This window comes from Salmo trutta, chromosome 15 (genome assembly GCF_901001165.1).
Source record: "Salmo trutta chromosome 15, fSalTru1.1, whole genome shotgun sequence".
Lineage (NCBI taxonomy): Eukaryota > Metazoa > Chordata > Actinopteri > Salmoniformes > Salmonidae > Salmo > Salmo trutta.
The window spans coordinates 50,429,471-50,501,051 of record NC_042971.1 but is presented as its reverse complement, the minus strand read 5'-3'; the positions used below and the strand labels follow the sequence as shown (position 1 = coordinate 50,501,051).

The 71,581-nt window shown below is 43.0% G+C and overlaps 1 protein-coding gene and 1 long non-coding RNA gene across 12 annotated transcripts; both read right to left on the bottom strand.

The window, feature by feature from the left end:
• Positions 1-35,111: 35,111 nt before the first annotated feature.
• LOC115149258 (FYN-binding protein 1) lies at positions 35,112-49,661 on the bottom strand. 11 transcript variants are annotated; one of them, XM_029691939.1, is made up of 18 exons: positions 49,374-49,659; positions 43,956-44,949; positions 40,401-40,524; positions 39,707-39,803; positions 39,562-39,605; positions 39,268-39,388; positions 38,968-39,127; positions 38,698-38,830; positions 37,965-37,984; positions 37,778-37,850; positions 37,557-37,655; positions 36,688-36,728; positions 36,451-36,517; positions 36,233-36,332; positions 35,980-36,142; positions 35,851-35,884; positions 35,661-35,692; positions 35,112-35,471 (listed from the first exon to the last, which is right to left on the bottom strand). In XM_029691939.1, the coding sequence occupies exons 1-18, from the start codon at positions 49,374-49,376 to the stop codon at positions 35,449-35,451; spliced, it is 2,328 nt and encodes a 775-aa protein (XP_029547799.1). In that variant the 5' UTR covers positions 49,377-49,659; the 3' UTR covers positions 35,112-35,448. The 11 variants fall into 11 exon arrangements, 7 of the variants coding, with proteins under 7 accessions (XP_029547799.1, XP_029547800.1, XP_029547801.1 ...); XM_029691940.1 differs by having other exon boundaries at positions 43,956-44,946; positions 49,374-49,658; XM_029691941.1 differs by lacking the exon at positions 49,374-49,659 and adding an exon at positions 48,880-49,110 and having other exon boundaries at positions 43,956-44,946.
• A 6,914-nt stretch (positions 49,662-56,575) lies between these two features.
• On the bottom strand, positions 56,576-57,229 carry LOC115148252 (uncharacterized). Its single transcript, XR_003866615.1, has 2 exons — positions 56,703-57,229; positions 56,576-56,619 (listed from the first exon to the last, which is right to left on the bottom strand). It is a non-coding gene; the product is annotated as an uncharacterized LOC115148252 (long non-coding RNA).
• Positions 57,230-71,581: the final 14,352 nt, after the last annotated feature.

The window sequence follows — 71,581 nt, the reverse complement described above, 5'->3', positions numbered from 1 at the left end:
TGCTAAACTGGGCCTGGATTACAACCTAGTCCTTTGTCCTATCATTGAAGTGCAGGGCAACAGTCCCAGACATACAGTATACACCTGGGAACCAGACAGTTAGCTTTACTATTGAAGTGCAGGGCAACAGTCCCAGACATACAGTATACACCTGGGAACCAGACAGTTAGCTTTACTATTTATTCCTCTCCATTTAGAACGTAGAATACACAAGGGTATAGACAAATGTACTCCGATTTGAGATTCAAATTATACAAAATGCTTCAGAGTAAATTTGTGAAACATCTGGGTAAAAGAAGTTCGACATCTGGTTGAATTTGGATGTCAAAACACATTTTGGATGTGTTTTGAGAGTACTGGATGTTGTTAGTATTATACTAATAACTAAGCACATTACTATCTAAACAGATATACCAGAGAAGAATTCTGTAATACATTCAATTAAGTTTATCATTCATTTATTCTTCTTCTAACATGACAGAGTAGATCCATAAGTTCATTTCAGGATGGTGTCTTCAGAGGCTGTGGGGGAGAAAATAAAAAACATGCTTCACACTCCATGCTCAAATCAAACATTTCTTCAGTTACATCTTCACGGCATCCTCTAGCTGATGGTATCATAGAGTTCTTATCATGCTGAGATAACCGTTGATCTCAGCAGCTGTATAGGCATAGCAGGAGATTTTTCAAATAGCCTTTTCTTGGCGACCCTTTCTTCGTTCTCGATTAGGAGAGGCACCGTTGCCTTATAAACTTCTGTGTCCAGTTGCAGGTGGTACTCCAAAAAACAGAGAATATTTAGAAAAACATGAAATCTACTTTTTGCACTGCGTGAAGAGGTTCCTCATCATCGAAGCTACTGCACATCTCGCATTTTCTAACATCTTTGCAGGAACTACTGATTTCTATGTTACGTGGCCAAGTGTAAAGGTAGATGACAGTGCATCGTTCTGAATATTCTGTTTTTTGGAGTACCACCTGTAACTGTACACACAAGTTTATAACTCGCCTAATCAAGGACAAAGAAAGTAATCGCAAAGAAAAGGTTGGTCGAAAAATCTGCTATGCCTATACAGCTGCCTGAGATCAACAGTTATCCCAGCATGATAAGACCTGTATGATACCATCAGCTATTCATCTCCCCTAACATTCTGATGGGTTTACTATTTACCTTCCGCAAGTGCTTTGGCTATTCTTTCCTGTTCCTCTCGTATCTTCTTCTCTGCTTCCTCAACACGCCTCTCTTCCTCAGCTCTTGGCTTCAGATAGTCTAACGGAAACGCAGAGATGACATTCAGTAACATTGCAATTATGATCATTCAAAATACCCTCGGGTGACATTAACACAATCTTATATCTTGTAGGGAGGCAGGTAGCCTAGCGGTTAAGAGCGTTGGGCCAGTGACCAAAAGGTCACTGGATTGAATCCCCGAGCCGACTAGGTGAAAAATCTGTTGATGTGCCCTTGAGCAAGGCGCTTAACCCTAATTGCTTTTGTAAGTCACTCTGGATAAGAGCGTATGCTAAATAAAATAAAAATGTAATTTTACTTACCATATCTCTGTTTTCCATAGAACATGCCAATGAGCAAGAATGACCACCTTGCCGTCTGAAATAAAGGAAAATGAATTAGTTGATTTACCCAGCTTAAAAGTATTGACCTCTATCTAAACTGGTTGACTTTCAATCGTCTTTTGGCAGAATATTTCATTAAAGGGCGCGTTCGTAAATTTGCTCTGGTTATCTACTCCGATTTCAGAGCACTCTCATCTGAGCGTGACCGAGCGCAAAATAATATGAATTTACGAATGCTCAACACCCTTTGTCACCCACACCAGACGCGATCAGGACACAGGTTGAAATATCAAAACAAACTGAACCAATTATATTAATTTGGGGACAGGTCAAAAAGCATTAAACATTTATGCAATTTAGCTAGCTAGCATGCTGTTGCTAGCTAATTTGTCCTGGGATATAAACGTTGGGTTGTTATTTTACCTGAAATGTACAAGGTCCTCTACTCCGACAATTAATCCACAGATAAAATTGTAAATTCCTGCAGGCTTCTTTTTAACTTCTTTGGACTTTAAATGGCGGTTGGCAACCACCTTTACGGTGCATTACCACAGATGAACTGAGTGTGGACCTCAGTTCAGCTTTCAATCACTCACGTGGGTATATGCGCCTAAAAACCAATGAGGAGATGGGAGCGCTTGAACATCACAAAAAGAACCAAGTTCTATTTTAGCGGCTGGCCATGCAGAAAGTCCATTGTGCGCGAGCAGTGTGGGTGCAATGATTGAATGACATGTATGTGTAAATGTATTTTGCAATGCTCACGCACACGGTGTGGTCAGCATGTTACAGTCACCAACGCTCTGGATAACATGAAAACAGCCTAACCAGCTCTGCTAGGGCGAGTAAAATGGTCAGAGTGAGGTGTTCTCTCATGTGTCTGGAGGTAGCTAGTCAGCAAGCTAGCCAACGTTAGCTAGTTAGCTTGGGTGCTTGACTGACAAAGCGTCCAGTGTGCGCTCTGAATGCTCCGAGAGCGAAATTCTCTGAATTTACAAACGGACAATCTGACAACGCTCCACATTTACGAACACCCATAGTGAATTTACGAACGCACCCAAAGTTAGTCTGACACGCTAGCAAGACTACCGCTTAGATGAATTGGAACGCCCCCAGTTATCCATACAAGTCTATAAATTAGCCCGTTGTCATCAATAATTATTACAGGTCAAATGAACTAAACTACTATAGTCATTGATTTTGGTTTGGCCGGATTATTTAGTTACGTTTGGCTAGTTTTGTGGCAGGCATATCGTTAGTCAACGTTAGCTAGCTAGCTGGCTAACCCTCATTGGATTTAAACAGTCAATGTCATATGAAAGTTCACGTTAGTATGCTTTCTAACGGGCCAGACGTCTGACATAACATTTTGTATTCATCGTATGATTTCAATGAAGTTAGTTATACAACACAATTTCATAAAATAAATATAGATTTACCTTGATGACAGGCGACACTACAATTGGAGGTACCATATTGCTGTTGTAAAATTGAGGAAGTGCGCATGCCAGGGAGGAGTGTTGATTGCAGATCAAATCGATTATTCGGAACAGGTCCGTCCTTTTCTTTGTTTTGATTAAGGCCAGAGAAAGCAGTGAAATTAATTATTACTTTTATGTTTTTGTTATTATGTGATTCAACGTTATTTCTATGGCATGGGCTTTATATAAAATCAAGTAATTTGTTCCCTCGCGCTTTCAACCAGAAAGGTTAGGGCAATGTCATACAATGTAATGTGGTCATGGACAAGTGATGGGAAGTTCGGCTCATTTTACTGACTCGGATCTTTACGATTCATTCAGTCAAAGAAACGAATATTTCGACTCATTTCGTTCATTTGAGTCAGTAATGCCCAGAGCTACGGAACATACAAAGCATGCTGGACCCCCTACTGGCGAACGGAACTCGAAAGACTCATGATTCTACAAGCCTCTCGTTCACCATAAGGGGCTTATTGGAGCTGTCATTTTTTACTGTGACTTGTAAACGGGTGCTCTAAATAATGTACACTGGTTAATTGTTAGGCATACAAATAAGATTATTTCTTGATAGACCTATATTTGGAACGAGGACTAGTTGTGGCCTCAAACGGACTAGCTTGTGAATGACTTGGCGGAATGAATTGCTTACTGACGCGACCCATGGGACTACTAGAACTTCGAGAGCTGGTGTAAACCAGACTATAAGCACTGTGTCGTTCGCGAACTGCAGAGCCCCAAATTATTCATGTTCTAGTTTGTTGAGCAGAGGCTGTGTATGTTTTGTTTCTACAAAGCTGTGGCCATCATAACATGAAATAATCAATTAATTGCGTTCATTCTTGCACCATGTAAACAATTCTCAGTTTTAAACATGTTTTTTTCTTCTCTATGCTCATGATTGCACATATGCCAGACAGTTATTTTAGTTGGTGGTTGAGGTACATCTCTGGAGCAGGGGCGGTTCTGGGGGGGGGGGGGGGGGGGGGGGGGCAGTGCCCCTGTGACAACAATTTTGGACCCCCTTGTTATTAGACAGTGGCAACGCGGAACACTAATGATTATGAACATGGTCTTTTGCCTGCTAATGTCTGCAATGCAGTGAAGAAAACGAGATAACAATAACGTCTAATGTAACTGGCCCCTCTAACAGTACAACTGGCCCCAGCTTGCCCCCCCCCCCAGTTGAAATGGTCTAGAACCGCCACTGCTCTGGAGGCACTGAGCTGGAGGAGCATGTATTTATCCTGCTGTAGGCCTCATTCTTATAGAGTACCACAGTATGAGTCATAATACCCATAAAACCTAGCATTCAAACAAGGAAATTGCTCTGACCAGGTTGCTGCCTGCAGGTTGTCCGCATGAGGTTCCTTGATTGGTGAAGCGTGTAGAGTTCATCCATAGTTCGGGGATCAGTTCTGATTGTATGGAATGGGAGGATGAGGGCCAAGGACCAGAATGGTAGGTAGTGGAAAGACAGGAAGAAGAGAGATCATGATACAGAAAGCAGTGGAGCGTCTAGTAAAGAAAGCATAAAGAGAGCCAAGGTTTGAATCAAGAGTAGTGATGTGTTGGAGTGGAAAGTGGTGATAGTGTTTGATGAGACCACAGGGCCCCACTTACACCCTATCCGACTAACCAATGCTTTAGAGAAAGAGGTAGGTTAAATGAAATTAGCTCGGTTCATTGCAAATGGCAGATTGTTAATATTGTGTGGTAGCCAGGCTCACCAAGAGAAGATTTAGAAAATGGAAAAGCTTAATGCGAAGAAGATTAAAAGCCATGTCCCTGGGGTCCCAATATCTATGTCCACAGATTATATTAAAATGTGAATGGAGGCAGACTTATTGAGGCCAAAAGGTTGATCAGTAGGAAAGAGGGTCAAAGCAGTGAAAGCTTTTCAGTGATGCTGAGGTTTGAGAAAGTCTTCCTTAGTGTCAATGTTAGAGAATTTGTCCCGTATGCGCTGCAGTGTTTTAAATGCCAAAGAATGGGACATGTAGCTGCTCAGTGTAAAGGAAAGAAACGATGTGCCAAGTGTGGAGGGGCACATGATTATGGTGAATGTGGAAGCAATGTGATGGTTAAGTGCTGTAATTGTGCGGGAGAACACAGTGCAGCATTTGGTGGATGTCAGGTACAGAGAGAGGCTAGAGAGGCTCAGAGATATAAGATCAGTCATGATGTATCATATGCAGAGGCTGTAAAACAGGTTGGTGGAACTACAGTGCGGACTGATGGAGCTTACATGGATGTACCGGTAGTAAGGACCTACTGTCAGACTGATGGATCTTACATGGATGTACCTGTAGTAAGGACCTACTGTCAGACTGATGGATCTGACATGGATGTACCTGTAGTAAGGGCCTACTGTCAGACTGATGGATCTTACATGGATGTACCTGTAGTAAGGACCTACTGTCAGACTGATGGATCTTACATGGATGTACCTGTAGTAAGTGGACCTACTGTCAGACTGATGGATCTGACATGGATGTACCTGTAGTATTGGACCTACTGTCAGACTGATGGATCTGACATGGATGTACCTGTAGTAAGTGGACCTACTGTCAAACTGATGGATCTTACATGGATGTACCTGTAGTATTGGACCTACTGTCAGACTGATGGATCTTACATGGATGTACCTGTAGTATTGGACCTACTGTCAGACTGATGGATCTTACATGGATGTACCTGTAGTAAGTGGACCTACTGTCAGACTGATGGATCTTACATGGATGTACCTGTAGTAAGGACCTACTGTCAGACTGATGGATCTGACATGGATGTACCTGTAGTAAGTGGACCTACTGTCAGACTGATGGAGTTTACATGGATGTACGTGTAGTAAGGACCTACTGTCAGACTGATGGATCTGACATGGATGTACCTGTAGTAAGTGATCCTACTGTCAGACTGATGGAGCTGACATGGATGTACCTGTAGTAAGGACCTACTGTCAGACTGATGGATCTTACATGGATGTACCTGTAGTATTGGACCTACTGTCAGACTGAAGGATCTGACATGGATGTACCTGTAGTAAGTGATCCTACTGTCAGACTGATGGAGCTGACATGGATGTACCTGTAGTATTGGACCTACTGTCAGACTGAAGGATCTGACATGGATGTACCTGTAGTAAGGACCTACTGTCAGACTGATGGATCTGACATGGATGTATCTGTAGTAAGGACCTACTGTCAGACTGAAGGATCTGACATGGATGTACCTGTAGTAAGGACCTACTGTCAGACTGATGGATCTGACATGGATGTACCTGTAGTAAGGACCTACTGTCAGACTGATGGATCTGACATGGATGTACCTGTAGTTAGTGGACCTACTGTAAGACTGATGGATCTGACATGGATGTATCTGTAGTATTGGACCTACTGTCAGACTGCTGGATCTTACATGGATGTACCTGTAGTAAGTGGACCTACTGTCAGACTGATGGATCTGACATGGATGTACCTGTAGTAAGGACCTACTGTCAGACTGATGGATCTGACATGGATGTACCTGTAGTAAGTTAACCTACTGACAGACTGATGGATCTGACATGGATGTATCTGTAGTTAGTGGACCTACTGTCAGACTGATGGATCTTACATGGATGTACAGTAAGGACCTACTGTCAGACTGATGGATCTTACATGGATGTACCTGTAGTAAGTTAACCTACTGTCAGACTGATGGATCTTACATGGATGTACCTGTAGTAAGTGGACCTACTGTCAGACTGATGGATCTGACATGGATGTACCTGTAGTATTGGACCTACTGTCAGACTGATGGAGCTGACATGGATGTACCTGTAGTAAGTGGACCTACTGTCAGACTGATGGATCTGACGTGGATGTACTTGTAGTAAGGACCTACTGTCAGACTGATGGATCTGACATGGATGTACCTGTAGTAAGTTAACCTACTGACAGACTGATGGATCTGACATGGATGTATCTGTAGTTAGTGGACCTACTGTCAGACTGATGGATCTTACATGGATGTACCTGTAGTAAGTGGACCTACTGTGAGACTGATGGATCTTACATGGATGTACATGTAGTAAGTGGACCTACTGTCAGACTGATAGATCTTACATGGATGTACCTGTAGTATTGGACCTACTGTCAGAATGATGGATCTGACATGGATGTACCTGTAGTAAGTGGACCTACTGTCAGACTGATGGATCTTACATGGATGTAGCTGTAGTATTGGACTTACTGTCAGACTGATGGATCTTACATGGATGTACCTGTAGTAAATGGACCTACTGTCAGACTGATGGATCTTATATGGATGTACCTGTAGTATTGGACCTACTGTCAGACTGATGGATCTTACATGGATGTACCTGTAGTATTGGACCTACTGTCAGACTGATGGATCTTACATGGATGTACCTGTAGTAAGTGGACCTACTGTCAGACTGATGGATCTTACATGGATGTACCTGTAGTAAGTGGACCTACTGTCAGACTGATGGATCTTACATGGATGTACCTGTAGTATTGGACCTACTGTCAGACTGATGGATCTTACATGGATGTACCTGTAGTATTGGATCTACTGTCAGACTGATGGATCTGACATGGATGTACCTGTAGTAAGGACCTACTGTCAGACTGATGGATCTTACATGGATGTACCTGTAGTAAGTGGAACTACTGTCAGACTGATGGAGTTTACATGGATGTACGAGTAGTAAGGACCTACTGTCAGACTGATGGATCTTACATGGATGTACCTGTAGTAAGTGGACCTACTGTCAGACTGATGGATCTTACATGGATGTACCTGTAGTATTGGACCTACTGTCAGACTGAAGGATCTGACATGGATGTACCTGTAGTAAGTGATCCTACTGTCAGACTGATGGAGCTGACATGGATGTACCTGTAGTAAGGACCTACTGTCAGACTGATGGATCTTACATGGATGTACCTGTAGTATTGGACCTACTGTCAGACTGAAGGATCTGACATGGATGTACCTGTAGTAAGGACCTACTGTCAGACTGATGGATCTGACATGGATGTATCTGTAGTAAGGACCTACTGTCAGACTGAAGGATCTGACATGGATGTACCTGTAGTATTGGACCTACTGTCAGACTGAAGGATCTGACATGGATGTACCTGTAGTAAGGACCTACTGTCAGACTGATGGATCTGACATGGATGTACCTGTAGTAAGGACCTACTGTCAGACTGATGGATCTGACATGGATGTACCTGTAGTTAGTGGACCTACTGTCAGACTGATGGATCTGACATGGATGTATCTGTAGTATTGGACCTACTGTCAGACTGCTGGATCTTACATGGATGTACCTGTAGTAAGTGGACCTACTGTCAGACTGATGGATCTGACATGGATGTACCTGTAGTAAGGACCTACGGTCAGACTGATGGATCTGACATGGATGTACCTGTAGTAAGTTAACCTACTGACAGACTGATGGATCTGACATGGATGTATCTGTAGTTAGTGGACCTACTGTCAGACTGATGGATCTTACATGGATGTACCTGTAGTAAGTGAACCTACTGTCAGACTGATGGATCTTACATGGATGTACAGTAAGGACCTACTGTCAGACTGATGGATCTTACATGGATGTACCTGTAGTAAGTTAACCTACTGTCAGACTGATGGATCTTACATGGATGTACCTGTTGTAAGTGGACCTACTGTCAGACTGATGGATCTGACATGGATGTACCTGTAGTATTGGACCTACTGTCAGACTGATGGAGCTGACATGGATGTACCTGTAGTAAGTGGACCTACTGTCAAACTGATGGATCTTACATGGATGTACCTATAGTAAGTGGACCTACTGTCAGACTGATGGATCTGACGTGGATGTACTTGTAGTAAGGACCTACTGTCAGACTGATGGATCTGACATGGATGTACCTGTAGTAAGTGGACCTACTGTCAGACTGATAGATCTTACATGGATGTACCTGTAGTATTGGACCTACTGTCAGAATGATGGATCTGACATGGATGTACCTGTAGTAAGTGGACCTACTGTCAGACTGATGGATCTTACATGGATGTAGCTGTAGTATTGGACTTACTGTCAGACTGATGGATCTTACATGGATGTACCTGTAGTAAATGGACCTACTGTCAGACTGATGGATCTTATATGGATGTACCTGTAGTATTGGACCTACTGTCAGACTGATGGATCTTACATGGATGTACCTGTAGTATTGGACCTACTGTCAGACTGATGGATCTTACATGGATGTACCTGTAGTAAGTGGACCTACTGTCAGACTGATGGATCTTACATGGATGTACCTGTAGTAAGTGGACCTACTGTCAGACTGATGGATCTTACATGGATGTACCTGTAGTATTGGACCTACTGTCAGACTGATGGATCTTACATGGATGTACCTGTAGTATTGGATCTACTGTCAGACTGATGGATCTGACATGGATGTACCTGTAGTAAGGACCTACTGTCAGACTGATGGATCTTACATGGATGTACCTGTAGTAAGTGGAACTACTGTCAGACTGATGGAGTTTACATGGATGTACGAGTAGTAAGGACCTACTGTCAGACTGATGGATCTTACATGGATGTACCTGTAGTAAGTGGACCTACTGTCAGACTGATGGATCTTACATGGATGTACCTGTAGTATTGGACCTACTGTCAGACTGAAGGATCTGACATGGATGTACCTGTAGTAAGTGATCCTACTGTCAGACTGATGGAGCTGACATGGATGTACCTGTAGTAAGGACCTACTGTCAGACTGATGGATCTTACATGGATGTACCTGTAGTATTGGACCTACTGTCAGACTGAAGGATCTGACATGGATGTACCTGTAGTAAGGACCTACTGTCAGACTGATGGATCTGACATGGATGTATCTGTAGTAAGGACCTACTGTCAGACTGAAGGATCTGACATGGATGTACCTGTAGTATTGGACCTACTGTCAGACTGAAGGATCTGACATGGATGTACCTGTAGTAAGGACCTACTGTCAGACTGATGGATCTGACATGGATGTACCTGTAGTAAGGACCTACTGTCAGACTGATGGATCTGACATGGATGTACCTGTAGTTAGTGGACCTACTGTCAGACTGATGGATCTGACATGGATGTATCTGTAGTATTGGACCTACTGTCAGACTGCTGGATCTTACATGGATGTACCTGTAGTAAGTGGACCTACTGTCAGACTGATGCATCTGACATGGATGTACCTGTAGTAAGGACCTACGGTCAGACTGATGGATCTGACATGGATGTACCTGTAGTAAGTTAACCTACTGACAGACTGATGGATCTGACATGGATGTATCTGTAGTTAGTGGACCTACTGTCAGACTGATGGATCTTACATGGATGTACCTGTAGTAAGTGAACCTACTGTCAGACTGATGGATCTTACATGGATTTACAGTAAGGACCTACTGTCAGACTGATGGATCTTACATGGATGTACCTGTAGTAAGTTAACCTACTGTCAGACTGATGGATCTTACATGGATGTACCTGTTGTAAGTGGACCTACTGTCAGACTGATGGATCTGACATGGATGTACCTGTAGTATTGGACCTACTGTCAGACTGATGGAGCTGACATGGATGTACCTGTAGTAAGTGGACCTACTGTCAAACTGATGGATCTTACATGGATGTACCTGTAGTAAGTGGACCTACTGTCAGACTGATGGATCTTACATGGATGTACTTGTAGTAAGGACCTACTGTCAGACTGATGGGTCTGACATGGATGTACCTGTAGTAAGTTAACCTACTGACAGACTGATGGATCTGACATGGATGTATCTGTAGTTAGTGGACCTACTGTCAGACTGATGGATCTGACGTGGATGTACTTGTAGTAAGGATCTACTGTCAGACTGATGGATCTTACATGGATGTACCTGTAGTAAGTGGACCTACTCTGAGACTGATGGATCTTACATGGATGTACATGTAGTAAGTGGACCTACTGTCAGACTGATGGATCTTACATGGATGTACCTTTAGTATTGGACCTACTGTCAGACTGATGGATCTGACATGGATGTACCTGTAGTAAGTGGACCTACTGTCAGACTGATGGATCTTACATGGATGTACCTGTAGTCAGTGGACCTACTGTCAGACTGATGGATCTGACATAGATGTACCTGTAGTAAGTGGACCTACTGTCAGACTGATGGATCTTACATGGATGTAGCTGTAGTATTGGACCTACTGTCAGACTGATGGATCTGACATGGATGTACCTGTAGTAAGGACCTACGGTCAGACTGATGGATCTGACATGGATGTACCTGTAGTAAGTTAACCTACTGACAGACTGATGGATCTGACATGGATGTATCTGTAGTTAGTGGACCTACTGTCAGACTGATGGATCTTACATGGATGTACCTGTAGTATTGGACCTACTGTCAGACTGATGGATCTGACATGGATGTACCTGTAGTAAGTGGACCTACTGTCAGACTGATGGATCTTACATGGATGTACCTGTAGTCAGTGGACCTACTGTCAGACTGATGGATCTGACATGGATGTACCTGTAGTAAGTGGACCTACTGTCAGACTGATGGATCTTACATGGATGTAGCTGTAGTATTGGACCTACTGTCAGACTGATGGATCTGACATGGATGTACCTGTAGTAAGGACCTACGGTCAGACTGATGGATCTGACATGGATGTACCTGTAGTAAGTTAACCTACTGACAGACTGATGGATCTGACATGGATGTACCTGTAGTTAGTGGACCTACTGTCAGACTGATGGATCTTACATGGATGTACCTGTAGTAAGTGAACCCACTGTCAGACTGATGGATCTTACATGGATGTACAGTAAGGACCTACTGTCAGATTGATGGATCTTACATGGATGTACCTGTAGTAAGTTAACCTACTGTCAGACTGATGGATCTTACATGGATGTACCTGTAGTAAGTGGACCTACTGTCAGACTGATGGATCTGACATGGATGTACCTGTAGTATTGGACCTACTGTCAGACTGATGGAGCTGACATGGATGTACCTGTAGTAAGTGGACCTACTGTCAAACTGATGGATCTTACATCGATGTACCTGTAGTAAGTGGACCTACTGTCAGACTGATGGATCTGACGTGGATGTACTTGTAGTAAGGACCTACTGTCAGACTGATGGATCTGACATGGATGTACCTGTAGTAAGTTAACCTACTGACAGACTGATGGATCTGACATGGATGTATCTGTAGTTAGTGGACCTACTGTCAGACTGATGGATCTTACATGGATGTACCTGTAGTAAGTGGACCTACTGTGAGACTGATGGATCTTACATGGATGTACATGTAGTAAGTGGACCTACTGTCAGACTGATGGATCTTACATGGATGTACCTGTAGTATTGGACCTACTGTCAGACTGATGGATCTGACATGGATGCACCTGTAGTAAGTGGACCTACTGTCAGACTGATGGATCTTACATGGATGTACCTGTAGTCAGTGGACCTACTGTCAGACTGATGGATCTTACATGGATGTACCTGTAGTATTGGACCTACTGTCAGACTGATGGATCTTACATGGATGTACCTGTAGTATTGGACCTACTGTCAGACTGATGGATCTTACATGGATGTACCTGTAGTAAGTGGACCTACTGTCAGACTGATGGATCTTACATGGATGTACCTGTAGTAAGTGGACCTACTGTCAGACTGATGGATCTGACATGGATGTACCTGTAGTAAGGACCTACTGTCAGACTGATGGATCTTACATGGATGTACCTGTAGTAAGTGGACCTACTGTCAGACTGATGGATCTTACATGGATGTACCTGTAGTATTGGACCATCTGTCAGACTGATGGATCTTACATGGATGTACCTGTAGTATTGGACCTACTGTCAGACTGATGGATCTTACATGGATGTACCTGTAGTAAGTGGACCTACTGTCAGACTGATGGATCGTACATGGATGTACCTGTAGTAAGTGGAACTACTGTCAGACTGATGGAGTTTACATGGATGTACGTGTAGTAAGGACCTACTGTCAGACTGATGGATCTTACATGGATGTACCTGTAGTAAGTGGACCTACTGTCAGACTGATGGATCTTACATGGATGTACCTGTAGTATTGGACCTACTGTCAGACTGATGGATCTTACATGGATGTACCTGTAGTAAGTAGACCTATTGTCAGACTTATGGACCTTACATGGATGTACCTGTAGTATTGGACCTACTGTCAGACTGATGGATCTTACATGGATGTACCTGTAGTAAGTGGACCTACTGTCAGACTGATGGATCTTACATGGATGTACCTGTAGTATTGGACCTACTGTCAGACTGATGGATCTTACATGGATGTACCTGTAGTAAGTAGACCTATTGTCAGACTGATGGACCTTACATGGATGTACCTGTAGTATTGGACCTACTGTCAGACTGATGGATCTTACATGGATGTACCTGTAGTAAGGACCTACTGTCAGACTGATGAATCTTACATGGATGTACCTGTAGTATTGGACCTACTGTCAGACTGAAGGATCTGACATTGATGTACCTGTAGTAAGGACCTACTGTCAGACTGATGGATCTGACATGGATGTACCTGTAGTAAGGACCTACTGTCAGACTGAAGGATCTGACATGGATGTACCTGTAGTATTGGACCTACTGTCAGACTGAAGGATCTGACATGGATGTACCTGTAGTAAGGACCTGCTGTCAGACTGATGGATCTGACATGGATGTACCTGTAGTAAGGACCTACTGTCAGACTGATGGATCTGACATGGATGTACCTGTAGTTAGTGGACCTAATGTCAGACTGATGATCTGACATGGATGTACCTGTAGTAAGTTGACCTACTGTCAGACTGATGGATCTTACATGGATGTACCTGTAGTATTGGACCTACTGTCAGACTGCTGGATCTTACATGGATGTACCTTTAGTAAGTGGACCTACTGTCAGACTGATGGATCTGACATGGATGTACCTGTAGTAAGTACCTACTGTCAGACTGATGGATCTGACATGGATGTACCTGTAGTAAGTTAACCTACTGTCAGACTGATGGATATGACATGGATGTATCTGTAGTTAGTGGACCTACTGTCAGACTGATGGATCTTACATGGATGTACAGTATGGACCTACTGTCAGACTGATGGATCTTACATGGATGTACCTGTAGTAAGTGGACCTACTGTCAGACTGATGGATCTTACATGGATGTACCTGTAGTAAGTTAACCTACTGTCAGACTGATGCATCTTACATGGATGTACCTGTAGTAAGTGGACCTACTGTCAGACTGATGGATCTTACATGGATGTACCTGTAGTAAGTGGACCTACTGTCAGACTGATGGATCTTACATGGATGTACCTGTAGTAAGGACCTACTGTCAGACTGATGGATCTTACATGGATGTACCTGTAGTAAGGACCTACTGTCAGACTGATGGATCTGACATGGATGTACCTGTAGTAAGTTAACCTACTGACAGACTGATGGATCTGACATGGATGTATCTGTAGTTAGTGGACCTACTGTCAGACTGATGGATCTTACATGGATGTACCTGTAGTAAGTGGACCTACTGTGAGACTGATGGATCTTACATGGATGTACATGTAGTAAGTGGACCTACTGTCAGACTGATGGATCTTACATGGATGTACCTGTAGTATTGGACCTACTGTCAGACTGATGGATCTGACATGGATGCACCTGTAGTAAGTGGACCTACTGTCAGACTGATGGATCTTACATGGATGTACCTGTAGTCAGTGGACCTACTGTCAGACTGATGGATCTTACATGGATGTACCTGTAGTATTGGACCTACTGTCAGACTGATGGATCTTACATGGATGTACCTGTAGTATTGGACCTACTGTCAGACTGATGGATCTTACATGGATGTACCTGTAGTAAGTGGACCTACTGTCAGACTGATGGATCTTACATGGATGTACCTGTAGTAAGTGGACCTACTGTCAGACTGATGGATCTGACATGGATGTACCTGTAGTAAGGACCTACTGTCAGACTGATGGATCTTACATGGATGTACCTGTAGTAAGTGGACCTACTGTCAGACTGATGGATCTTACATGGATGTACCTGTAGTATTGGACCATCTGTCAGACTGATGGATCTTACATGGATGTACCTGTAGTATTGGACCTACTGTCAGACTGATGGATCTTACATGGATGTACCTGTAGTAAGTGGACCTACTGTCAGACTGATGGATCGTACATGGATGTACCTGTAGTAAGTGGAACTACTGTCAGACTGATGGAGTTTACATGGATGTACGTGTAGTAAGGACCTACTGTCAGACTGATGGATCTTACATGGATGTACCTGTAGTAAGTGGACCTACTGTCAGACTGATGGATCTTACATGGATGTACCTGTAGTATTGGACCTACTGTCAGACTGATGGATCTTACATGGATGTACCTGTAGTAAGTAGACCTATTGTCAGACTTATGGACCTTACATGGATGTACCTGTAGTATTGGACCTACTGTCAGACTGATGGATCTTACATGGATGTACCTGTAGTAAGTGGACCTACTGTCAGACTGATGGATCTTACATGGATGTACCTGTAGTATTGGACCTACTGTCAGACTGATGGATCTTACATGGATGTACCTGTAGTAAGTAGACCTATTGTCAGACTGATGGACCTTACATGGATGTACCTGTAGTATTGGACCTACTGTCAGACTGATGGATCTTACATGGATGTACCTGTAGTAAGGACCTACTGTCAGACTGATGAATCTTACATGGATGTACCTGTAGTATTGGACCTACTGTCAGACTGAAGGATCTGACATTGATGTACCTGTAGTAAGGACCTACTGTCAGACTGATGGATCTGACATGGATGTACCTGTAGTAAGGACCTACTGTCAGACTGAAGGATCTGACATGGATGTACCTGTAGTATTGGACCTACTGTCAGACTGAAGGATCTGACATGGATGTACCTGTAGTAAGGACCTGCTGTCAGACTGATGGATCTGACATGGATGTACCTGTAGTAAGGACCTACTGTCAGACTGATGGATCTGACATGGATGTACCTGTAGTTAGTGGACCTAATGTCAGACTGATGATCTGACATGGATGTACCTGTAGTAAGTTGACCTACTGTCAGACTGATGGATCTTACATGGATGTACCTGTAGTATTGGACCTACTGTCAGACTGCTGGATCTTACATGGATGTACCTTTAGTAAGTGGACCTACTGTCAGACTGATGGATCTGACATGGATGTACCTGTAGTAAGTACCTACTGTCAGACTGATGGATCTGACATGGATGTACCTGTAGTAAGTTAACCTACTGTCAGACTGATGGATATGACATGGATGTATCTGTAGTTAGTGGACCTACTGTCAGACTGATGGATCTTACATGGATGTACAGTATGGACCTACTGTCAGACTGATGGATCTTACATGGATGTACCTGTAGTAAGTGGACCTACTGTCAGACTGATGGATCTTACATGGATGTACCTGTAGTAAGTTAACCTACTGTCAGACTGATGCATCTTACATGGATGTACCTGTAGTAAGTGGACCTACTGTCAGACTGATGGATCTTACATGGATGTACCTGTAGTAAGTGGACCTACTGTCAGACTGATGGATCTTACATGGATGTACCTGTAGTAAGGACCTACTGTCAGACTGATGGATCTTACATGGATGTACCTGTAGTAAGGACCTACTGTCAGACTGATGGATCTGACATGGATGTACCTGTAGTAAGTGGACCTACTGTCAGACTGATGGATCTGACATGGATGTACCTGTAGTAAGGACCTACTGTCAGACTGATGGATCTGACATGGATGTACCTGTAGTAAGTGGACCTACTGTCAGACTGATGGATCTGACATGGATGTACCTGTAGTATTGGACCTACTGTCAGACTGATGGATCTTACATGGATGTACCTGTAGTAAGGACCTACTGTCAGACTGATGGATCTGACATGGATGTACCTGTAGTAAGTGAACCTACTGTCAGACTGGATGTACCTGTAGTAAGTGATCCTACTGTCAGACTGATGGATCTGACATGGATGTACCTGTAGTAAGTTGACCTACTGTCAGACTGATGGATCTGACATGGATGTACCTGTAATAAGTGGACCTTCTGTCAGACTGATGGATCTGACATGGATGTACCTGTAGTAAGGACCTACGGTCAGACTGATGGATCTGACATGGATGTACCTGTAGTAAGTTAACCTACTGACAGACTGATGGATCTGACATGGATGTATCTGTAGTTAGTGGACCTACTGTCAGACTGATGGATCTTACATGGATGTACCTGTAGTAAGTGAACCTACTGTCAGACTGATCGATCTTACATGGATGTACAGTAAGGACCTACTGTCAGATTGATGGATCTTACATGGATGTACCTGTAGTAAGTTAACCTACTGTCAGACTGATGGATCTTACATGGATGTACCTGTAGTAAGGACCTACTGTCAGACTGATGGATCTGACATGGATGTACCTGTAGTAAGTTAACCTACTGTCAGACTGATGGATATGACATGGATGTATCTGTAGTTAGTGGACCTACTGTCAGACTGATGGATCTTACATGGATGTACAGTAAGGACCTACTGTCAGACTGATGGATCTTACATGGATGTACCTGTAGTAAGTGGACCTACTGTCAGACTGATGGATCTTACATGGATGTACCTGTAGTAAGTTAACCTACTGTCAGACTGATGCATCTTACATGGATGTACCTGTAGTAAGTGGACCTACTGTCAGACTGATGGATCTTACATGGATGTACCTGTAGTAAGTGGACCTACTGTCAGACTGATGGATCTTACATGGATGTACCTGTAGTAAGGACCTACTGTCAGACTGATGGATCTTACATGGATGTACCTGTAGTAAGGACCTACTGTCAGACTGATGGATCTGACATTGATGTACCTGTAGTAAGTGGACCTACTGTCAGACTGATGGATCTGACATGGATGTACCTGTAGTAAGGACCTACTGTCAGACTGATGGATCTGACATGGATGTACCTGTAGTAAGTGGACCTACTGTCAGACTGATGGATCTGACATGGATGTACCTGTAGTATTGGACCTACTGTCAGACTGATGGATCTTACATGGATGTACCTGTAGTAAGGACCTACTGTCAGACTGATGGATCTGACATGGATGTACCTGTAGTAAGTGAACCTACTGTCAGACTGGATGTACCTGTAGTAAGTGATCCTACTGTCAGACTGATGGATCTGACATGGATGTACCTGTAGTAAGTTGACCTACTGTCAGACTGATGGATCTGACATGGATGTACCTGTAATAAGTGGACCTTCTGTCAGACTGATGGATCTGACATGGATGTACCTGTAGTAAGGACCTACGGTCAGACTGATGGATCTGACATGGATGTACCTGTAGTAAGTTAACCTACTGACAGACTGATGGATCTGACATGGATGTATCTGTAGTTAGTGGACCTACTGTCAGACTGATGGATCTTACATGGATGTACCTGTAGTAAGTGAACCTACTGTCAGACTGATGGATCTTACATGGATGTACAGTAAGGACCTACTGTCAGATTGATGGATCTTACATGGATGTACCTGTAGTAAGTTAACCTACTGTCAGACTGATGGATCTTACATGGATGTACCTGTAGTAAGTGGACCTACTGTCAGACTGATGGATCTGACATGGATGTACCTGTAGTAAGTGGACCTACTGTCAGACTGATGGATCTGACATGGATGTACCTGTAGTAAGGACCTACTGTCAGACTGATGGATCTGACATGGATGTACCTGTAGTAAGTGGACCTACTGTCAGACTGATGGATCTGACATGGATGTACCTGTAGTATTGGACCTACTGTCAGACTGATGGATCTTACATGGATGTACCTGTAGTAAGGACCTACTGTCAGACTGATGGATCTGACATGGATGTACCTGTAGTAAGTGAACCTACTGTCAGACTGGATGTACCTGTAGTAAGTGATCCTACTGTCAGACTGATGGATCTGACATGGATGTACCTGTAGTAAGTGGACCTACTGTCAGACTGATGGATCTGACATGGATGTACCTGTAATAAGTGGACCTTCTGTCAGACTGATGGATCTGACATGGATGTACCTGTAGTAAGGACCTACGGTCAGACTGATGGATCTGACATGGATGTACCTGTAGTAAGTTAACCTACTGACAGACTGATGGATCTGACATGGATGTATCTGTAGTTAGTGGACCTACTGTCAGACTGATGGATCTTACATGGATGTACCTGTAGTAAGTGAACCTACTGTCAGACTGATGGATCTTACATGGATGTACCTGTAGTAAGTGGACCTACTGTCAGACTGATGGATCTGACATGGATGTACCTGTAGTATTGGACCTACTGTCAGACTGATGGAGCTGACATGGATGTACCTGTAGTAAGTGGACCTACTGTCAAACTGATGGATCTTACATCGATGTACCTGTAGTAAGTGGACCTACTGTCAGACTGATGGATCTGACGTGGATGTACTTGTAGTAAGGACCTACTGTCAGACTGATGGATCTGACATGGATGTACCTGTAGTAAGTTAACCTACTGACAGACTGATGGATCTGACATGGATGTATCTGTAGTTAGTGGACCTACTGTCAGACTGATGGATCTTACATGGATGTACCTGTAGTAAGTGGACCTACTGTGAGACTGATGGATCTTACATGGATGTACATGTAGTAAGTGGACCTACTGTCAGACTGATGGATCTTACATGGATGTACCTGTAGTAAGGACCTACTGTCAGACTGATGGATCTGACATGGATGTACCTGTAGTAAGTGGACCTACTGTCAGACTGATGGATCTGACATGGATGTACCTGTAGTATTGGACCTACTGTCAGACTGATGGATCTTACATGGATGTACCTGTAGTAAGGACCTACTGTCAGACTGATGGATCTGACATGGATGTACCTGTAGTAAGTGAACCTACTGTCAGACTGGATGTACCTGTAGTAAGTGATCCTACTGTCAGACTGATGGATCTGACATGGATGTACCTGTAGTAAGTTGACCTACTGTCAGACTGATGGATCTGACATGGATGTACCTGTAATAAGTGGACCTTTTGTCAGACTGATGGATCTGACATGGATGTACCTGTAGTAAGGACCTACGGTCAGACTGATGGATCTGACATGGATGTACCTGTAGTAAGTTAACCTACTGACAGACTGATGGATCTGACATGGATGTATCTGTAGTTAGTGGACCTACTGTCAGACTGATGGATCTTACATGGATGTACCTGTAGTAAGTGAACCTACTGTCAGACTGATGGATCTTACATGGATGTACAGTAAGGACCTACTGTCAGATTGATGGATCTTACATGGATGTACCTGTAGTAAGTTAACCTACTGTCAGACTGATGGATCTTACATGGATGTACCTGTAGTAAGTGGACCTACTGTCAGACTGATGGATCTGACATGGATGTACCTGTAGTAAGTGGACCTACTGTCAGACTGATGGATCTGACATGGATGTACCTGTAGTAAGGACCTACTGTCAGACTGATGGATCTGACATGGATGTACCTGTAGTAAGTGGACCTACTGTCAGACTGATGGATCTGACATGGATGTACCTGTAGTATTGGACCTACTGTCAGACTGATGGATCTTACATGGATGTACCTGTAGTAAGGACCTACTGTCAGACTGATGGATCTGACATGGATGTACCTGTAGTAAGTGAACCTACTGTCAGACTGGATGTACCTGTAGTAAGTGATCCTACTGTCAGACTGATGGATCTGACATGGATGTACCTGTAGTAAGTTGACCTACTGTCAGACTGATGGATCTGACATGGATGTACCTGTAATAAGTGGACCTTCTGTCAGACTGATGGATCTGACATGGATGTACCTGTAGTAAGGACCTACGGTCAGACTGATGGATCTGACATGGATGTACCTGTAGTAAGTGGACCTACTGTCAGACTGATGGATCTTACATGGATGTACCTGTAGTAAGGACCTACTGTCAGACTGATGGATCTTACATGGATGTACCTGTAGTAAGGACCTACTGTCAGACTGATGGATCTGACATTGATGTACCTGTAGTAAGTGGACCTACTGTCAGACTGATGGATCTGACATGGATGTACCTGTAGTAAGGACCTACTGTCAGACTGATGGATCTGACATGGATGTACCTGTAGTAAGTGGACCTACTGTCAGACTGATGGATCTGACATGGATGTACCTGTAGTATTGGACCTACTGTCAGACTGATGGATCTTACATGGATGTACCTGTAGTAAGGACCTACTGTCAGACTGATGGATCTGACATGGATGTACCTGTAGTAAGTGAACCTACTGTCAGACTGGATGTACCTGTAGTAAGTGATCCTACTGTCAGACTGATGGATCTGACATGGATGTACCTGTAGTAAGTTGACCTACTGTCAGACTGATGGATCTGACATGGATGTACCTGTAATAAGTGGACCTTCTGTCAGACTGATGGATCTGACATGGATGTACCTGTAGTAAGGACCTACGGTCAGACTGATGGATCTGACATGGATGTACCTGTAGTAAGTTAACCTACTGACAGACTGATGGATCTGACATGGATGTATCTGTAGTTAGTGGACCTACTGTCAGACTGATGGATCTTACATGGATGTACCTGTAGTAAGTGAACCTACTGTCAGACTGATGGATCTTACATGGATGTACAGTAAGGACCTACTGTCAGATTGATGGATCTTACATGGATGTACCTGTAGTAAGTTAACCTACTGTCAGACTGATGGATCTTACATGGATGTACCTGTAGTAAGTGGACCTACTGTCAGACTGATGGATCTGACATGGATGTACCTGTAGTAAGTGGACCTACTGTCAGACTGATGGATCTGACATGGATGTACCTGTAGTAAGGACCTACTGTCAGACTGATGGATCTGACATGGATGTACCTGTAGTAAGTGGACCTACTGTCAGACTGATGGATCTGACATGGATGTACCTGTAGTATTGGACCTACTGTCAGACTGATGGATCTTACATGGATGTACCTGTAGTAAGGACCTACTGTCAGACTGATGGATCTGACATGGATGTACCTGTAGTAAGTGAACCTACTGTCAGACTGGATGTACCTGTAGTAAGTGATCCTACTGTCAGACTGATGGATCTGACATGGATGTACCTGTAGTAAGTTGACCTACTGTCAGACTGATGGATCTGACATGGATGTACCTGTAATAAGTGGACCTTCTGTCAGACTGATGGATCTGACATGGATGTACCTGTAGTAAGGACCTACGGTCAGACTGATGGATCTGACATGGATGTACCTGTAGTAAGTTAACCTACTGACAGACTGATGGATCTGACATGGATGTATCTGTAGTTAGTGGACCTACTGTCAGACTGATGGATCTTACATGGATGTACCTGTAGTAAGTGAACCTACTGTCAGACTGATGGATCTTACATGGATGTACCTGTAGTAAGTGGACCTACTGTCAGACTGATGGATCTGACATGGATGTACCTGTAGTATTGGACCTACTGTCAGACTGATGGAGCTGACATGGATGTACCTGTAGTAAGTGGACCTACTGTCAAACTGATGGATCTTACATCGATGTACCTGTAGTAAGTGGACCTACTGTCAGACTGATGGATCTGACGTGGATGTACTTGTAGTAAGGACCTACTGTCAGACTGATGGATCTGACATGGATGTACCTGTAGTAAGTTAACCTACTGACAGACTGATGGATCTGACATGGATGTATCTGTAGTTAGTGGACCTACTGTCAGACTGATGGATCTTACATGGATGTACCTGTAGTAAGTGGACCTACTGTGAGACTGATGGATCTTACATGGATGTACATGTAGTAAGTGGACCTACTGTCAGACTGATGGATCTTACATGGATGTACCTGTAGTAAGGACCTACTGTCAGACTGATGGATCTGACATGGATGTACCTGTAGTAAGTGGACCTACTGTCAGACTGATGGATCTGACATGGATGTACCTGTAGTATTGGACCTACTGTCAGACTGATGGATCTTACATGGATGTACCTGTAGTAAGGACCTACTGTCAGACTGATGGATCTGACATGGATGTACCTGTAGTAAGTGAACCTACTGTCAGACTGGATGTACCTGTAGTAAGTGATCCTACTGTCAGACTGATGGATCTGACATGGATGTACCTGTAGTAAGTTGACCTACTGTCAGACTGATGGATCTGACATGGATGTACCTGTAATAAGTGGACCTTTTGTCAGACTGATGGATCTGACATGGATGTACCTGTAGTAAGGACCTACGGTCAGACTGATGGATCTGACATGGATGTACCTGTAGTAAGTTAACCTACTGACAGACTGATGGATCTGACATGGATGTATCTGTAGTTAGTGGACCTACTGTCAGACTGATGGATCTTACATGGATGTACCTGTAGTAAGTGAACCTACTGTCAGACTGATGGATCTTACATGGATGTACAGTAAGGACCTACTGTCAGATTGATGGATCTTACATGGATGTACCTGTAGTAAGTTAACCTACTGTCAGACTGATGGATCTTACATGGATGTACCTGTAGTAAGTGGACCTACTGTCAGACTGATGGATCTGACATGGATGTACCTGTAGTAAGTGGACCTACTGTCAGACTGATGGATCTGACATGGATGTACCTGTAGTAAGGACCTACTGTCAGACTGATGGATCTGACATGGATGTACCTGTAGTAAGTGGACCTACTGTCAGACTGATGGATCTGACATGGATGTACCTGTAGTATTGGACCTACTGTCAGACTGATGGATCTTACATGGATGTACCTGTAGTAAGGACCTACTGTCAGACTGATGGATCTGACATGGATGTACCTGTAGTAAGTGAACCTACTGTCAGACTGGATGTACCTGTAGTAAGTGATCCTACTGTCAGACTGATGGATCTGACATGGATGTACCTGTAGTAAGTTGACCTACTGTCAGACTGATGGATCTGACATGGATGTACCTGTAATAAGTGGACCTTCTGTCAGACTGATGGATCTGACATGGATGTACCTGTAGTAAGGACCTACGGTCAGACTGATGGATCTGACATGGATGTACCTGTAGTAAGTTAACCTACTGACAGACTGATGGATCTGACATGGATGTATCTGTAGTTAGTGGACCTACTGTCAGACTGATGGATCTTACATGGATGTACCTGTAGTAAGTGAACCTACTGTCAGACTGATGGATCTTACATGGATGTACCTGTAGTAAGTGGACCTACTGTCAGACTGATGGATCTGACATGGATGTACCTGTAGTATTGGACCTACTGTCAGACTGATGGAGCTGACATGGATGTACCTGTAGTAAGTGGACCTACTGTCAAACTGATGGATCTTACATCGATGTACCTGTAGTAAGTGGACCTACTGTCAGACTGATGGATCTGACGTGGATGTACTTGTAGTAAGGACCTACTGTCAGACTGATGGATCTGACATGGATGTACCTGTAGTAAGTTAACCTACTGACAGACTGATGGATCTGACATGGATGTATCTGTAGTTAGTGGACCTACTGTCAGACTGATGGATCTTACATGGATATACCTGTAGTAAGTGGACCTACTGTGAGACTGATGGATCTTACATGGATGTACATGTAGTAAGTGGACCTACTGTCAGACTGATGGATCTTACATGGATGTACCTGTAGTATTGGACCTACTGTCAGACTGATGGATCTGACATGGATGCACCTGTAGTAAGTGGACCTACTGTCAGACTGATGGATCTTACATGGATGTACCTGTAGTCAGTGGACCTACTGTCAGACTGATGGATCTGACATGGATGTACCTGTAGTAAGTGGACCTACTGTCAGACTGATGGATCTTACATGGATGTACCTGTAGTATTGGACCTACTGTCAGACTGATGGATCTGACATGGATGTACCTGTAGTAAGGACCTACTGTCAGACTGATGGATCTTACATGGATGTACCTGTAGTAAGTGGACCTACTGTCAGACTGATGGATCTTACATGGATGTACCTGTAGTATTGGACCATCTGTCAGACTGATGGATCTTACATGGATGTACCTGTAGTATTGGACCTACTGTCAGACTGATGGATCTTACATGGATGTACCTGTAGTAAGTGGACCTACTGTCAGACTGATGGATCGTACATGGATGTACCTGTAGTAAGTGGAACTACTGTCAGACTGATGGAGTTTACATGGATGTACGTGTAGTAAGGACCTACTGTCAGACTGATGGATCTTACATGGATGTACCTGTAGTAAGTGGACCTACTGTCAGACTGATGGATCTTACGTGGATGTACCTGTAGTATTGGACCTACTGTCAGACTGATGGATCTTTCATGGATGTACCTGTAGTAAGTAGACCTATTGTCAGACTGATGGACCTTACATGGATGTACCTGTAGTATTGGACCTACTGTCAGACTGATGGATCTTACATGGATGTACCTGTAGTAAGTGGACCTACTGTCAGACTGATGGATCTTACATGGATGTACCTGTAGTATTGGACCTACTGTCAGACTGATGGATCTTACATGGATGTACCTGTAGTAAGTAGACCTATTGTCAGGCTGATGGACCTTACATGGATGTACCTGTAGTATTGGACCTACTGTCAGACTGATGGATCTTACATGGATGTACCTGTAGTAAAGACCTACTGTCAGACTGATGAATCTTACATGGATGTACCTGTAGTATTGGACCTACTGTCAGACTGAAGGATCTGACATGGATGTACCTGTAGTAAGGACCTACTGTCAGACTGATGGATCTGACATGGATGTACCTGTAGTAAGGACCTACTGTCAGACTGAAGGATCTGACATGGATGTACCTGTAGTATTGGACCTACTGTCAGACTGAAGGATCTGACATGGATGTACCTGTAGTAAGGACCTGCTGTCAGACTGATGGATCTGACATGGATGTACCTGTAGTAAGGACCTACTGTCAGACTGATGGATCTGACATGGATGTACCTGTAGTTAGTGGACCTACTGTCAGACTGATGATCTGACATGGATGTACCTGTAGTAAGTTGACCTACTGTCAGACTGATGGATCTTACATGGATGTACCTGTAGTATTGGACCTACTGTCAGACTGCTGGATCTTACATGGATGTACCTTTAGTAAGTGGACCTACTGTCAGACTGATGGATCTGACATGGATGTACCTGTAGTAAGGACCTACTGTCAGACTGATGGATCTGACATGGATGTACCTGTAGTAAGTTAACCTACTGTCAGACTGATGGATATGACATGGATGTATCTGTAGTTAGTGGACCTACTGTCAGACTGATGGATCTTACATGGATGTACAGTAAGGACCTACTGTCAGACTGATGGATCTTACATGGATGTACCTGTAGTAAGTGGACCTACTGTCAGACTGATGGATCTTACATGGATGTACCTGTAGTAAGTTAACCTACTGTCAGACTGATGCATCTTACATGGATGTACCTGTAGTAAGTGGACCTACTGTCAGACTGATGGATCTTACATGGATGTACCTGTAGTAAGTGGACCTACTGTCAGACTGATGGATCTTACATGGATGTACCTGTAGTAAGGACCTACTGTCAGACTGATGGATCTGACATGGATGTACCTGTAGTAAGTGGACCTACTGTCAGACTGATGGATCTGACATGGATGTACCTGTAGTAAGGACCTACTGTCAGACTGATGGATCTGACATGGATGTACCTGTAGTAAGTGGACCTACTGTCAGACTGATGGATCTGACATGGATGTACCTGTAGTATTGGACCTACTGTCAGACTGATGGATCTTACATGGATGTACCTGTAGTAAGGACCTACTGTCAGACTGATGGATCTGACATGGATGTACCTGTAGTAAGTGAACCTACTGTCAGACTGGATGTACCTGTAGTAAGTGATCCTACTGTCAGACTGATGGATCTGACATGGATGTACCTGTAGTAAGTGGACCTACTGTCAGACTGATGGATCTGACATGGATGTACCTGTAATAAGTGGACCTTCTGTCAGACTGATGGATCTGACATGGATGTACCTGTAGTAAGTGGACCTACTGTCAGACTGATGGATCTTACATGGATGTATCTGTAGTAAGGACCTACTGTCAGACTTATGGATCTGACATGGATGTACCTGTAGTAAGTGATCCTACTGTCGGGTCTGGTGCTTCTGCTGGTCCTGGCATGGTTTGGAGGCCTGTTCAGAAATCTTGTGCTCATGAATGTGTGGTGTCAAAGGACATTTTGATTATGAATGAAGTTGACTTCATAGCTGTTATTGATAAGGTTATCAATACGACTCAGGTTGTGGAAAGCAGAAATGCCAGTTTGAAGGTTGTTGTGGAGACGGCATATGTTACAAATGGTTGTTGACATACTGAATAATCAGCATGATATAGATCAAGATTAATGGGGTTGGGGGGGGTGGGTGCTAGAAGTTAGTAGGGATTTAATTTGGTTTTGAATTGTATTTTCATGGTAGTACAGATTTGGCCAGATCATGATTGATCGTACATTCCAGCACAGTAGGTGGCAGCATGCACTTAAACGATTGTTTCCGGACTGCCATGATATCATTTTTTACATTTTTTTATTTTACCTTTATTTATACAGGTTTATTCTCATTGAGATAAATATCTCTTTTCCAAGAGACCTGGTCCAATAGCAGCAAGGGTGTAACGATTGGCGTCGGGTGACGAGGAAGCGGACCAAAACGCAGCTGGGAGCGAACACATGTTTATTGAACACACTGGAATAACCATGTACACAAAATCAAGAAAAATGTCGATACGTTACGTGCTCAAAACAAAGAGACAACAACCCACAAACATCGTGGGGGAAAAGGAACTTAAATGTGATTCCCAATCAGACTTCACAAGCGACAGCTGTCTGATTGGGAAATCACCCCGAGCCCAACATAGAAATAAAACACAAAGAAAGGCTATAACCAAAACATAGAAAATAAACCATAGAAATGCCACACCCTGACCAAAATAGCAGAGTTCACCTGGTCAGGGCGTGACAGTACCCCCCCTCCAACGGTGCGTACTCCCGGCGCACCAACCTAAAGTCTATTAGGGGGGGGACCCGGGTGGGCGCCTCACCCTCGGTGGAGGCTCTGGCCCCGGGCGTGTTTCTCCCCCTGCCTCCACCCTAGCCCTACCCCTCTGGCCCGGACTGGACCACGGTGGAGCGGCATGCTCAGGCTCTGGAGCGGAGCCGCCGACCGGAACAAGACTGGTCACCGGTGGACCGGACACAGGCCGTGCCGGACTGTGGACACGCGCCGTGGGCCTAGTGCGGGGAACAGGGACGGGCCGGACAGGACCGGGGACACGCACCACCAACCTGGTGTGGGGAGCAGGGACGGGCCGGACTGGACTGGGAACACGCACCACTGGCTTGGTGCGGGGAACAGGAACGGGCCGGACAGGACTGTGGACACGCACCGTGGGCTTGGTGCGGGGAACAGGGATGGGCCGGACAGGACTGGGGACACGCACCACTAACCTGGTGCGGGGAGCAGGGACGGGCCGGACAGGACTGGGGACACGCACCACTAACCTGGTGCGGGGAGCAGGGACGGGCCGGACAGGACTGGGGACACGCACCACTAACCTGGTGCGGGGAGCAGGGACGGGCCGGACAGGACTGGGGACACGCACCACTAACCTGGTGCGGGGAGCGGGGACGGGCCGGACAGGACTGGGGACACGCACCACTAACCTGGTGCGGGGAGCAGGGACGGGCCGGACAGGACTGGGGACACGCACCACTAACCTGGTGCGGGGAGCAGGGACGGGCCGGACAGGACTGGGGACACGCACCACTAACCTGGTGCGGGGAGCAGGGACGGGCCGGACAGGACTGGGGACACGCACCACTAACCTGGTGCGGGGAGCAGGAACGGGCCGGACAGGACTGGGGACACGCACCACTAACCTGGTGCGGGGAGCAGGGACGGGCCGGGCCGGACTGGGGACACGCACCACTAACCTGGTGCGGGGAGCAGGGACGGGCCGGACAGGACTGGGGACACGCACCACTGACTTGGTGCGGGGAGCAGGGACGGGCCAGACAGGACTGTGAACACGTACTGGTGACCTGAAGCGTGGAGCCGGTTTAGCCACTCGTCCTGGCTGGATGCCCATCTTAGCACGGCATGTGCTGGGCATGTCCACCGGACGCACTGGGCTGTGCGGGCGCACTGGCGACACAGCGCGCAACTCTGCATACCATGGCTTGGTGCGGGGAGCAGGGACGGGCCGGGCAGGACTGTGGACACGCACCGTGGGCTTGGTGCGGGGAACAGGAACGGGCCAGACAGGACTGTGAACACGCACTGGTGAACTGAAGCGTGGAGCCGGTTTAGCCACTCGTCCTGGCTGGATGCCCATCCTAGCACGGCATGTGCTGGGCATGTCCACCGGACGCACCGGGCTGTGCGGGCGCACTGGCGACACAGCGCGCAACTCCGCATACCATGGCTCCTCCTCCAGATCTTCCCTCTGCAGGTCCTCAATCAACTGCCTCATCATCTTCGTCTCTTCCTCCGCCGTCATCCCCCATGAGAGCAGTGGTCTGGGCTCTTCCTCTGCCCTTCCGGACCACCCCATTAGCCCCCCCAAAAAAATGTATTGGGGGTGTTTTCCGGGCCTCCTCGACCGCCGCCTGCGACTCCGTCTACCGGCTGGCTTTACCTCCTCGACATGGGAATCCTTCCGCCAAGGTCCTTTCCCCGACATGATCTCCTCCCAGGTCCAGAACTCCTTCCCCTCGCGAGCCCATCTCTCGCGCTCCTTTTCCTCCCGCTGCTTGGTCCTGGTTCGGTGGGTTGTTCTGTAACGATTGGCGTCGGGTGACGAGGAAGCGGACCAAAACGCAGCTGGGAGCGAACACATGTTTATTGAACACACTGGAATAACCATGCACACAAAATCAAGAAAAATGTCGATACGTTACGTGCTCAAAACAAAGAGACAACAACCCACAAACATCGTGGGGGAAAAGGAACTTCAATGTGATTCCCAATCAGACTTCACAAGTGACAGCTGTCTGATTGGGAAATCACCCCGAGCCCAACATAGAAATAAAACACAAAGAAAGGCTATAACCAAAACATAGAAAATAAACCATAGAAATGCCACACCCTGACCAAAATAGCAGAGTTCACCTGGTCAGGGCGTGACAAAGGGGAACAACGTTTCAGACAAACCAAATTACATACACTCACACAACATTAAACAAAACTATAAACACACATACAGTACAACAAAAACATATTACATTTAAAAACACCAACATCTTGACTAAAAACAGCTGGCCTAAAAACAATTACACTCTTCTATAATACACTGCTCAAAAAAATAATGGGAACACTTAAACAACACAATGTAACTCCAAGTCAATCACATTTCTGTGAAATCAAACTGTCCACTTAGGAAGCAACACTGATTGACAATAAATTTCACATGCTGTTGTGCAAATTGAATAGACAACAGATGGAAATTATAGGCAATTAGCAAGACACCCCCAATAAAAGAGTGGTTCTGCAGGTGGTAACCACAGACCACTTCTCAGTTCCTATGCTTCCTGGCTGATGTTTTGGTCACTTTTGAATGCTGGCGGTGCTTTCACTCTAGTGGTAGCATGAGACGGAGTCTACAACCCACACAAGTGGCTCAGGTAGTGCAGCTCATCCAGGATGGCACATCAATGCGAGCTGTGGCAAGAAGGTTTGCTGTGTCTGTCAGCGTAGTGTCCAGAGCATGGAGGCGCTACCAGGAGACAGGCCAGTACACCAGGAGATGTGGAGGAGGCCGTAGGAGGGCAACAACCCAGCAGCAGGACCGCTACCTCCGCCTTTGTGCAAGGAGGAGCAGGAGGAGCACTCCCAGAGCCCTGCAAAATGACCTCCAGCAGGCCACAAATGTGCATGTGTCTGCTCAAACGGTCAGAAACAGACTCCATGAGGGTGGTATGAGGGCCCAACGTCCACAGGGGGGGGGGTTGTGCTTACAGCCCAACACCGTGCAGGACGTTTGGCATTTGCCAGAGAACACCAAGATTGGCAAATTCGCCACTGGCGCCTTGTGCTCTTCACAGATGAAAGCAGGTTCACACTGAGCACATGTGACAGACGTGACAGAGTCTGGAGACGCCGTGGAGAACGTTCTGCTGCCTGCAACATCCTCCAGCATGACCGGTTTGGCGGTGGGTCAGTCATGGTGTGGAGTGGCATTTCTTTGGGGGGCCGCACAGCCCTCCATGTGCTCGCCAGAGGTAGCCTGACTGCCATTAGGTACCGAGATGAGATCCTCAGACCCCTTGTGAGACCATATGCTGGTGCGGTTGGCCCTGGGTTCCTCCTAATGCAAGACAATGCTAGACCTCATGTGGCTGGAGTGTGTCAGCAGTTCCTGCAAGAGGAAGGCATTGATGCTATGGACTGGCCCGCCCGTTCCCCAGACCTGAATCCAATTGAGCACATCTGGGACATCATGTCTCGCTCCATCCACCAACGCCACGTTGCACCACAGACTGTCCAGGAGTTGGCAGATGCTTTAGTCCAGGTCTGGGAGGAGATCCCTCAGGAGACCATCCGCCACCTCATCAGGAGCATGCCCAGGCGTTGTAGGGAGGTCATACAGGCACGTGGAGGCCACACACACTACTGAGCCTCATTTTGACTTGTTTTAAGGACATTACATCAAAGTTGGATCAGCCTGTAGTGTGGTGACTCCAAATCCAGACCTCCATGGGTTGATAAATTGGATTTCCATTGATTATTTTTGTGTGATTTTGTTGTCAGCACATTCAACTATGTAAAGATAAAAGTATTTAATAAGATTATTTAATTCATTCAGATCTAGGATGTGTTATTTTAGTGTTCCCTTTATTTTTTTGAGCAGTATATATACATCGATCAAGTGTTTAAACTCCACCAACAAACTAGATCATCACATTTTAAAATGTTCAAATGAGAATTCCAGGACCACGGAGCTAAGTAACTAAAACTATTTCTACCATGACCTGTTCTAATTTTTGGTACTGTTAGAAGCAAATCAGAATGGGACCGTAAGTGATACTTATTTACTGACCTAACTAAAAAAGAACAGAGATAAAATGGCATTTTACCCAATATGGCCTTATAAATCAGTGTATACCAGTGTTTAAGCCTACGCAAGGTCAATGACGACCAGCCAACAGCGCTGTGGAGATCACAATGATGTGTTAGACGTTTCTGATTTGTAATGAACCCGAGGGCTGCATGATACACTGAATCAAGTGCTCACAGGGTAGTGGCTGAGGCCTGCATATATATATAACATCACTAAAATCTAAAACCGACAGTAATGTACATCGTACCAGCTCCTTCCTGGCCTCAAAAGAAAAACAAGCCTTATGCTGGTAATAAAATCCTATTTTCAGCTTGAGCTTCCTTATCAAGTTCTCTACATGCACAGTGAAGCTCAGCTTATCATCAACCCACACACCCAAATATTTGTACACTTTAACTTGCTCTATATTATGTCCAGCCAATGTACCAATGACATGATTTGTAACATGCCTGGCATTTGAAAATACCATGCATTTTGTTTTACCCGAATTTAGAATCAGCTTTAAATCATACAGATTCTGTTGTATGATGTTAAATGCTCTTTGGGCATTTTCAAGCTAAAGATAATCTACTACCACTTGAATAAAGAACAGTATCATCTGCATAAAAATGAACATCTGCTGTTTCAATAAGATCCCCAATGTTGTTGATATACAAAATGAACAACAGTGGGCCCAAAATAGAACCTTGCAGAACACCTGAGTACACCTCTATGGACTCAGATTTGCAACCATCCTCCATTACACATTGTGTACGATTTGATAGGTAATTTATAAACCAATCTAGAGCATGACCAGTAATTCAACAACATTTTAACCTTTGCACTAACACAGCATGGTCCACGGTGTCAAAAGCCTTTGACAAATCAATAAAAACAGACACACAATGTAACTTCTTATCAAGAGCACAGTGGATGTCATTTAAAACCTTCAATGTTGCTCAAACAGTGCTGTGGCCAGACCTAAAACCTGATTGCATTCCATTTAAGATATTGCTTTCTTGGAAGTAGGTCTTTAGCTGCCTACTAACTAAGGACTCCAGTACCTTTGATAGTACAGACAATTTTGAAATGGGTCGATAGTTGTCAAGTACCGAGGGATCTCCACCTTTCAGGAGAGACAGTACAAAAGCAGATTTCCATAACTTGGGTATTTCCTTAACATCAAGCGTAAGGTTAAAAATACATGTTAAGGGGGAGCAATGATGTCAGCGGCTAGGTGTAGTAGGCGGGGTTCTAGTTCATCAGGGTCAGGGGATTTTTTTTAAAATCAATTTCTTTCAGGGCTTTACATACTTCTGGAACAGAGAAGGATGAAAAGGAAAACCTGGTGAAGGAGTGCACAGGGGTGTCAGGTAAATGTATTGGGGGCTCAATTATACCTTTGACCTTTTCAAATAAACTGCCTGCATCTAAAAAATGCTGGTTCGAGGCTTTCAGAATGGAGGTTCTCTCAGTTACAATCTGAGTGTCGACCAACAATTGTTTAGGAAGTTGTGTATCTTTTCTGCACTCCAAACCTTTCACTACTTGCCAAAATTTGGATGGATTATTTACATTTTGTAAAGTAGATTTCAGGTAGTGGTCTGCTTTCAATTTACGGATCATAGCCACACCCATATTTCGAAGACGTTTAAAAACCATCCAATCATCTGCCAAACCAGTCCCTCTTGCTTTAGCCCACACAGCATTTCGTTCCCTTATGAGTTCCTTAGTAAACCAAGGGTTCTCTCTGCCCTTAATCCTGAATCATCATAGAATCATAGAAGAAGAAGGAGGAAATGGTGCCAATCTTTTTTTCACCATTCTTATTTCCCATAAGGGATTTTATAAACACTTCAAATAAGGGCTGTGTTTCGTGTAGGCTTACCGTGGCGTGATGTTTTGATAACCATGTAAATCTCTCTCTCAATATTTTCACCTGTATTGTCCCCCCAAAATGAAATGCTAATTAGATGTTAATGTTGCTATCATAAAGAACTACAAATGCCATTATGATCTGGATGAGACTGCCGACTCGAGACAAAGGTAAGAGTCTCTGGATGAACTATCTAATGTTAGCTAAATGTAGTAATAAATAAATAAATTGGCTACATTTCTTTGAATTGACAATTCTGTGAACTGTCTTGTGCAGGTTTTAAATGGAATCAATACCTGTTAGCAAAGGTGTCAGTTAAAGATGACGTGCAAGAGGGTTTTGTAGTCTTGCATGATGCCTACTTTGATGCTAATGATCATTTTTGAATCTGAGTAAATAGAGCCAAATATATTGATGAAAGTCACCTGTTAGAGATTTACATGGTTATCAAAATGTCACGGCCTTATTTTAAGTGTTTCTAAAATTCCCCATGGGAAAAATTACTGGTGGAAAAGCTATTGGAACCATTTCTCTGTTTGATAGCTGGGTATCATGACACCTCCACTGTGGGCCTCTAGTATATCTCAGTGGTAGGATACATTGCTGCCAGCACTAGCAGGTCAAGCAAAGAACTAAAATGAACAAGTCACTCAGTCAAACTAATTATGATTCTCGAGTCAGTAAAAAGAGTAGTTAAAAAAGAACAAATCCTTTGCGAACTGCACATCACTAATGGACTCTTACTTTCAGTAGGCCTACAATATGACATAACTCACCTGTCAGGTGAGAATCAGGTGACAACTGATCTGACATGCTATATTTGGCATCAAATGGTAAATCATTTTTTTAATGAAAATGTATCATCATCATTGCACCTTTGTTTTCAATCAGAATTGTAATATCTCTTGTTGAATATAGAATATAAGCATTGAAATACACTTTCAATATAAAAACATAACATTGTATATCATTTAGGCTTATTCAATGCAAAGTCACAGTTATTCATACTGGGAGGAAGTGTCCGTGGACTGTGTTGTTCTTGAATGAAAACCACTTCACCTCAAAATAATCACAGTAAATTAGATAAAGGTTGTTGATATAAACAAGAAACCCCCCAAAATACAAATATCGGCATCACTTTGTGGACAGTGTTCAGTCGTTGTCATAGATGCAATCTGCAAAGAAATGACAGCTATTAATAGAGATGACTGACATTTGTGAGAAAAAAATTCTCAGACAAGAAAAACATATCAGCACCATATTGCAAGAATAAAATTCATAGCGATGATCGCTTGATCTTCTGATTTAGCATATATTATGATATTCATTATTAAATGCCATTGCATGTCAAGTCTGAAACATACCATCACCAATGTCATCATAGATATCAGCATCTCTGTAAAAGCAAAACAGATGATTGGTATCAAATTCTGGGTATTTCATATCCAAGCATTTTTCTCTGCAGTTTAGTAAACTGTTAATTACATACTATACAGTATATTACATGTATTTATGGATGTGATTTTGTATGATCTGTTTTTGTGTTGTACTTACTCTACTACAATATGGCTGGTCAAGACGTAGCCAACTGAAGGAGAGAGAGATCATTGAAGTTAGTCCCCTTGCAGATTTGTTTTATTGCAGAACGCCTATGTATCATACTGAGGATTCATTATTACTCACACTTGCCCTCCTTGTTTCTGCAGATGAGTTTGTTGTCTACAGGCTTAACGATAACATCCAGAGTCTCCCCAGGTCTCAACAGCAGATCTTTACTGCTCCACTTCTTATTGGCCAAGGTGGAAACGATGGTCACCTGATAGAGTACCTGGATCTCCCCATCATACTATAGGTATGAGAGGTCAGGTTTGAGGGTCGAACGAATGTACAAAAAATGTAAAATTATAAATGTAAATTGTGATAATAGCCAAATTACCTTGAACTTCTTTCGGAATTCCTTCTCTTCCTTTTCAAATTTCTTTAGCTTTTTAGGATCTTTGTCCTCAGCCTTACCCTTGGCTTTACTTAGTGGGAGACTGAAGAGAGAAAAACGGGACATTATCAAAATGCTTCTCAGTGGATGATAAGAACATTCTTATGTAATTACAGCGACTTTGTTTAAACACTGGTCAAAAATATTCTCTCTGTCATTACCTGCTGATATGTGGAGGCAGATGGAAGTTATTGGTGTCAACATCATCATAAATATCTGAATCACTGACTTCAGAAGATTTTTTTAGAACAACAAAAGATACAGAGAAATAACATCAAGAACACATTGAAATGGAAGGGAAGTTAACAGTACTTCTCAAACTTCTATTCTTCAGTTGTTGTAATGCCACCGACACAGAACACACATAGTCATTCTGCATATGAATCATATTAAGTTACCAGTATTTCCTGTCTGGTCAAACTGGGAAGGTGGGGATACTCTGAAAATGACAAAAACAGAATTAAAATATTGGTCCATGTTATGTCTGGTGCAAGTTGATTTTATTGATTGTGGGTTAATTGTAATCAAAAGGACACGAATCAATACAGAGAATGGTAGAGCATGGTGTTTGCAACGCCAGCATGGTGTGTGCAACGCCAGGGTTGTGGGTTCGATTCCCACGGGGGGCCAGTATAAAAATAAAAAAAATAAAAAAATGCATGAAATGAAAATGAAATGTATGAAATGTATGTATTCACTACTGTAAGTCGCTCTGGATAAGAGCGTCTGCTAAAATGACTAAAATGTAAAATGTAAAAATTAGAATCTAGCAATAATAAAACAAAAAACAGGTCAACAAATCACAACCAATTGAACTATGATTAGAATTATTTTTTAACACCTGTACATAGAACATTGTAAGTGAGTGCATCTACAGTAGATGTATAGACAGAAATGGGGAAGGTTGTTCATTCATTAAAGGATGTAAAATAAGTATTTTATTTAATGATTTACAGTGCTTGACTTGGGCAGGAGCTCACCAGAGCTAAGTACCGTTACCCCAAACTTTCTACTGCTTGATAGAATATTAGCTCAATGGTATTGTGGAGCTCCTGCACCTAAATATTAACAGCACTGGTACCCAAAATGAGTACTAGCACCTATTTCAGTCCAAGTCAAGCACCGATGTTAAAGTATGATTTCATTAAATTATTCAGTAGTGAAGTAATGAATCCCTTCAGTCCCTCCTGATTAGTGCTTTGATATTTGGGGTTATCGGGTTAGGAGGTAATTACAGTGTATTTCCTGATCCATCTTATGGTATTACTCAATTTTGCTGCCTGGGCTTTTCTTCCACTGGTCGAAGCCCTTAATAAACATCCAAGAGCAAGGTTTAGGAGGGGATCTGGAGTCCGACGGGCTAGGGCTGCACATACATACTTATTCACATACTTACACACACACAGACACATGCATAGAAAGTATACACTCACAGATGAATGCACACCAATGAATCTACACCATCATAGTGCAACATGATATTCTCACCTGACATCGAAGCTTGAATCGTCAAGATCATCATATATGTCACTATCCTCATCAGGAGGTGGAGGAAGAACCACTAGGAATGACCAAGATAAAAATGTAATCTAGATTTAACTAAAGTGATTTGTGACCACATTGTCATATTGTGTTGTTCAGTTTCAATATTACGTTTTGGTCATTTGAAACTTACCTCCTGCACTCTTGATCCCACTAGAATGAGGATGACATAATTTCATTGGATCACATAATTACACAATCAAAAGACAGAAAGGAATTCATGCAGTGCATTACTATAATAAGGTATTCATGTCTTTCCAATGGTTATTTGTCTCAAATGTTTTTTACAGTGTCAGCAGGTTCGAGAGCCATTTTACCTGCTGAGGTCATTCTGAAAGGCCACATCATCGTATAGCTCTGGTTCGAGAGCCATTTTACCTGCTGAGGTCATTCTGAAAGGCCACATCATCGTATACCTCTGGTTCGAGAGCCATTTTACCTGCTGAGGTCATTCTGAAAGGCCACATCATCGTATACCTCTGGTTCGAGAGCCATTTTACCTGCTGAGGTCATTCTGAAAGGCCACATCATCGTATACCTCTGGTTCGAGAGCCATTTTACCTGCTGAGGTCATTCTGAAAGGCCACATCATCGTATACCTCTGGTTCGAGAGTCATTTTACCTGCTGAGGTCATTCTGAAAGGCCACATCATCGTATACCTCTGGTTCGAGAGCCATTTTACCTGCTGAGGTCATTCTGAAAGGCCACATCATCGTATACCTCTGGTTCGAGAGCCATTTTACCTGCTGAGGTCATTCTGAAAGGCCACATCATCGTATACCTCTGGTTCGAGAGCCATTTTACCTGCTGAGGTCATTCTGAAAGGCCACATCATCGTATACCTCTGGTTCGAGAGCCATTTTACCTGCTGAGGTCATTCTGAAAGGCCACATCATCGTATACCTCTGGGTCGTGTTCCATATGACTGGATATAGACACACCCTGACGCTTCAGGGTGTCAAAGTCAATCTCAACACACTCCGTCTTCACATAGCCATCTGCAAATATACAGAGCACATTTTAGTCTTACACATGAAGAACAGTCAAAAGGATGTGAGGGAGAAAAGTAATCTGGAATAGGAGTGAAGAGGAGAAGCAGGAGGAGGAGGGGGAGTGGGAGACAGCTGTCACTTACAGGAGCCGTCCTGTGACCTCCCTAGCCAGCGTCCCTCTGGGTTGTCCAAAACACGCATGATGTCAATAGACTCTCCCTGCTTCAGCCCCAGGTCCGTCTTACTCCCTTTACTGTCCACTCTGGCCTGGACCCTGTGGATGACCTTCAGTGGACCAGTCAGCTGCCACATAAGGAAACATAAATACATGATAGAAGATTCAGCGTAAACACATTCACTTCATAAATAGTATACCGGATGGACTCTACAATACAGCAAGATCTAGGGGAACTACTGAACAACAGGCTTTTGCAAACACTTACTTTGAATTTCTTTTTGGCCTCTTGCTCTTTCCTCTCACGTTCTTTCTGTACTTTCTTTTCCACCTGTCGTTTTTTCTCCTCCCTCTCTCTCTTCTCTTGCTCCTTTGATTCCACTGCCCCCCTGATGATAAATAAGTGTCAGTGGTGTTGATGCTCACTAGAGGGCAGTGTTCATATAAAACTATAGACTTGTCTCATAGAGTCATCTGCCTCTTATGTCTAAAACCTGTTCCACATTTCACAGATTGGTACAATAGAAAAAGTTGAAAAGAACTTGGAGGGAATCTTTCTCACCATCTTTCATCAAGATCTTCATACATTTCATCACTTTCACTGTGCTATTGGATGAAAAAGATGCATTCAGAATACTGTACGCTTGTATGGTGGTATTTAATAAAATACATAGGCCTAAATTGGACAAATTAGGAAAAAAATTCACCTTAGTGTTTTGACTAGGATGTCCTCCAGAGTGAGGGGGTGGAGTATTGTTAATTAACCCCACATCATCATAGTTCTCATCTGGGTCAGGTTGGATTCTGGAAGCAGAGACACAAAGTCAGCCAACTGGCCAAAATGACCCACCACATCACAATGGAAATAAGGTCAGTGGACAAGTATGCCACTGGGCATAGACATCAATTCAACATCGATTCCATGTTGGTTCATTGCAATTTCATTAAAATGATGTGGAAACAACGTTGATTCAACCAGTGTGTGCCAAGTGGGATTCTGCTTTGAAAGTTACTGAGGGAAATAATGAATAATAGGATCTCAACCAAAAAACTGGGTTTTGTGAAAGGGATGGTGTGCTGTTTCTATGCTCTGAAGCAAGTACAGTGTGTCTCTACAGGCTTATGTGCATTTTAATTATGTATGTACTTCACAGGAGGTTGGTGACAACTTAATTGGGGAGGACGGGCTCGTGGTAATGGCTGGAGTGAAATTGTATCAAATACATCAAACATGGTTTCCATGGGTTTGATTCCTTTCCATTAGCTCTGTTCTGGCCATTACTATGAGCCGTCCTCCCCTCAGCAGCCTCCTGTGATGTACTTCAATGCCAGTAGTGGTATTCTCTAATATCGTCCGGTTTTCACACGACTCTCCTCTGATTATCAGGGTCCGGTACTCACATGGCTTCTGGTGGTCGTGGGGGCAGGCTAGGGGCCATGGGGTGAGAGGGCAGGGGTGGGGCCATATGGTTACTGGGGTGAGAGGCTGGGGCTGGGGCAACAGATCCCTTTAACCCAGCAGGACCTTCAGGGGAGACAATACAAGCTTTTAGATGACCTCCTCACGCATACAGTGAAGAAGGAAATTGCATGAACATGTTAATTTTCAAATCAGCTGCATATAGTGATTGAATACAAGCATTTTGCTACACCCGCAATAACATCTGCTAAACATGTGTATGCAGTGGCTGATTTAGATATAGGCGACATGGGCAGCCGCCCAGAGCGGAATGGTGACATTTGCACGATCGGTTTTCTATCGATCATTTGCACGTCACATCAATGATATCATGTCACCGTGTGGGACTTTTTGGTCAATTAACCTTGTCGGAGTGGGTGCACTGGTTCTAGTTTGTGAGCTAGGCAGGCTACTGCCTGGGAAGGTCTCCCACTCACAAGTACGAGATGGGGAGGGGGGTGGGGGTAGGTTGACCTCAGGTCTCCCCACTGGAAGCCGAGGTAGGGGGAGCGGGGGAATCTATCAAATTGCGCACCTCTAACTTTGTACAGTACTAATGCAATTAGTAAAATCAGTCACAGTACGAAATTATACCAAATAAACCACAATTCATTCATAATACTGTGAATATATAGTTTCACAGACATATTGTTGCATTTTTTTCTGGTTTGTGCGAAATCATTAAGAATAATAAAAAACCAGTCTGCACACCACCAAGGTGAATTGGTTTAGTCTGGACTCTTGGGATGGGTAATATATTGATGCTCGAGTGCCAAATCAACACAAATTCATTTCTATTTGTCTTTGTTACTTATTTTTTATATTTATGAGTCATTTTTGTATATGTTTTCATATTTATAAATATTCTGATTATTTATTTGTGTTGTTCCAAATGTCTGAATAAATATTGCAGTTAGTGCAGAATGGTGCTTTTTTGTTGTTGTTTGGGGGGGGGGGGGGTCGCCCAGGGATCCATACAAGCTAGAAACGCCACTGCGTGTAAGTGACAAATAAAATGTCATTTTATAAAGCATCAGTCCTGCTTCTTCTGTGGATGTTATTCTGTAGTTGAAAGGGAGAACAGCAGAGTTTGAGATGACCCTTGTACTCTTGGATACCTGGTTACTGAATATGTTGATTTTCAACCTGCATGTAGACAACAATCATTACTCAAATCAATAAATAGTGTCTGTAACAGCTTTGGCCTACATTCTCACCAGGGGGAGTGTGGAATTCACATTGGATTGTTCTCTCTGCTGACTAACAGTAATGCATGCAAACCATGCTGAAATCTGTCTTTAGTCAAAACCATATCCACATGTGGATCCAAAACTGAAACCTTTCACTTGAATATGTGCCTGTTTAAAGAAGAACTTCCCAGTTAGGGTGCAAACAGCTGTAGAAAGGAGGAAGAAAAAAAGAGAAACTAGAGAGGGATCTCATTTAGGGGAAGTATTAATTTCTACATCTTTGGTTTTACATTTTGACGTTAAATTACAGCACAGCTGCATGTTTAACTTCACTTATTCTTTATGTAACAGAGCTTATACACTGCGTGCACAATTATTAGGCAAGTGAGTATTCTGATCTTATCATTGTTTCTATTCACATTTTCAAACTCCAAACCATATAAACTTGAATGCTTATTGGATTGAATCATTTTCAGGTGATATGTATTTGTGTAATGAGGGAGGGTGTGGCGAAAGTGAATAACACCTTATATCAAGGTGTGCATAATTATTAGGCAGCATCATTACCTCAGGTAAAATGGGCAAAAAAAATAATTTAACTGACACTGAAAAGCCAAAAATGTAAAATGCCTTTCAGACGGATGCGACACTCTTTAAATAGCTAAACTATTAAGGTGTGACCACCGGACATTCAAACGTTTTGTTGCGAATTGTCAACTGGGGTGCAAAAAACGCATGGGGAAGAAAAGGTGCAAATTAACTGCAAAAGACTTGAGAAGAATTAAACGTCAAGCTACCAGGAACCCATTATCCTCCAGTGCCACCGTATTCCAGAACTGCAACCTACCTGGAGTGTTCAGAAGTACAAGGTGTCAAGTGCTCAGAGACATGGCCAAGGTCAAGAAGACTGAAACAAGACCACCACTGAATAAGATTCACAAGTTGAAGCGTCAAGATTGGGCAAAGAAATACCTGAAGACAGATTTTTCAACGGTTTTATGGACAGATGAAATGAAAGTGACTCTTGATGGACCAAATGGATGGGCCCGTAGCTGGATCAGTAATGGACACAGGGCACCACTTTGAGTCAGGTGCCAGCAAGGTGAAGGATGGGTACTGGTATGGGCTGCTATCATTGAGGATGAGGTAGTTGGACCTTTTCGGGTTGAAGATGGACTGAAACTCAACTCCCAAACCTACTGCCAGTTTCTGGAGTATTCTTTCATCAAACAGTGGTACAGGAAGAAGTCCTCAGCATTCTAGAAGGCCATGATATTTATGTAGGACAATGCTCCATCACATGCATCCAAGTACTCCACTGCTTGGCTAACCAGCAAGGGCCTCAAAGATGCCTGAATAATAACCTGGCCCCCTTCCTCACCTGACTTAAGTCCTATTGAGAACTTGTGGGCCCTTCTCAAATGTGAGATTTACAGTGATGGAAGACAATACACCTTTTTGAACAGCATTTGGGAGGCTGTGGTTGCTGCTTCAGCGAAAATTGATCGTGAACAGAAAATTGATCGTGAACAGATCAAGAAACTGACAGACTCCATGGATGGAAGGCTCATGGCAGTTATTGAAAATAAGGCTGGCTATATTGGTCACTGAATATTTCTGAAAGGCCAAAAATGTTATATAATTGTCATTTTGTGTTACTTATCTGTTACACTTATTCTAAAAATGTAGAATAAACAAGTGAGTTGAGAGAAATTATTTTTGTAATTTCGTTGCCTAATAATTCTGCACACTAATAGTTGCCAAATAATTGTCCACACTTATATATTTCCCTGAGAAAGACAAAACTCACTTTTCCTTTGTTAAACATTCAGGTTTGAGGTTCAATAACATTTTGGATTGACTGAGAGTATTGTGTTTGTTCAACAATAAAATTAATCCCGAGGAATACAATTTGCCTAGTAATTGTGCACGCAGTGTATAAAGCGACGGACTGTACTGTAAAGCAAATTCAACAGCTCTAATCTGTCTCTCAGTTGTCAGATTCTGTCTTGTGATGAAGACCTATGATGCAGCTGAGTGTGTGAGTGAGTGTGTACTGTACGTGTGCATGCATGTGCATGTGCGCACATGTGTGTGTGTGTCTGTGTGTGTGTGTGTGCTCTACTACCTGTCTCTGGGGGTTCTGATCAGTGGAACATACAACCACATAAACCTCTCTGGTCTGGGTGCAAGATGGAAAGTCTGAACAACTGCAGCATGTTTAGAAAACCACAGCAGAAGCGTCTTCGCTATTGATGGATTTGGCCTTATGTGATTTATTAGTTACGTTTGAAACAGAACACTTACCATCGGTACTAGCCTCTGTGCCCTTCTTGAACTTTTCCAAGTTGACCCTAGGAGGCCGGTTGGGTTTGGCTGGCACAGTTCCTAATGCCAGGAAATTGGGCATGGGGTTTAATTTGGGGGGGGACGGGCTACTGTTGCTCAACCCCACGACCGGGGAGGTGGAACCCAGGGGCTTCTTAATGAAGCTGGGTTTCTTACTGGCTGTAGGTTTAGGAAGACAGGAGTCGCTGGAAGTGAGGGGAAGTTTGGCTGTTTCCTTTACCCCATTCTCAGATAGGGTGTCTTCTCTATTGAACATGTTCTGTGCAGTCCTGAAGTTGGAGGGTTTGAGGATAGAAGCTGCTCCCAGCGGTTTGGTTGTAGAATCCACTGCTCCATCCACACTATCCTCTGTCTGTAGACTCATCTTTGCAATGGAGATTATGGTTTTTTTGGAAGGGGGTATTTTGGGTGGGATGGAGTTCGAGGTACCCCCACTATTGTCAGATTTGGGGCTGCTGTCTTTGACCCAGGAGGGTTTGGCCACACCCAGGGGAGGTTTGGGAAGGGCAGACTTGGTGTCAGACAAGGTCAAGCTCAGAGAGGGCTTCTGGAGAGGGAGTTTGGGCAAAGGGCTTTTGACCTCAGCATCCTGGGATATCTCTGGGCCAGGAGGTTTGAGTTTAAAGGGGTACTGTTTGACAAAGGATGGTTTGCTGTCCTCTTGGGTGTTTCCAAACTTATTAGGGATCACTTTGATTTTGGGCAAGTCCCTGACTTCTGGAGTGCTCTTGGTGGAGATGGTGCTCTTGAGGAAGTTGGGTTTGGGCGCGGTGGACGCTGCGCTGCCTGAGAGGCTGGTCTCCAGGGCAGGTTTCTTAGGCTGGATAGGGGGTCCTGAGGACAGGGTGGGGTGCACTGTAGCTTTTGGACGTTCTGAGGCGATACCCTCTGTGGCATTTCCCCCCGTGTTGAAGCGAGCCATGATGGCCTTCACATCAGACTTGTTGTCCTGCTGGCAGGAAACAGAGAAAGACTACTGAGGAGGAAGTTTGCTTTATGTATACACTCTCAGGAGTTTCCGCTAATGAATATGAATTTGAGGAAGATGGAAACATTTAATGTCATTCACATCAATATTACATTATTGATTCATTAACCACCATTGAAAATGTCTCTACTATACAAACACAGGCACATTTAACGAGGGAGCTAGAGAAAGGAGAGAGGGAGAGAAGGAAAGAGACAGGAGGGCGGAAGCAGGAGGTTGTAACAATTGTTCAATAACTGACATTTAGAAATTACTTCAACTTCCACACATACAGCTGCTCATTCCAAACCAATCACAACATCTAAGAGAAAGGTTGCTCTATGATTTTACAGCTCAGATTGAGTTTCATCAAAGGACGGACTCTAAAAATGATCCTAAGCCTTACAACCGAACCCTGAGTAAGTTATATTGTGTTTGCACCATGTTGGTACTTTTAGCCACTTCAATCTCACTGAAGTAAGCCAACAATGATTCACTTACCTCTTCGTGTCTTGAGGTGCTAAGAGCACTTAGACCCTCAGGACCCAGTGTGTGACAGATCACACAGGAAATGTAACAAAGTCATGGTGCTAAACAGGAAGTGGACACATAGGTGTTTTGTGCTCACATTACTTGATTAACCCATGCTCTGCTTTGTTTTTCATAGACAATATAATTGATCTAACGATAATGGTTCTACTACTTACTATTTGACAAAAACAATATATTGAATGTCTGGCTGTTAAAATATAATTACGATGACCTAAAATGGCCAAAATAATCAGATTACCACTCTATGATGAAAGAGTTCTTTAACTTCTGTGTCCGCCTACATTGTTGCTGTAGCTGTAGTCTCTTGTTAATCCTGTATTTCCACGCTCAAGATGCAAATTACAAAAAATATGTTTATTTGTGTTCTGTCTGTGTGAACAGGTACCATAGGTTCTGGGAACTCTACTCTGGTGTGAGGTTTTGAACATGCATCTGTTATAAGCTGCACTAGTGATAGCTGCGGTAAAAGACTACTGTATGCTCCATGTTGTTGACAATAAGGGACAGGTGGTGGATGGCTTTCCTCTTGTAGCACCACACCTCACATTAATGAGGTTTGTTTGAATCGAGACAGAGCAACCTATCATGAGGAAGTGCTGATAAGTCCGGAGGACAGACATTCCTATTGCACAAGGCTGACGGCCGCCTGGCCAGAGAGGAACAAACTGTGCTGTTGTTGAACTTGGACAGACAATGGAGACAGCTAGGGGGGCAGAAGTGTCCATAAGAAGTGGCATCAACTAATCAATTAATGGAACATATGTTAACACATGTTCCACAGTGTATTGTTTTTAATGAATACACAAATAGCCTAATATATTGTGTCATGTCATTAAGAGCAACAACTTGTAACACAGCCACAGAGGGAGATGACTTATTAGGTATCTGAATATCATTCCCACTGGTTCTGCTTAAAGCAGTCAATGCACGTGACATGTTCAATCATTAGCTAAACACTACCTTTAGCCTCATTGGTGAGCATGCATGACTATTGCTCAACTCCGTAGTTTCCCCACAGAAACGACACGGAATCCACTTACAGTGGCAAGAAAAAGTATGTTAACCCCTTGGAATTATCTGGATTTCTGAGTCAACTAACCTGGAGTCCAATCAATGAGACAAGATTGGAGATGTTGGTTAGAGCTGCCTTGCCCTATAAAAAAGACTCACAAAATTTGAGTTTGCTATTCACAAGAAGCATTGCCTGATGCAAACCATGCCTTGAACAAAAGAGATCTCAGAAGACCTAAGAATTGTTGACTTGCATAAAGCTGGAAAAGGTCACAAAAGTATCTCTAAATGCCTTGATATTCATCAGCCCACGGTAAGACAAATTGTCTATAAATGGAGAAAGTTCAGCACTGTTGCTACTCTCCCTTTGGAGTGGCCGTCCTGCAAAGATGACTGCAAGAGTAGAGCGCAGAAGGCTCAATAAGGTTAAGAAGAAACCTAGAGTGTCAGCTAAAGACTTACAGAATATTTGGAACATGCTAACATCTCTGTTGACGAGTCTACGATACGTAAAACATGGGAGGACACCATGGAAGAAAAAAAAAAACATTTCTGCATGTCTGAAGTTTCCAAAAGTGCACCTGGATGTTCTGTGGACAGATGAAACTACAGTTGAGTTGTTTGGAAGGAACACAACACTGTGTGGAGGAAAAAAGGCACAGCACACCAACATCAAAACCTCATCCCAACTGTAAAGTATGGTGGAGGGAGCATCAGGGTTTGGGGCTGCTTTGCTGCCTCAGGGCCTGGACAGCTTGCTATCATCGACGGAAAAATGAATTCCCAAGTTTATTAAGGACATTTTGCAGGAGAATGTTAGGCTATCTGTCCGCCAACTGATGCTCAACAGAAGTTGGGTGACGTAACAGGACAACGACCCAAAACGCAGTTTTGTAAATCAACAACAAAATGGCTTCAACAGAAGAAAATACGCCTTCTGGAGTGGCCCAGAGTCCTGACCTCAACCCGATTTGAGATGCTGTGAGGCATGACCTCAAGAGAGCAGTTCACACCAGACATCCCAAGAATATTGCTGAACTGAAACAGTTTTGTAAAGGGGAATGGTCCAAAATTCCTCCTGAATGTTGTACAGGTCTGATCCGCAACAACAGAAAACATTTGGTTGAGGTTATTGTTGCCGAAGGAGGGTTAACCAGTTATTAAATCCAAAGGTTCACATACTTTTTCCACCCTGCACTGTGAATGTTTACACGGTGTGTTCAATAAAGACATGAAAACCTATAATTGTTTGTGTTATTCGTTTAAGCAGACTGTTTCTCTATTGTTGTGACCTAGATGAAGATCAAATTTTATGACCAATTTATGCAGAAATCCAGGTATTTTCAAAGGTTCACATACTTTTTCTTGCCACTTACTAGTTCATGTCCCTTACAAATGTAGCTATTTGGAAGCTAATCATTATTCAACAAAGATCTAAAGGGGAATGTGTTTCTGTCTGTTATGGATGTGCTAAAGGCAGTGTGACAATGCTATCTCATGTTTATGACTTTACAGACACAGTGGGTTTCACTTGTCTAACGGCTACTGTATGTGTCACTAAGACAGTAAAGAAGGTCCTTTCAGCATCCTCCTGTCTATAGTCACCTCACCAGAGACGTGCTGCATGTCTAGCAGGAGTAAATTACATCCAATAACAGAGGTTCTACGGTAACACATTGACTTTTTGATACATGAGATTAGTTGGCTGTGAGCTGGGGATTATTTTGGTATAATATGACCTGGAGCAGTTACATAAAATCCATGGGTGAAAAAAAAGTAGGCTGTTGTAATTAAGATTACTTAGTATTAATGATTTTTCCAACAAAATAACTAACCTCCTGACACGCTAAGGAGAGGTCAGTGTCTTAAATGTTGTTCTTACAGCTCAATAAAGGATAGCATGTCTTGAGTAAAAGCAAAGAGGAACCAAAGGTTTCAAGTTGAAAAGGCTGTATTACACAATCCAGACTGCCACAACCCTGTTTAGCAAAACTGCTTTGAACAAGTACTTCTCTAATGCAGAGGTTACTACTCTAATGAGAAAAAACAAAAAGACATCTACGAACTTTTCTAATCTCCGTCTCATAGCGCTTTCATAAAACTTCCAAGAAAAATGTACATAGAAAACAGGGCACCGTATAACAAAGAAAATGAAAATAGAATAGCATATATTTACAAAACTATAGTAATGAATCAATGGGCTACCACCTGCTCCTACCTGCCACTACACTACATTGTACAACAAGGACTGTAAACAAACAGTAAAGCTTTCCCAAGTTAAATGTTCTGCCCTGTTTACATGTATATCCTACTACCATTCACTTTTTATGTATAAACCCACTTGGCACTGACCTGTACATACTTGCATTCTCATGTTTCTTTAACTCTCATTGCAGTTCTTGTGTGGTTTTTAATCAGACTTTTTTTTATTTTATCTATGCTAACTAAGTTATGATCTATGTTATTATTATCATTGCACTGTTGGAAAGATCTCTCAAGGTTAGAATTTCACTGTACCACAGAAGGATGTTGGCACCTTAATTGTGGAGAATGGGCTCATGGTAATGACTAGAGTGGAATGAGTGGCATGGTATCAAATACATCAAACACATGGTTTCCAGGTGTTTGATGCCATTCCATTTGCTCCGTTCCGGCCATTATTATGAGCCGTTCTCCCCTCAGCAGTCTCATGTTCACTGTACTGTTTTACTCCTGTTGTATCCTGTGCACGTGGCAAATAAACTTTGAAAGTTGAAGCTAGTTATACAGCAGCTAATAAAGATACAGTACCATTTACTTCTCAGGGTCTCAACACATGATGATATGATTGTAAGGCTGGTACTCACCATAGTGGGAACAGTCAGCGCCCAGGGAATCTATCTAGTCTGTACGTGGGCTGGTGGTCCTTGGGTATGGGAGAGTCTTTGTTTGTGCATGTGAATGAGTTCCTCTGTGTGTGTGTGTGTGTGTGTGTAAGCATTTGTGATCTCAGTGTCTGTGTGCTTTTAACAACTTCCCCTCTCTGCAGAGGGACTCCTGTTGAGTCATAAGTACGGCAGCCTTATCACTTTCTATCCATCTCCTGTATTTGCCTATTCCGAGCAGCCCCACTGCTGTTTCCATCTCCACTGAACCACCAGTGTCACACGTCTACTGTAATGTTTGTCATGTGAAATACGGCCTCTCTCCTCCTCTGGACTACCGGTCAAAAGTTTTAGAACACCTACTAATTCAAGGGTTTTTCTTTATTTGTTTTACTATTTTCTACATTGTAGAATAATAGTGAAGACATCAAAGCTATGAAATAACACATATGGAATCATGTAGTAACCAAAAAAGTGTAAAACAAATCAAAATATATTTTATATTTGAGATTCTTCAAAGTAGCCACCCTTTTGATGACAGCTTTTCACAATCTTGGCATTCTCTCAACTAGCTTCACCTGGAATGCTTTTCCAACAGTCTTGAAAGAGTTCCCACATGTGCTGAGCACTTGGTGGCTGCTTTTCCTTCACTCTGTGGTCCGACTCATCCTAAACCATCTCAATTTGATTGAGGTCGGGGGATTGTGGCGGCCTGGTCATCTGATACATCACTTCATCACTCTCTTTCTTGGTTAAATAGCCTTTACACAGCCTAGAGGTGTGTTGCGTCATTGTCCTGTTGAAAAACAAATGATAGTCCCAGATGGGATGGAGTATCGCTGCAGAATGCTGTGGTAGCCATGCTGGTTAAGCGTGCCTTGAATTCTAAATAAATCACAAACAGTGTCACCAACAAAGTCCCCCACACCATAATACCTCCTCCATGCTTTACGATGGGAAAAACACATGCAGAGATAATCTGTTTACCCACAACGCGTCTCACAAAGACACGGCGGTTGGAACCAAAAATCTCCAATTTGGACTCCAGACCAAAGGACAAATTTCCACCTGTCTAATGTCCATTGCTCGTGTTTCTTGGCCCAAGCAAGTCTCTTCTTCTTATTGGTGTCCTTGAGAAAGTGGTTTCTTTGCAGCAATTTTTCCATGAAGGCCTGATTCACACAGTCTCCTCTGAACAGTTGATGTTGAGATGTGTCTGTTACTTGAACTCTGTGAAGCATTTATTTGAGTTGCCATTTCTGAGGCTAGTAACTCTAATGAACTCTGGGTCTTCTATTCCTGTGGTGGTCCTCATGAGAGCCAGTTTCATCATAGCGCTTGATGGTTTTTGCGACTGCACTTGAAAAAACTTTAAAGGTCTAGAAATTTTCCGGATTAAAAATGTATGAAATGTCTTAGATATTTTTGTAGAGGTGGATACGTTTTTCACAAGGGAAAATCATTGGAAATTACAAACTTCAGAAGCCTTTGTAAACTTTGAATACATTTATAAGTTCCTCACCATTTCTATTTCCTTTCCATTTCCTGCATTGCAGGAAAGTTCACCTGCAACAGGGTGATTAAATTAAAATCATGCATCTGTAGGTCACGATGAAACACATATTACTATTAGTTTACAGCTAATCACCTGACCTTCTGTTGTCAAACCAATTCCTATCCCACTACCTGGATATTAACGTTAGTCTATAACAAACTGTAAGAGTTGGACTTATTGTTCATGACAATGTAGACGTGTGATTGATGTGGCCAAATAGGGGAGTTTTTGAAGCACACCTTCAGGCATAGTTTTTCATGACTTTCTTTTTTACAGCTGTCCACGTCTGTAATTTTGAAAGAAACCAGATGTCAACATCACAATTATAAAAACAAACCTTCAATTTCAAGAAACATGTTAAGTATTTGAAGAGTTTATTTCCAAAATGTTATATTCATCAATATTTTACATTTGTGTTTTTTCATCAGCAATGATTGCTTATGGATACCTTCATGTTGTGTGTAAAATATTACTGTTCTCTGATTTTTATTTATACATTTTTGATGTGAATAAAAAAAACTGGGGGGACAAAACAGGATATATCCATTGTTTAGCTGGAATGGAAAGTTTGTATCCTGTATATCTGACTGTGCTATGTGGTTGTCTCACCTAGCTATTTTAAGATAAATGCACTTAACTTTAAGTCACTCTGTATAAAACCATCTGCTAAATGACTAAAATGTCAAATGTAAATGTCTTACAAACAGATCTCATATTACTGTAGTGAATTATTTTTAACTTTTTTTAAAATAAATGTATAATTTGTACTGTTCTTTATTACATAGATATTTGTAACATTTCACTGTGTAAAACCTAGCAGTACTACTTATTTCTCTGAGAGTGAGGCCGGTATGTAGCGTTTTGTGAAAAAACATGATTATTTGTCTCTCTGAAATGAATCCATCAAGTGATAGATTTTAAACAAATACAACTCTGTTATTGTCATGACTTCCGCCGAAGTTGGTTCCTCTCCTTGTTCGGGCGGCGTTCGGCGGTCGACATCACCAGTCTTCTAGCCATCGCCGATCCACCTTTAATTTTGCATTTGTTTTGTCTTGATTTTCCCACACACCTGGTTTACTTTTCCCTCATTACCTGTCATGTATTTAACCCTCTGTTCCCCCCATGTCTGTGTGTGAAATTGCTTATTGTCAATGTTGGCACGCTTCCGGCTGGTTTGAGCCGGGTTGTGTTTTATTTACCCGTGCTTTGTGGCAGCCGGTACTTTGTACTTGGGTTTTGTACTTTGTGACGCGGTTGTGTTCTGTTCATTATGATTGCCTAAGTAAAGTGCTTTGTCCACTCATCTCTGCTCTCCTGCGCCTAACTTCCATGCACCAGCTACACTCACCCCTTGACAGTTATTGAACAACCCCATGTCATGATTTGATATTGAAAACACACATCAATCTCTTTCATAAGTTCTTTAAACAATAAAAGGTCATTTATCAACATTTATGAAAATGAATATACAGTGCTTTGGAATGAAACTCATCAATTGTCGATCATTTTATGTAATGTCAGCCATTTCTAACTACAAATGCCATGCCTCTGATAAATGGATCTAGTTTGAAAAAACATTTAAAATAAAAAGCCTTTCATGGTTCAATCTGTTATTATGTCAAACTTTTACCCACAACCATTCATTTGAGCTGGCTGCCATGGGGTCTTTGAGGCCTTTGGGCTGTTTACTCTCCTTTACTCCTCTGACCTGTGGTAAAAGTAGCTCTTATCTGCTTCCTCATCATAACCTTGGTAACTACCGCCAGTGTCCTCAGGGCAATGAATACCTAAAGTCCTCTGCAGCTTCTCTTCTTGCTGCCGCAGCTCCATGGAGTCCACCAGGTCATAGATGTTGGCCAGAGACCACATGGGCAAGGGGAATCAGGCTTTCACATCCCACCCTTCCCTACCACCAGCATACTGAAGTACTCCTGGTTGATCTTCAGCTGAAGCAAGATGGCGCCGACAGAGATGGTCGCCTCGCTTCAGGTCCTTAGAAAACTATGCAGTTGTTTGTTTTTTTATGTAATACTTCTTACATTGTTAGCCCAGAAGATCTGAAGTGTTATTACATACAGCCGGGAAGAACTATTGGATATAAAAGCGATGTCAACTTACCATCATTACGAACCTGAAGAGGCTGAAGAAATTTGGCTTGACATCTAAAACACTCACAAACTTTTACAGATGCACAATCTAGAGCATCATGTCGGTCTGTATCACCGCCTGGTATGGCAACTGCACTTCCCTCAACCACAAGGCTCTGCAGAGGGTAGAGTGGTCTGCACAATGCTGCACCGAGGGCAAACTACCTGCCCTCCAGGACACCTACAACACCCGACGTCACAGGAAGGCCAAAAAGATCATCAAGGACAACAACTACCCGAGCCACTGCCTGTTCACCCCGCTATCATCCAGAAGGTGATATCAGTATAGGTGCATCAAAGCTGGGACAGAGAGACTGAAAAACAGCTTCTATCTCAAGGCCATCAGAATGTTAAACAGCCATCACTAACATAGAGAGGTTGCTGCCAACATACAGATTCAAATCTCTGGCCACTTAAATAAACTGACTTAATAAAGGTATCACTAGTCACTTAAAATATCGCCACTTTAATAATGTTTACATATCCTACATTACTCATCTCATATGTATATACTGTATTCTACACATTCTACTGCATCTTGACTTTGCCGCAAGCCATCGCTCATCCATATATATATATATATATATATATATATATATATATATATATATATATACAGTGAGGGAAAAAAGTATTTGATCCCCTGCTGATTTTGTACGTTTGCCCACTGACAAAGAAATGATCAGTCTATAATTTTAATAGTAGGTTTATTTGAACAGTGAGAGACAGAATAACAACAAAAAAATCCTGAAAAATGCATGTCAAAAATGTTATAAAATGATTTGCATTTTAATGAGGGAAATAAGTATTTGACCCCTCTGCAAAACATGACTTAGTACTTGGTGGCAAAACCCTTGTTGGCAATCACAGAGGTCAGACGTTTCTTGTAGTTGGCCACCAGGTTTGCACACATCTCAGGAGGGATTTTGTCCCACTCCTCTTTGCAGATCTTCTCCAAGTCATTAAGGTGTCGAGGCTGACGTTTGGCAACTCGAACCTTCAGCTCCCTCCACAGATTATCTATGGGATTAAGGTCTGGAGACTGGCTAGACCACTCCAGGACCTTAATGTGCTTCTTCTTGAGCCACTCCTTTGTTGCCTTGGCCGTGTGTTTTGGGTCATTGTCATGCTGGAATACCCATCCACGACCCATTTTCAATGCCCTGGCTGAGGGAAGTAGGTTCTCACCAAGGATTTGACGGTACATGGCCCCGTCCATCGTCCCTTTGATGCGGTGAAGTTGTCCTGTCCCCTTAGCAGAAAAACACCCCAAAAGCATAATGTTTCCACCTCCATGTTTCCACCTCCAAACACAGCGAGTTGAGTTGATGCCAAAGAGCTCCATTTTGGTCTCATCTGACCACAACACTTTCACCCAGTTGACCTCTGAATCATTCAGATGTTCATTGGCAAACTTCAGACAGGCATGTATATGTGTTTTCTTGAGCAGGGGGACCTTGCGGGCGCTGCAGGATTTCAGTCCTTCACGGCGTAGTGTGTTACCAATTGTTTTCTTGGTGACTATGGTCCCAGCTGCCTTGAGATCATTGACAAGATCCTCCCGTGTAGTTTTGGGCTGATTCCTCACCGTTCTCATGATCATTGCAACTCCACGAGATGAGATCTTGCATGGAGCCTCAGGCCGAGGGAGATTGACAGTTATTTTGTGTTTCTTCCATTTGCGAATTATCGTACCAACTGTTGTCACCTTCTCACCAAGCTGCTTGGCGATGGTCTTGTAGCCCATTCCAGCCTTGTGTAGGTCTACAATTTTGTCCCTGACATCCTTGGAGAGCTCCTTGGTCTTGGCCATGGTGGAGAGTTTGGAATCTGATTGATTGCTTCTGTGGACAGGTGTCTTTTATACAGGTAACAAACTGAGATTAGGAGCACTCCCTTTAAGAGTGTGCTCCTAATCTCAGCTCGTTACCTGTATAAAAGACACCTGGGAGCCAGAAATCTTTCTGATTGAGAGGGGGTCAAATACTTATTTCCCTCATTAAAATGCAAATCAATTTATAACATTTTTGACATGCGTTTTTCTGGATTTTTTTGTTGTTATTCTGTCTCTCACTGTTCAAATAAACCTACCATTAAAATTATAGACTGATCATGTCACGTCCTGACCAGTGAAAGGGGTTATTTGCCATTGTAATTTGGTCAGGGCGTGGCAGGGGGTGTTTGTTTTGTGTGTTTCGGTGTTTTTGGTTTATGTTCTATATTTTCTATTTCTATGTGTATATCTAGTTTTCTATTTCTATGTTGGGTTTTTGGCAATGACCTCCAATTAGAGGCAGCTGGTTGTCATTGTCTCTAATTGGAGGCCATATTTAGTTGGGTTTGTTTTCACTTGTGTTTTGTGGGTGGTTGTTTTCTGTATAGCCTGGGAGCCTTATGGAACTGTTATCGTTGTTTGTTTATTTTGTTTAAGTGTTTTCTTTAAATAAATGAAGAAGATGAGCACTTTACCCGCTGCCCCTTGGTCCAATCCTTACGGCGCCCTTGACAGAACCACCCACCATAGAGGACCAAGCAGCGGGAGAAGGAGCAGCAAGAATGGACATGGGAGCAAATATTGGACTGCAAGGGATCCTGGACATGGGAGGAGATCCAGAAGGGATTGAATCGCCGTCCATGGGAAGACGTGGAGGCAGCAAGGGCAGAACGACGTTTCTGGGAGAGGGAATTAAGGGAGCTACATGAGGCCGAGAGGCATCCCCCCCATTTTTTTGGGGGGGGGGGGCACACAGGGAGTTTTGCAGAGCCAGGATGGAGACCTGAGCCAACTCCCCGTGTTTATTATGGGGAGCGACGGATCAAGCAAGCACCTTGTTATGCGGAGATACGCACTGTGTCGCCCATACGCACGCACAGTCCGGTGCGGTCAATAAGGGCTCCGCAGCGTTGCCGGGCGAGAGTTGGCCGGCAGCCAGGGAGAAGTGTGCCGGCGCAGTGCATCTGGCCACCAGTGCATCTCCTCAGTCCAGTTTACCCTGTTCATGCTCCCTGCACTAGCCCTGAGGTGCGTGTTACTAGTCTGGCGCCTCCAAAGCCAGCCCCACGCACCAGGCCTCTAGGGCGCCTGCCCAGTCCAGTACGTCCTGTTCCTGCTCCCCGCACTAGCCCAGTGGTGCGTGTTACTAGTCTGGCGCCTCCGAAGCGAGAAATTATGCAATTTTCGGGTTCCATTTTTGGCTCGTGAGGGTTACTTTCAGAACTACTGGCTAATAAGTATAAAAAAGTCATGGATAATCTCTAGAATACTATAATGACACTATAGTCCCGAAGAGAAAATGATATAGGATCAATGTAGGATCTATCTAAGGGAGATGGAGTCAGTAGACACAGACACACACATAGTAGTACCAAGTTGGTAGTGGTGCAGGGTGAGGGTAGTATCAGGCCCTGAGCTCAGGATGATTGCCATAGTAACTTTTCTTAGGGCAAGGTCACAGAAATGAAGCTCGTTCTCCTCCCTCTGCTGGACATACTGAGGTGTGCTGGCACTGGGCGTGGCTATCACCTGTATCACAAATGGATGAACACATCTATCACAAACACACAGATTATTTGATATGCTTAAAAGAGACTTATAAAAGCACATACCATAATTCTTTTCTTCCCCTTCAAATGCTCTACAAAGTCCATCAGTGCTTTCTTATCATTCTCATTCACTTCTCTGTGGTTTTTCTTCCCTCTCCCTTTCTTCCTATCTTTCTTCCCCTTGCCTTTTTTGGGGATTTGTTTTTCTCCAAGGTTTCTTCTCCCCCGCCAACGTTCTCTGGTTTATTATCTCTAGAGTTGGCTACAGTCTTTTTTTCTCTTATCTCTACAGTAGAAGGATACGTGTTTATTTCTGTAAAAACATTTCCATTCTTCTTTTGGTTGTCCTTTCCCACAGCTTTGGAGTTTTCCTTCCCTGCGATGAATACTTGTGTTCCTTTTGAATCAGTGGTCGTCTTTCGAATGATGAACCTGGAGCGACCGCTGAGAATGTCCTGAATTTTGCTCTTCAGTGCCGCCTTCCCTTTGCATTGTACACTCCTTTGGGACACTTGGTGTAGGACGGAACAGGTCTTATTCAGCACATTGCACCATGCAAATTAAGACTCCATGATAACATGGAGGATAGAAATCAGCCGAAAAGAGGAAGATGTCAGAATCTTGTGAAATGAGAGTAAGCACGCATTCTCTCAGTAACAGGAATATAGCACTTTAACTATTTGCACAACGTAACAACACTGTACTGTATATAGCCATAACATGACATTTGAAATGTCTCTATTCCTTTGGAACTTTTGTGAGGGTAATGTTTGTGGTTCATTTTTACTGTTTATTTCACTTTTGTTAATTATCTATTTCACTTGCTTTGGCAATGTCATAGTCCGTGTATGTAGGTGGCAGGGAAGTTAGGCGCAGGAGAAAACAGAGTGGTTAAAAATTTAGTATTTATTTCCAAAACCAACTTAGAAAAATAATCCGGGTAAAACAATAACCCGTCGCACACCGATACAGAAACAACACGTACATAACAAACAAACAATCACTGACAGAGAAATGAGGGGAAGCAGAGGGTTAAATACACAACATATAATTACTGGGATATGAAACAGGTGTGTAAAGAGACCAGACAAAACCAATGGAAAATGAAAAACTGATCAATGGTGGCTAGAAGGCCGGTGACGTCGAACCCTGAATACCACCCGAACAAGGGCATCAACTTCGGTAGAAGTCGTGACAGGCAATGTCAACATATGTTTTCCATGCCACCAAAGCCCTTTGAATTGAATTCAATTGATATAGTGACAGACAGACAATAATATAGGAGTTAAAGAATACTAAGTTTGCATGAAAACACTTGTGCCCCTGGTACTGACGGAGAAAAGAAAAATATAAGAATATGTTTCGCATAATTTTTTCATGAAGAAGTTTACAAAAAGTAGCTTACAAAAACTCCTGCTGGATTCCTGTGATTCTTTGTGAAGGAATTGTGCAGGTGTCTCTTGCAGGAGTATGACTTGTCTTACAGAAATGTTGAAAATCCTGCACAACCAAGTACATTCCTGCAGCAATCCCGCAGGACCAAAACCTGCATAATATGGCAATTCCTGCAGGACCAAGTACGTTCTTGCAGGAATCATGCAGGACCAAAAGCAGGTTTTTGATATTTGTGCACAATATAACAATTCTTGCAGGACAAAGAACATACCTGCAGGAATCCTGCAGGGCCAAAACTTGCAGGATGCTGATATTCTTGCTGGATATAGCAATTTCAACTTAACTACAGGATTTTAGATACTGAGAAAATATAATTTTGAAATAAAGTGCAATGTCAGACATTTAAACTCAGAGGATATGAGAAATGTAAGAAATGACAATCAAATTTCAATCAATGAAGTTTATTTATAAAGCCAATTTGACATCTTGTGTCACAAAGTGCAATATAGAAACCCAGCCTAAAACCCCAAACAGCAAGCAATGCAGATGTAGAAGCACGGTGGCTAGGAAAAACTCCCTAGAAAGGCAGGAACCTAGGAAGAAACCTAGAGAGGAACCAGGCTCTGAGGGGTGGCCAGTCCTCTTCTGGTTGTGGTGGAGATAGTACAAGGCCATTAAGGCCAGATGGTTCTTAAAGATGTTCAAACGTTCATAGATGACCAGTAGGGTCATTCAGAGGTCAAGACAGCAGGTGCGGTAGAGTGAGAGAGAGAGTCAAAAACGGGACAAGGTAGCACTTCCGGTGAACAGGTCAGGGTTCCATAGACAGAACAGTTGAAACTGGAGCAGCAGCATGACCTGGTGGACTGGGGACAGCTAGGAGTCATCAAGTCAGGTAGTCCTGAAGCATGGTCCTAGGGCTCAGATCCTCCGGGAGGGGAGGAAGAGTGGGAGAGAGAGAGAATTAGAGGGAGCATACTTAAATTCACAAAGGACACCAGATAAGACAGGAGAATTACACCAGATATAACAGACTGACGCTAGCCCCCCGGCACATAGAAAATTGCATCATAGATACTCGATAATGTCTACATGCAATAAATATAGTTATAGTATATGCTACTTTTATTTGATAGATACCAACACAATTGATAATGGTTTCAGTAGGCCCAGAGTTCAGTCAATGTACTTATTTGAATTTATTAGGGATCCCCGTTAGCTGCTTCCAAAGCAGCAGTTAGTCTTCCTGGGGTCCAAAACATTAAGGCACTTACATTACACATAAAAACAAATTACATTGTTACATCACCACGTATTTACAATACAAAATGTATAATACCGCCATACAACAATATTACAATGTATGCGTGTGTAGAGTGAGTGTGCTAACGTTTGTGTGTATGCCTGTATTTGTACCCCTGTCTGTCCGTCCATTCACAGTCCCCGCTGATCCGTAAGGTATCCGATTTATCTGATTTTACTGCTTGCATCAGTTATCTGCAGTGGAATAGAGTTCCATGTTGTCATGGCTCTATGTAGTACTGTGTCCTCCTCCCATAGTCTGTTCTGGACTTGGATTGTGAAGAGACCACATGTCTTGTGGGGTATGCATGGGTGTCCGAGCTGTGTGTTAGTAGTTTAAACAGACAGCTCGGTGCATTCAGCTTGTCAACACTTCTTAGCTAAACAAGTAGTGATGAAGTCAATCTCTCCTCCACTTTGAGCCATGAGAGATTGACATGAATATCATTAATGTTAGCTTATCTTGTACATTTAAGGGGCAGCCGTGATGCCATGTTCTGACCCAATTGTAATTTTCCGAGGTCACTCTTTTTGGCACCTGACCACACGACTGACCAGTAGTCCAACTGTGACAAAACTAGGAAGGACCTGCCTTGTTGATAGTGTTGTTAAGAAGGCAGACCAGTGCTTTAAAACCTGTTGGGGCTAGGGGGCAGTATTGAGAAATTTGAAAAAAATATGTGCCCATTTTTAACTGCCACCTACACCAACTCAGAAGCTAGGATATGCATATTATTGAATTTTCTAAAACTGTTTGAATGGTGTCTGTAAATATAACAAAACTCATATGGCAGGCAAAAACCTGAGAAAACCTGAGAGAAAAAAATAATTTTGTGGCTGTACTATTCTTTTTGAGTCATTGTTTAATAGATACCACAGTGAGAAAGGATTCATTTCGCAACTCCTACGGCTTCCACTAGATGTCAGCGATCTTTATAAAGTTGTTTGAAGCGTCTATGATGAACAGAGATCGAATTAGAATGCAGGGAAGTTGACGTCCCTGGGATGTCGTCACTTCCATTATTGCCTGCACCTGCGCAATCATGAGACGCGAGACATTTTTCAAAAACGTTTTTCTAGACACAGGAGAGGTCGGGTTGAAACATTACTGATGTTTCACGTTAAAAATGGCTCTAAAGATTGATGCTAAACAACGTTTGACATGTTTGAACGAACGTAAATAGATTATTATTTTTTTACTTTTAACTTTTCGCCGTGACTTCACACCCCCCCGCGCTACTTTTTAGTAGCCACCGAAGCGCTAACAACATGGAACAACTTGGAGTTATTTGGACATCAATTATGAACTTTGTCAAAAGAAACCACATTTGTTGTGGTCCTGGGATTCCTGGAAGTGCCAATGGATGAAGATAATCAAAGGTAATGGATTATTGACAATAGTATTATTGATATTACATGGTTACAAGATGATGCTAACCTATATAGCCTAGCCTATTGTTCTTAGCACAGCACCCGGTTTATTGCAACTTGTGATTTCCCAGTATAGTTATTTTGAAATCTGGCAATACAGTAGCATTTACGAAATGTTAAACTATAATTATTTGAATGACAATATTATAATTTACCAATGTTTTCGAATAGTAATTTTGTAAATTGTAACGTTGTTCACTGGAAGCATTTCAGAGAAGAAGAAAAATCTGAATTTCACCGCTACTGTAAAATGCTGTTTTTGGATATAAATATGAACTTGATGGAACAAAAAATGCATGTATTGTATAACATAATGTCCTAGGAGTGTCATCTGATGGAGATTGTCAAAGGTTAGTGCATAATTTTAGCTGGTTTCTGCTTTTGGTGACGCCTGACCTTGAATTGAAAATGGATGTTTGTACTTTTGTGGCTATGTACTGTCCTAACATAATCTAACTTTATGCTTTTGCCGTAAAGCCTCTTTGAAAATCGAACAATGTGGTTAGATTAAGGAGATGTTTATCTTTTAAATGGTGTAAAATAGTTGATTGTTTGAGAAATTGAAATTATTAGATTTTTGATGTTTTGAATTTCCAGCCTTGCTAGCAATCCCGTCTCGGGGTTCATTGCTACCCCGTAGCCCCAACACACTCTTCTTTTTTCACATTTGTTGGCAAGTTTGCAGCTCCTTAGCATTTCTTCAATAAACCTTTTGCTAGCTTGGTTTGATTATATGCTGAATGTAATAGTGGCTAGTCTCGGGAGGTGTTGGTAGAGAGTGAACATTTCCACTATTTGTCCTGGTACACCTTGAGTGCAGTGAAGGCTACTGAAGGGAAGACGGCTCATAGTAATGGCTGGAATGGAGTCAATGGAGTGCAACCAACCACATGGAAACCACCACGTCTTTGATGTGTTTGATAACCATTCCATTGACACCATTCTAACCATTATTATGAGCTGTCCTCCCCTCTGCTTGAGTGTCATGGGAAGAGTTTACCAAGTCTCCCATTACTAGTTCCAAAGATGAATGCACTTTGAGCCCACAAAGGTCCCCAGTTTAGGACAGGTGTGGGTGCATGCAACAGCATGTGGACATTGTAGCTGACATGACATTTCCCATACAATTGTTCAAACTTAATAAATTCTCGAAAGAACATCTCAGTCATGTCAATGTAATGAGAAGTAACAGTGTCTATAGTTGACTTCTGAAAAACTCAAAAGGGGATAAAAGCAAGTGGCGAGGTGTCACGCCCGTCTAAAGGAGTAGACCAAGGCGCAGCGTGCTTAGAGTTCCACATGTTTAATAAATATGAAACTCACCAAACAATACAAATGAAAACGAAGCGTGACGTTCTGGGCTGCTCACAGGCAGCTACACAAACACAAGATCCCACAAAGCACAGGTGGGAAAAGGCTGCCTAAGTATGATTCCTAATCAGAGACAACGATAGACGGCTGCCTCTGATTAGGAACCCTACTCGGCCCAAAACAAAGAAATACAAAAATATAGAAAAAGGAACATAGAACGCCCACCCCAGTCACACCCTGGCCTAACCAAAATAGAGAACAAAACCCTCTCTATGGCCAGGGCGTGACACGAGGGGAACTGTGTAAGTACTGCCTGGGTAAAATCCCATTTAAACAGGGGAAGCTATAGAACAGCAGGATGTGTCAGAACTCTGTTGCTTTCTAATATCTGAGTAAATGAATTGAGCATGCTGGTCACAGTTACAGGTGGTATTATGGCAAGTAGTCTTTTGTTAATGCGCTCTATTTCTCTTCCAGTGTACCAGGACTCAGGGTGATATTTGGACTCAAACCACAGTGTAGTCATTTGCCGATATATACCATGTAAGATACCGTGCGTGTAATCAAAAGCAAGAACACTAAAGGAGATGGTCCCTTAACACCATGTATGATGTTCCCTGCCTCTTTCTGCACTGTTTAGTGTCTGTGCGTGGTTCTGGCTCACTCTCAAGCGGGTACACTCTAGTGAACACATTTCCCTTTTCTACCACTTCTCCTTTGCGATAGCACCAGTTGCACCCATGTTCACCATTGAATTATTTGATATTCTGTACATTGAAACAAGCAGCGGTATCACAAATACATAGTAAACTGATTAACTGATTTAAAAACTGATTAACTCATTAACTGTAACTTGTAGGGGCCAGATGTGAAAGGGAGAGGACTTGAATATTGGTCATTCCATGAGAGTGAAAGGTTAATTAATGAACAAATCAGTGTTGTAAAGGGCCTCTATTGACTTGTATAGTGCACCATCATAAATGTAATCTACACTGTGTATCTGGGCTGGACCTAGAATACTTATATTCTAATGCTTTTCAGAATTTGTGGTATGATAACTTTTCCTCTAGTTGATTTTTGACTGACAATTTCATTAACACTGATCCACTCTTCACAAGAGATGGCATATGCCCAGGGAGGCAACCACATGATGTGCAGTGATTGGGCATGCCACAACACCTGAGCTTTGTATTGTTGTCACAATGAGGCTATTTGCATGCTTTGGACCATTGTGTTGTGCTTTTTTTTTATTTGAGCATAAAGAGAAAGAGAATTTCAATATTTAATACAAGTAAAAACGAAGTTGTCTTCGGTGTTCTTTTGTAACATGTTTAATAGTATATAATTACATAGGCTAATCATTACCCATGTGACTGAGTTGACAGCCTATTGGTAATACAACTTAATGGCCTTAATTCCTAGCCACCGTGCTTCTACACCTGCATTGCTTGCTGTTTGGGGTTTTAGGCTGGGTTTCTGTACAGCACTTTGTGACATCAGGTAATGTAAGAAGGGCTTTATAAATACATTTGATTGATTGATAACGATGTTTAACAACAATCAAGTTTGCTACTGTTCCAAGACTACCCCTTTCATTGATTTAGATGTATTACAGTAAGTACTTTTCTGGTAAGTATGACCTAATTGTTACTTGTTATTTCCTTTGTCACTATTCCTCATGACACACACACACACACACACACACACACACACACACACACACACACACACACACACACACACAGAGTTTATTCTGTTATATCCTATGAACTCTGGCCCTCATCTCTCTCCTCTCCTCCCCAGTTATGACCGAGCCTGTGAACAACAGTGAGACTGACTAACACAGGTGGCAGCACTGGACACACATGCAGGTGAAGGTAACACAACACACCGTTTCAGCTGTTATACTGTGTGATGGAAATTTTCTGTTCGAGTATATCAGATCAATGCTGCTTTTTTAATAACCAACTCTGTTGGGTTTATGTGAGTGACTGATTGATTGTACATGGGAGGAATCCAGAACATTGCTCTGGGATCCAAAAGAAGTATCTCAGTTTCAAGGTCCCAGCTTTGAGAGAAGAAGCCATGTCAGTCACATGCAGAAACCAACGTTAATAATGAATCATGTAAATCATGTTTATATGACTTGTTTGTGTAGCAGTATATAAGGACTGATAGGGAACACCCTTTTAAGAGTTTTCATCAATCTTGGATTGAGTTTGTGAACCTCTCCGGCCGTAATAATAAAGATTGATTCATTTGCATTGAGTTTGAGTCCTTAGTGGTGAATTTCTATAACAACTGCTTAAACGAAGCCAAACATTCACACACACAGAGTTTCTGCCGTTACATCCTATGAACTCTGCCCCTCCTATCTCTCTCCTCTCCAGTTAAGACCGAGCCTATGAACAACAGTGAGACTGACTAACACAGGATGCAGCACTGGACAGCCATGCAGGTGATTCTCCTAGGAATCATATTTTGTACAGCGCTGGAGCTGAAATGGACAATCAAAATCATCCTTTGTTGCTCCATTGAATAATACAATTGCAATGGAATCTGATATATTGTTCTTTCTGTCCATTCTTTTGAAAACGTGTATTGTCCTACAGTAACTTCTCTATGAAGGATAAGGAAGGGACTTACCTACAGGATATCCCACAGGGTTTTGGGCCATTTTGCTGTAGGACAATTCCTTTAGGAGTCCTATAGGTAGTCCTTCAGGAAGAAATCCTGCAGGATTTATTTGAGGTCTATCTGCAGGATTCATGCATGATTTTTCTCCTGCTGGACCCTGCAGGAATCCTGCAGAAATTGTCCCACGGGGAAGTGGCCCCCAAAATTCTTTGCGATATTCGTATTCCTGCAGGATTCCTGTATGACTTATTTGTAAGAGATTTAACAAGTGACATCAGTAAGGGATCATAGCTTTCACCTGAATTCACCTGGTCAGTCTATGTCATGGAAAGAGCAGGTGTCCTTAATGTTTTTTATATGCTCAGTTTATATATTTACAATGCAATAAAACTAAGTATATGGAGAGAAACTGCAGGATTCTACATTTTGGCATATTAAATTCATTTGTATTTCATGTCTCCCATTCAAATTGTAAATGTCCAGTCTTGCAGACTCACATGGGCAAATGACTGGCCCAGTTTGGAGGGCTTGGCCTACTTAAAGGTGTCCAACACTACCATCTGCTGTAGACATTAACATCTTACGCCAAACATCCACAGACGTCAGAAATACAAACATCCATATTTTGTTCATGCTACATTATGTTTCCAATATGATTAAAAAAAGATAAACCCACAATTCAACATTTTATTCTTGAGCATCACTTTGACAAATAAGTATGGAGTAAATCCTTCTATTGATCATTGAAGATACCTCATTTACACAAGTATTCAGACCCTTTGCTAGAAGACTCGAAATTGAGCTCAACTGCATCCTGTTTTCATTGATCGTCCTTGAGATGTTTCTACAACTTGATTGTAGTCCACCTGTGGTAAATTCAATTGATTAGACATGATTTGGAAAGGCACACACCAACCCTGTCTCGGAGGTCTATATAAGGTCCCACAGTTGATAGTGCATGTCAGAGCAAAAAACAAGCCATGAGGTCTAAGCAATTGTCCGTAGACCTCCGAGACAGGGTTGTGTCGAGGCACAGATCTGGGCAAGGGTACCAAAACAGTTCTACAGCATTGAAGGTCTCCAAGAACACAGTGGCCTCCATCATTCTTAAATGGAAGAAGTTTAAACCACCAAGACTTCCTAGAGCTGGCTGCCCGGCCGAACTGAGCAATCAGGGGAGAAGGGCCTTGGTCAGGGAGATTACCAAGAACCTGATGGTCACTCTGACAGAGCTCTAGAGTTCCTCTGTGGAGATGAGAGAACCTTCCAGAAGGACAATCGACTCTGCAGCACTCAGGCTTTTATGGTAGAGTGGCCAAACGAAAGCCACTCCTTAGTAAAAAGACACATGACAGTCCGCTTGCAGTTTTCCAAAAGGCACCTAAAGACTCTCAGACCATGAGAAACAAGATTATTTGGTCTGATGTAACCAAGATTGAACTGTTTGGCCTGAATGCCAAGCGTCTCGTCTGGAGGATACCTGGCACCATCCCTACGGTGAAGCATGGTGGTGGCAGCCTCATGCTGTGGGGATGTTTTTCAGTGGCAGGGACTGGGAGACTAGTCAGGATCGAGGCAAAGATGAACGGAGCAAAGTACAGAGAGATCCTTGATGAAAACCTTCTCCAGAGCGCTCAGGACCTCAGACTGGAGTGAAGCATCACCTTCCAACAGGACAATGACCCTAAGTGTAACCGATGTGAAATGGCTAGCTAGTTAGCGGTGGTGCGCGCTAATAGTGTTTCAATCGGTGACGTCACTTGCTCTGAGACTTGAAGTAGGGTTTCCCCTTGCGTTGCAAGGGCCGTGGCTCTTGTGGCGCGATGGGTAATGATGCTTCGGTGGGTGTCAGTTGTTGATGTGTGCAAGGGTCCCTGGTTCGAGCCCGGGTTGGGGCGAAGAGAGGGACGGAACCTACACTGTTACATTGATGCTGTTGACCCAGATCATTGGTTGCTGCGGAAAAGGAGGAGGTCAAAGGGGGGGTGAGTGTAACCGATGTGAAATGGCTAGCTAGTTAGCGGTGGTGCGCGCTAATAGTGTTTCAATCGGTGACGTCACTCGCTCTGAGACTTGAAGTAGGGTTTCCCCTTGCGTTGCAAGGGCCGTGGCTCTTGTGGCGCGATGGGTAACGTTGCTTCGGTGGGTGTCAGTTGTTGATGTGTGCAAGGGTCCCTGGTTCGAGCCCGGGTTGGGGCGAACAGAGGGACGGAACCTACACTGTTACATAAGCACACAGCCAAGACAATGCAGGAGTGGCTTCGGGACAAGTTTCTTAATGTCCTTGAGTGATCCAGCCAGAGCCCGGATTTTAACCCGATCAAACATCTCTGGAGAGACCTGAAAATAGCTGTGCAGCAGCACTCCCCATCCAACCTGACAGAGCTTGAGAGGATCTGCAGAGAAGAATGGGAAATACTGGCCAAATACAGGTGTACCAAGCATGCAACGTCACACCCAAGAATACTCGAGGCTGTAATTGCTGCCAAAGGTGCTTCAACAAAGTATTGAGTAAAGGGTCTGAATACTTATGCAAATATGACATTTTTGAAGGGATCTTTTCAGGCTGTAATTGTTGTGCATGCTGAGGAACTTGAAGCTTTTGACCCTCTGCACTACGAACCCATCTATGTGCATGGGGGTGTGCTCTCTCTGCTGTCTCCTGTAGTTCATGATCGTTTTGTTGATGTTGAGGGAATAATGGGTGAACAGGCAGTACAGGAGGGTGCTGAGCATGCACCCCTGTGGGGCCCCCGTGTTGAGGATCAGTGTGGTTACCTACCTTCCCCATTTGTCTTCTTCAGGACTTTCTAGTCTTCACCAAGTTTCACCATGTTGGCTACTGAATTAACCTACTCTGAATGAGATTGTTTCTCCCTGTCTCCCCAGGCTATGACTAACTTCCTGGTCTGGTCCCACCTCAACACAGACACTAATGACAGGATGAAAATGATGGAGAACCAAAAAGTCATAGCCCAGGACATAGTTCTCTACCACGTCAAGTGCCGTGATAACAAAATACAGAAAATCCTGGTGAAGACTTGCTCAAAGATATTGTACACACCAAAGGTCTAACCCCCTATGCACTATAAGTATTGTTTTAATGTTTGACACTCATTGTTGTTTCATGTATGTTAGAAAACCAGGCAGTATTTCGACAGAGAGCCCTGTGACTGTGAAGAGGATGAGTTTCTGCAGATTCTGGTATTACTATGTTATATTTGTAGAATAACAGTTTGGTCATCATCTGGTTCCAGATTAACTGGAACAGTAGGCCTGCATTTGAAACCTCTACATTCATATGGCCGTATGTTGAGTTTGCTGTTAATAATGCCATAATAATCATGCATTATAACACAGAAAAAAGAACTACCTGGCCCCAAGAAGTTTGAGATCTACGAGTTCGGGTTCTCTGACTTTGACTGTACAGAGCTGGAGCTGGTGATGTGTGGGATCCAGATGTACTATGAGGTTGGAGTGGTCAAGAAGTTCCAGGTTCCACAGGAGGTAACGTTACTGTACAATCATGATCTCTACTGCAACATCTTTCAACGCTGGGGAAGTGTCAATTTGAGCAACTACTCTGAATATACTGTATATATGAACATGTATGTATGCTGTTTGTCATTAGTTAATTTATTGCTCTCCCATAATATCTGTTTATGTTCTAATGCTCTACTTCCAAATCCCATGAAAACCATCAGGCATCTTTATTTATTTCAACAGGTTCTGGTGCGCTTCCTGTTCTCTATCAGCAAAGGCTACAGGAAAATCACCTATCACAACTGGCGCCACGGTTTCAATGTTGGGCAGACTATGTTCACACTGTTGATGGTAGGAGTGCTTAAGCCTCAGTAGTAATGTACTTTATTTTGTCTCACAGAAAATAAAAGGCATATTTTCTTACAGATATCCTAATTTGACCAGTTTGGATTTTTTGGGGTGGGGATTGATACGCTTTTTGTTAGGATAAATCAAGTCTGACATTTTAAAGTGGGTATTACGAACTTTAGAAGCCTTTTAAAACCTAAAATATACTACAATTGGCATTTTCTGCTCTGCAGGAATATTCTCTGCAACAACAGAGTGATCAAATTAAGATATTATATCTGTATTTGCCCAAAAACATAACTGAAAGACATAATTGAAAGACATCTCTAATTCTTAATGTAAAACTGCTGTGTTTTGTTGTGTTAGACAGGGAACCTGAAAAGGTACTACACAGATCTGGAGGTGATGGCCATGATCACCTCTGCTTTTCTCCATGATATCGACCACAGGGGGACAAACAACCTCTACCAGGTGAAGTGAGTACTCCTGGGAATCTCTGCTCTCTGAGAGTTGGTACAACCAGCCCTTCATATATTTCTAGGTCTCTTCTTTTACTATCTCTCTCATCGCAACTGTAAATGTAGAGAAGCACTTGGATTAGCTTTGTGTGATGAATGGCTTATGATGAGCTCCCTGTACAGTGAGTGGTCTGGTCCCTCCTCATCGACAGATCTGGTAACCCGCTAGCCAAGCTTCACGGCTCGTCTGTCCTGGAGAGGCATCATCTAGAATTGAACAAGTTCCTTCTGGCAGATGAGGTACGTAAGGCTTTTGTTTCTCAACTACTTCAGTAGCACCTTTGATGTCAATTATTTATTAATAACCTCTAGGGGCTAGGGGGCAGTATATTCACGGCCGGATGAAAAACGTACCCAATTTAAACAGGTTACTACTCTGGCCCAGAAAATGTAATATGCATATTATTAGTAGATTTGAATGGAAAACACTCTGACGTTTCTAAAACTGTTTGAATGGTGTCTGTGAGTATAACAGAACTCATATGGCAGGCAAAAAACCTGCGAAAAATTGAATCAGGAAGTGGGAGAAATTAGAAATGTAGTTTTTGTTTTGAATCCCTTGAAAAACTACAGTGACATAGGATTTACGTTGCACCTCCTAACTCTTCCATTGGCTGTCAACAATCTTTAGGAACTGGTTTCAACCGTCAGCTGTTACCAGGCAGATCATTTTGGCTCAGTCAATCATTGGCCAGTCTGAGGAGAGGTGTCTTATGATGCGTGTGCACGTGACTTCATAATTTTTACATTTTTCTTCTGGGATGAATAGCTATTGCCCGGTTGTAAAATTATCGCAATTTAACGTAAAAAAATACCCTAAAGGATTGATTGTAAACATCGTTTGACGTGTTTCTACAAACGGTAATGGAACTTTGAACATTTCGTCTATGGATTTGCGTCCACGCCACATGGCATTGTAAAGCGTTCTGGATGGGTCAACAAAACGGACGTATTTGGACATAAATGATGGACTTTGCAGAACAAATGAACATTTCTTGTGGAAGTGGGTGCCCATCCGAGTGCATTCCGCCGAAGATCAGCAAAGGTAAGTAAATATTTCGAACATATTGTTAGAGATTTGTTGACGCCATGGTTGTAGGCTAACTGTATAGCTTAGCATTGAAGGCTAAGTTCTGTACTCAGAATATTGAACAATGTGCTTTTTCCGTAACGTTATTTTAAACGTTACGGAAAAAAAGGTAAGGGCGTGGATCAGAAAACCTGTCAGTATCAGGTGTGACCACCATTTGCGTCATGCAGCGTAACACATGTCCTTTGCATAGACATTATCAGGCTGTTGATTGTGGCTTGTGAAATGTTGTTTTGCTCCTCTTCAATGACTGTGCGAAGTTGCTGGGTATGTGTGGCACCTGGAACACACTGTTGTACACGTCATTGCAAAGCATCCCAAACGTGCTCAATGGGTGATATATCTGGTGAGTATGCAGGCCATGGAAGAACTGACATTTTAGGCTTCCAGGAATTGTAAAATGTTACCTTTATTTAACCAGTCAGTTAAAGAACACATTCTTATTTACAATGACGGCCTACCCCGGCCAAATCTGGACGACGCTGGGCCAATTGTGCACCACCCTATGGGACTCACAATCACGGCCGGATGTAATACAGCCTGGAATCGAACCAGGGACTGTAGTGACTTCTCTTGCATTGAGATTGTAAGGTTCTGCTTTTCTTTTCTTAGTCAACCTTGTGTTCTTTTTCTTTGTGTTCTTGAACGTAGCCCTGTTTCTTTGTGTACTGGAACGTAGCCCTGTCTTTCATTTTTGTTCATTGATTTCACCTGTGTTCGTTTCTCACCTGGTCTCATCAGCTCCCTATTTAGTTCAGTTCTTTCTGTTTGTATGGTTGTGAGGTATTGTTTGTTTTTGACTGCCAGCCTGTGTTTGACCATTGCCAGCCTGTGTTTGACCATTGCCAGCCTGTGTTTGACCATTGCCAGCCTGTGTTTGACCATTGCCAGCCTGTGTTTGACCATTGCCTGCGACCACGATTCCTGCCTTCTGTGAAGGTTTATTCCATGTGTAACTCTGTATTGTTGTACGTGTCGAACTGCTTTGCTTTATCTTGGCCAGGTCGCAGTTGCAAATGAGAACTTGTTCTCATATAGCCTACCTGGTTAAATTAAGATGAGAGAATTTTTTAAAAAGTAATAAACATCTGCCATGCTCTGCGTGTGAATATACACCTTTTTCTCCCTGAGTATTCATTACAGAATACCTCACCCAGAAACGGAATGGGTTCAGCGGAGCTACAGCGGTGCCTAACCCAGCAAGAGGAGCTTATGGAGGAAATTTGCCATCTTCTCTGCCAGCCTATCCCTATGCCTCCAATGCCAGGTATCGTAACCCATAGCCCTCCTTTGTTCATACCCATGCCAGGAAAATGCCAGGGATTTCTGATGCAATGCAGCAAATACATTGAGCACAACCCCACCAACAAGAGCAGGGTGGATTTTGTTGTCTCTACTCACAGGCAAAGCCCTGGATTGGGCTACCG

Coding starts and splice junctions, on each gene's coding strand:
- LOC115149258 (XM_029691939.1), bottom strand. Junction 40,525..43,955: donor CACAGAGGCTAGTACCGATG/GTAAGTGTTCTG, acceptor TCTCCCCTGAAG/GTCCTGCTGGGTTAAAGGGA. Junction 36,333..36,450: donor CTGCCTCCACATATCAGCAG/GTAATGACAGAG, acceptor TTCTCTCTTCAG/TCTCCCACTAAGTAAAGCCA.